The following is a 72,089-nucleotide window of genomic DNA, read 5'->3' on the forward strand; positions in this document are numbered from 1 at the left end:
AGGGAGGGAGGCAGAAAACTGTGTGCCAGTTAGCTAGTCATGTGTCAGGAGTAAAGTGTTAGAATCAATCACTGAAGAGATTCCAGCGGCACACACAGACAAACCTAAAGGAGTTTGGAAAAGCTAAATCAAGGGTTATTGAGGGATAAACATAGAAACATACGAGATAGGAGCAGGAAATGGCCATTCGGCTCCAACCTTTGATCTCATTTGGCCCAAGTGCTATATCTAGCTGCCTCTTGAACACATGCAATATTTAAGCATTAACTACTTCCTGTGGTAATGAATTCCACAGGCTCACCACTTTTTAGGTGAAGAAATGTCTCCTTATCTCCATCCTAAACGGTCCACCCTGAAACCTCAGGTTGTGACCCCTGGTTCTGGATGTGCCCACCATTGGAAACATCCTCCCTGAATATCCTGAGTGAAATGTTACTGAGAACTTACAGTAAACAGCGGAAGTGAAATCAGAGTTAAGAGAGAGAAATGAATTGGGAGAAAATAGTTCAAAAGAGAGAGAATAAAATGAGTTGGTAACAGAGTTACAGGAGGGAGATGTTGACGGTGAGGGAGATAAAGGAACAGCAAGCTCAGAGAGAAACAGAAAAGGGTGGGGCTGGGATAATATTTCCACAGAGCTCCTCCCACTGGGTCTGTAAGGTGGCTGGCAGAAGACAAACCTTTGAAAGATTTACTTCCTGAAGCTGACAGCTCCTGGCTCAGTCATTCCATGCTCAGTGAAGGATGGTCACATGATTGGGAAGGACAGCTCCTGATGTCCTGCTCAAACCAGAGTGAAAGACGGGCAGAAACCTTGTGTCTAACAGCTGCTTCTCACTGTCCTTTAGATGGCGCCACACACTCAACTCCCCACATCAAATAAAAAGGAAACAAAGCCCATTTCTGATTGGCCAGAATAGAAGCTGATCCCTTGACAATTTCTTGACGGGATTGTCACTCTCTGAAGACAGGTGTTCACAGAATCAGCCACCTTCTCCCTTTAGTTCACTCATCACGAGACATTTTAGCTGCTCCTAGCTGGTGGGAGTGGAGGTTGTGAGGCTGGTAAAGTAAGAAGGCGCTGCATTGAGGTAGCACCTTATTGCTGTGTTGCCACCATTGAGGTTTCCTATTGACTGGGTTCCAGACCAGCTACCATCACCAGGGAGACAGGCATCAATTTGTACAATGAAGGTAACAGTTACAGACCAGTGTAAGGACCATGATGCAATGGTGGGACAGACTCGATGGGCTGAATGGCCTAATTCTGTTACTATACCTGGTGGTCACATGACCAGTTGCCATTTTCTAGACTATGAGGCAACTCCTGACCATGTTCGGAGCTCTCCACAGCTTCAGGGAGATGGTTTCCTTGTGGTACCTTTAGGTGGGGAAGGGTGGGAGGGTATCAGTGCTGGCAGTGCCATGGTCCAAACAGGAGAGATCTCCAAGTAACCCTCCCAGAGGTGTTTCTGCTCCATCCCATGGAGCATACACCCCTCCTTAACCTTCTCAAGTCTAATGCTGTCTTAATGTCTGAGGGATACTCCAATTTGAGATACCCTCAGGTTCTGCCACCCTCTCTTCTTGGGACAGTGCTGTGGGGTCAGAGCCATCAGCCCCTGGTACATTGGGTAGAATCAGGAAGCCATTAGCCCCATTTTGGGGGTGAAGAGCTTGCCGGCGGCTAATGAAGAGGCAGCCTGTGGTAAACCCAGCAGCCCCAGGGTCACTGCGGCAAGGCCGGGCTTCGAATTCACTCTTCGACCTGACACTGAGGGTCAGTGTAAAACATAGACCGCCATCTCCAAGCACAGACACTGCATTCCAAAAGGGGGAAATTGTTACAGAGGGAAAGGGAGACAGGAAAGGAGAAGGGGGGAGAGAACATTTAGTGTTCTCCATGAGAGGCTGTAGCACTAAAAGGCAGATGTGAGTGAACTCAATACAAGCATTGAGAAAAAGTCACCAAGTGAATGTCACAAGAAATGAAGAAGACATTTATGTTTGTATTTTGCATTCTCAAACCAATCAGGAGAGTGACTGAGCCCGATCTGTACATCCACAAATGGCCACAAGAGGGCACTAAGAACATAAGAGCTCGGAGCAGGAGTAGACAATGCAGCCCCTTGAGCCTGCTCCGCCATTTAACACCATCATGGCTGCTCTCATCTCGGACTCAACTACACTTTCCTGCTCACTCCCCGTAACCCTTCACCCCATTACCAATTCAAAATGTGTCTGTCTCCTCCTTAAATCAGTGTCCAGCCGTCCATAGCATTTCACAGATACACGACCCTTTGAGAGGAGTAATTTATGATTATCTCTGATTTAAATCTGCTATCCCTTATCCAAATGCTCTTGTACTAGATTGCCCCACAAGGTGAAATGTCTACACCTGCTTTGTCAATCCTCTTTAGGATCTTATCTCCCTTAATTAGATCTCCTCTCCTCCTTCCAAACTCCAGAGCATGTCGGCCTAAGTTGTTCAATCTCTCTTCATAAGAAAACTCCCTCATCTTTGGAATCAATCTGATTAATCTGCTCTGAACTGTCTCCAATACAACTACATCCCTCCTCAAGTAAGAGGACCGAAATTCACACAATACTCCAGGTGCAGTCTCAGCAATGACATGTATAGTTACAGCAATACTTCCCCACTTTTATACTCTATACCTTTAGCAATAAATGCCAAAATTCCACTTGCCTTCCTTATTACCTGCTGGACCTCATATTTATGCACAAGGACACCCGATCCCTCTGCACTGAAACACTTTGAAGTTTCTTTCTCTTTAGATAGTAGGTTGACTTTCTATTCTTCTGATCAAATTGGTGAACTTCATATTTATTTACAATAAACTTCATCTGCCAAACTATGGCTGAATCAGTGAACCTATCCATATCCACTTTTAATTGTTTTATTCCTTTCTTGCAAATTACTTTCCCACTTATTTTAGTATCATCTGAAAATTGAGCTAAAGTACTTTCTATCCCAACGTCCAAGTCATTAATATGGATTGTACACAGTTGGAGTCTGAGGACTGAATCCTGGGGCATCTCACTCGTTATGTCCTGCCAACCAGAAAAAGACCCATTTATCTGGAGTCTCAGCTTTCTGTTGGTGAGCCGATCCTCTGTGTGAGCGAATAAATTACCCCAACCCCATGTGATCTTACCTTGTGTGTTAACCTTTTGTATGGTACTGTATCAAATTGCCTTCTGGAAGCCCAGATACCGACAGGATCCCCATTCTCCACTTTGCTTGTTACATCGTCAAAGATCATCTCGTAAATTAGTCAAACATAGTTTATTCTTCATAAAACCATGCCGACTGTAATAGATTGTACTTCGACTTTCCTAATGTCCTGCTATTACTTCCTTTATAATAGATTCTAACAATTACCCAACAGCACATGTTAAACTAACTGCTCTATGCTTTCCTAATTTCTGCCTTCCTTCTGTTTTGAATAATAGTGTTACAATAACATTTTCCCAATCCATTGAAATCTTCCCTGTTTCCAGGGAATTTTGGAAAATTATACCCAGTGGATCCACGATCTCTGCTGCCACTTCCTTTCAGACCCAAGGAGGACCCCTTCAGGCCCTGGGGACTTGTCTGGCTTCAATCCCAATATTTTGTTCATTACTGTTTCCCTCGTGATGGTGATTGTTCTAAGTCCCTCCCTGTCTATAACCTCTGCATTACCTGTTACTACTGAAATGGCTCTAGTGTCCTCCACAGTGGAAGGTGAAGCAAAATATTAACTTAGTGTCTCTGCCATTTCTGTTTTCCCCAGGATTAACTCCCAAGCCTCACCCTCCAAGGGACCAACAATCACTTTAGCTACTCTCTTCCCTTTTCTATACTTACAGCAGTTTTTGCTATCTGCTTTTTAAAAAATATTTTGCATTTATTTCCTTAAATAATTACTTTTTAGTGATCCATTGTTGATTTTTAAGTCTTTGCCAAACTGTTCTACTGACCCTTACTTCATGAAAAAGTTGCAGAATGTTCAACATTCCTTTTCTTTCATAATTGCTTTTAGTAATCCTTTGTTGATCTTTAAAGTTTTCCAAAATATCACTCCATGAAAAAGTTGCAGAATGTTCAACATTCCGTTCAACACACAGACCTCTTTTGTTTATTCACAAATCTAACTGAACCATGGGATTTCTGTTTCTAAGAGAATAATACCTTTCTTGAATCCAAACTTTCTGAATTAGGGGGGAGTTCCTTGGCCTAGATGAGCCTGATTCTGACACGGTTTCTCCAACAACGATTGACTTGGCCTTGACTCTGTCCTGAAACTTCCACTTCATCAGATGTGACTGTCTGACTGACTCCAATCTGCTCCAAGCTCCGGGGCAACTTGCTGTTGGAGTAACGATGATCTAACAATCCAATTCAACACGTTAATTTGGTTCTGCTCAACTTCTTTCTATTTGTGAACTGATGGAAGGCAAACATGATCTATTTATAGAAACCTAACACTTCCATGCTAATATGAGTTAACCAAATACCTATGTAAACCACATATTTTTGTTCACCTTCCTGGTAGCCACTTCAATCTCCTGTCCATCATTCTCCCCCTGTCATCACTGTCTCTCTGTTGCCTTGTTTTGTTGACTGACTGTGTAAATATGGGTACAGCAATCAAAACCTTATTCGAGTCGGTCAAGTAAACAATACAGCTGGCTTTCTGGAAATAGGTGTATGAAGTGCATGATGATAAGACCATAAGACATAGGAGGATAAGTTAGGCCATTCAGCCCATCGAGTCAGCTCCTATTTTCAATCATGGCTGGAAAATTTCTCAACCCCATTCTCCAGCTTTCTCCCTGTAACCCTTGATCCCCTTGATACTTAAGAACCTATCTATCTCAGTCTTAAATATACCTGGCCTCCACAGCCTTCTATGGCAGTGAATTCCATAGATTTACCACTCTGTGACTGAAGAAGTTTCCCCTTATCTCCATTTAAAAGGTCTTCCCTGTACTCTTAGGCTGTGTCCTTAGGTCTTAGCTTCTCCTACCAATGGAAACATCTTCCCAGCATCTACTCTGTCCAGGCCATTCAGTATTCTGTAAGTTTCAATTAGGTCCCCTCTCATCCTTCTGAACTCCATCTCATATAGACCCAGAGTCCTCAAAGGTTCCTCAAATGATAAGCTTTTTATTCCTGGGACCGTTCTTGTGAACCTTCTCTGAACATTCTCCAGGGCCAGTACATCCTTCCTCAGATATGGGACCCAAAGCTGCACACAATACTCCAAATGTGGGTTGACCAGAGCCTTCTAGAGCCTCAGAAGTACATCCCTGCTTTTATATTTAGGTTCTCTCAAAATAAGTGCAATATTTGCATTTGCTTTCCTAACTCAGCCTGCAAATTTACCTCAAGAGAATCCTGGAGATGAATTACCAAGTCTCTTTGCACTTCAGACTACTGAATTTTCTCTCCATTTAGAAAATAGCCCATGCCTCTATTCTTCCGACCAAAGTGTATCACCCTGTTGTACTCCATCTGCCACTTCTTTGCCCACTCTCCTAATCTGTCCAAATTCTCCTGCAGCCTCCCCACCTCCTCAATGCTGCCTGTCCCTCTACCTATCTTTGTATCATTTCAGTTCCTTCTTCTAGATTGTTAATGTACAAAGTGAAAAGTTGTGGTCCCAACACTGACCCTTGTGGAACATCACTTGTCACCATCTGCCATCCTGAGAAGGACTTTTTTATCCCCACTCTCTGTTTTCTGCCAGACAGCTAAGCTTTTATCCATGCTAGCACCTTCCCTCTACCATCATGGGCTCTTATCTTACTCAGTAGCCTCCTGTGCATCACCTTGTCAAAGACCTTCTTGAAGTCCAGACAGATAATGTCCATTAGTTTTCCTTGAACTAACCTGCTCATTACTTCCTCAAAGGATTCTCGCAGATTTGTCAGGCCTGAGCTCTGCCTGGATGAAACCATATTGATTTTTCCCTACTTTACCGTGCATTTCCAAGTATTCAGCCATCTCATCCTTCACAATGGATTCCAGGAACTTACCCACAACTGAGTTTAGGCTAATCAGTCTGTAACATCTGTCTTTTGCCTGATTCCCTTTTAAACAGGGATGTCATGATAATTTTCCAGTCCTCTGGGAGCCTCTGTGATTCTCGTGATTCCTGAATGATCACCACTGACACCTCCATTGTCTCTTCAGCTATCTCCGTTCACACTCTGGGGTGTCGTCCATCTAGTCCAGGTGATTTATTCACCTTCAGGCCATTCAGTTTTTCTAGCAACTTCTCCTTGGTGATGGCCATCATAGTCAGCTCTGCCCCCTCATTCTCTTGAATTTTTGGGATATTACTCATGTCTTCCACCATGATGATTGACATGAAGTAATTAGTCAGTTCCTCAGCCATTTCCTTGTTCCCCACTCCTATCTCTCCGGCATCATTTTCCAGTGATCTAATGTCCACTTCTGCCTCTCTTTTGCCCTTTATATATCTAAAGAAACTCATACAATCTTCTTTTATATTACTGAATAGTTTACCCTCATAGTTAATCTTCTCCTTCCTTATTTCTTTTTTTGTCGCCCTCTATTGGTCTTTGTAAACTTCCCAATCCTCGGGTTTCCCACTGCCCTTCACCACATTATATACTTTCTCTTTTGCGTTGATGCTGTCCCTGACTCCCTGGTCAGCCAGGGTTACCTCATCCTCCCTGTACCTTGCTTCTTTTTCCTCAGGATGAATCTCTGTTGTGTCTCCTGAATTACTCCCAGAAACCCCTGTCATTGCTGTTCCATGGTCTTTCCTGTTGGGCTCCTCTCCCAGTCAATTCCACCCAGCCCCACCCTCATACCTCTGTAGTTGCCTTTATTCAGCTATAATACCATTACCTCTGATTCTATCTTCTGCCTTTGCAATTGCAGGAGTAAATTCAATCACGTTATGATCACTGCCTCTGAAGGGTTCCATCACCTCAAGCTCCCTAATCAAGTCTGCCTCTTTGGTCAGCACTAATCCAATATTGCCTGTTCCCTGGTGGGCTCCACCACAAGGTGCTCACAAAAGCCATCTCATAGACATTCCACAAATGCCTTTCCTTCCAGTCCACTACCAACCTCATTTTCTCAGTCCACCTGCATATTGAAATCCCCCATGATCACTGTAACTTTGCCTTTCCTACACATCGTTTCTATCTCTTGGTGTATCTTGCGCCCTAGCTCCTGATTACTGTTTGGCGGCCTGTACGTCACTCCAACTATGATATTTTTACCTTTGCGGTTCCTCAATTCTATCCACATGGATTCTCCACCATCTCACCCTAATTCATTTCTTACTATTGATTTAGTTTCATTTCTTACTAATAGGGTAACCCCACACCCTCTGCGCCTCCTTGAATATTCAGCTCCCAGTCCTGATCCCCTTGCATGTCTCCATGATGATAATTTTAAAAGTTGTGAGTTTGTGATTCAATAACAGCAAAAAACTAAAGATGCTGAAAATCTGAAACAAGCACAGAATGCTGGAGAGACTCAGCAGGTCCGGCAGCATCTGGGGAGAGAGAAACAGAGTTAACATTTCAAGTCTGGTATGACTCTTCAGAATTGAAGCCACAGAACCACGATGTTGTTGTTCCTCTGCTTTTCTTATTGGCTGTTGTCAGGGCCTCGAGCTGACTCAGCTGCTGCTTGCTCCAACAGATGACGGGCATTTTGACTTTACAAGCTTTGTCCAAAGTTAACGTTAGCAATGTCAGCAACTTACTGCGAATGCATTCGCTTTGTAAACTGCACACCAACCTGTCTAAAGTTCCAATGAATAGACAGCTTTTGCAAAGGTATTGTAAGCTCTCCAGTAAAAACAGAGTGCTGAAGAAACTCAGCCTGCCTGGAAACAACTGTGAAGAGAGAAAGCAATTTAATGTTTCACGTCTGATATCGCTCTTCTTCAGAATGGAAAGCAGCTGGAAAATGCTGACAGAAAGGGAGGAGAAGCGTGTAGAACAGATTGTATTTGTCTTTTACTCGGACATTAATACAGTGATAACAGTGGCAAAGGAGAGCTAGAGATGTTAAATAGGTGTTAATGTTCGCTGTGCAAAAGAGAAAATTGATCTGTTCTGCTAAAAGCAAAGCCATCAAGACACAGCTGGGGAATGTTGTGAGATGTAAGAACAATTAAGGTCAAAGGTTATGTTCTGACATTGGGGAACTCCGTATGGGTTCTTGAGAGTGTAATTTGCCTCTGTGGAAAGTGAGACGTTGTTCCTCCAACTTGCAATGAGCTTCATTAGAACACAATAGCAGGCTAAGGACAGAAATGCTAGTGTGGGAGCAAGGTAGTTTACTGAAATGGCAAGCAACTGGAAGCTTGAGGTCATTTGTATGGACAGAGGGGAGATTCTCACCAATACACAAGAAGCTTCATTGTGAATAACAGGATTACCTGCAGCAATGTAACCTTACAGTATCCTCACTGTGTAACTGATGCCTTAATTCAAACCAGTAGCTTTCAGCAATTTCTTCCCCAGTTTCCCACAATGTCATAGGAAACTCCTGATCCAGTCTGGGAGATTTAATGACATTTATATTTTTAAGACCTCCAGCAGTTCCTCTTCTGTAATGTGAATGTTTTTCAACACATCAATGTTTATTCTCTCAAGTTCTCAAACTTCCATGTCTTTCTCCACAGTAAATACTGAAGCAAAATATTAATTTCGTATCTATCCCATCTCCTGTGATTGATCTTTAAAGGGCCCTATTACCAAGCCATTTGCTGTTTTACCCTAACTATACTTATAGAAAATGGTTGGATCATCCTGAACCTTATCTGCCAAGGCTATCTCATATCCCCACTTTGCCCTCCTGATTTCCAGATGAAGAACGCCCCTGCACTCCTTTTACACTTCAAGAGATTCACTTGATCCCAGTTGTCTGGACCTGACATATGCTTCCTTCACGTTCTTGACCAGAGTCTCAATGACTCTATTCATCCTATGTTTCCCTACTCCCACCAGCCTTCCCCTTCACTCTAACAGGATCATACAGTTTCTGAACTCTCAGTATCTCACTTGTGAAAGTCTCCTACTTGCCAGTTGTCCCTGAGAAGAAATGTTTTCAATCAACATTTGAAGGTTCCTGTCATATACCCTCAAACTTGGTCTTACTCCAATTTTTATACAAGACCTATCTTTTTCCATAGCTATTTTAGAACTATTAGAATTATGAGGAGCTACAGTTGTAATCAGAGCTACGATCTTACTGTTATGTATTGCTAGATACCATCAGTCACTAGTTATGGAGCCAATGGTAGAGCCAGTTGTAGGTGATAACTCTGTTATTGTTATCCTTCTGAATCATGTGAATGGCATTCAAAAATACAATCTCCAATTCAATTGCTCTTATACAATTATACCTTAAGACAATGTGACATACACTGAGCCAGAAATATTGTCTTAAAAAATGATGGATTTAAAAATACATACCCCAAACAAAAATGGACCAAGTGTTAAGAACGAGATACTCATGGATCTTTATTGAGCAGGAGCAGATATCCTAAGAGCACACTTGTGTTAAATGGTTTGTTAACACAATTTGAGGAACAATCTGATTCTCATATTCAAACCTCTTTGCACGTGCTGCCTCAACAGCAGCTGAGCTGGAGATGAACAATAATATTCCTTTCCGGACCGTGCTTACATTGACCAGCTTTGTTCCCATCGTTTAATGGAATTCTGGATGGTGATGAAGGGATATTTCACAGAATTCAGCACCTCCTCTCTGAAATTCCTCTGTGTGATTGCATAAATAAATGTGTTGGTGCAGGAGCTGGATAGCTGAAGCATTATCGCCATGCGATCTCCCACCCAATAACCAACTGATGCTAAAGTATACCACCCAGTAATATGCTGAACTGTGAGAATTCTGACATGAGTGATCCATTAAAGGATAAAACTGCCTGCTATGGCAAAGAGCAAAATGATGGATCTTCTTCGATTCTTCATTTCTGGATCATTCGGCTTATCCCCGTTTTGTTGTCCTCTCAGCTTCCTGCGGACTGCACTAGCCAGAAGGATGTGTCTGATGGTGACAGCATTGAGCAGCAGGATCAGGAAGAAAGGGAGCACTGGAGTTAAAATACGATTCCCGCCTCCCCCCCCCCCCCCCCAAGTCAAAAGCTATCTGTGCATGGTACTGGATGTATTTACGGGTAAATTTACAAAGATACGGTTCATATTTAAAATACAATGGAATTTTGTTTAATAAACTCAGTAAACTGACAGTTGTGATAATGACAGCTGCATTTCTCTCAGTGCAGAATTTTCTCTTCAGTTTCTGGAAACAAATAGCCACCATCCAGTCAAAGGTGAAGGTGACTGTGAGCCAGACTGAGCTACTTACAGCTGTGGAACCAATGACGTCTCTGATGCTACAACCAGGAGGGTAGGAGAAGAATACAATGTGTAGATATGAGCGATTCAGCTTGTCCAGTATGACTTGAATAATGATAATCAGTAGATCTGTTACAGCCGTTATGATCAGGTACCAAGTGACACCTTTAGAAAGACCACACTTCCCTCGTGCTAGAGTCACAATTGCAATTAGGTTAGCTGTAAATGTAAAAAAGGATGTCATACCAAATTTAGAGTGAAAATGTGTAAGTCGTCTAAGCATTAAAAATTTACAATTTTACAGCTTGTAAGAAATAAACAGACTGGAGACATTGTCCAAAGGTGTCAATAGGTAAGATTCTCAATGGACAATGAGAATATAATTTGCGCAGAAGCATAAAGCTTTTTTTTTTCAGGTAAGTGCAAGTTATATCAAGTGTTTTGCAGGAATTCTTACTGTTCATCCCCATGTCTCTTTCCTCCATATATTACCAAATGCACCTCATTCATGACCCACTCCACTTGTAGGGTGTCACTCACATCCAATGTTATCCCTAACTTCCCATGTTCCATTCCCAGAATATCTCACTGGATATCCCTGGAATGATTGATATCCCTTGTGCTCGTGCCAACTTTAAAATCCCACAGTGCACCTGGGCAAGCACTGTGAGGCCTGAGCTGATCTGCATGGTGACTCAGAAAAGAAACCATTGGTTTGCCCCTGATGTGGCAGACATGGGGAAATGGACATTTCAGTTTGTGGGGAGGTAACTGGAGCTCCTGCTGGATGGGAGGATTCAGACACAGAATATCCTTGTCCCAATATTTGATCAGTTGTCATAATAAACCATCTGTTTCACTGACATTCTTCAGGGAGAAATCGGCCATCTTTACCTAGTTTGGCCTCAATGAGACACTAGGTGCCCAATAGAACATAGAACATAGAACAATACAGCACAGAACAGGCCCTTCGGCCCACGATGTTGTGCCAAGCATTTGTCCTAGCTTAAGCACCCATCCATGTACCTATCCAATTGCCGCTTAATGATTCTGACTCTGCCACTCCCACAGGCAGCGCATTCCATGCCCCCACCACTCTCTGGGTAAAGAACCAACCCCTGACATCCCCCCATACCTTCCACCCTTCACCTTAAATTTATGTCCCCTTGTAATACTCTGTTGTACCCGGGGAAAAAGTTTCTGACTGTCTACTCTATCTATTCCTCTGATCATCTTTTAAACTTCTATCAAGTCACCCCTCATCATTCACCGTTCCAATGAGAAAAGGCCTAGCACTCTCAACCTATCCTCGTACGACCTATTCTCCATTCCAGGTAACATCCTGGTAAATCTCCTCTGCACCCTCTCCAAAGCTTCCACATCTTTCCTGAAGTGAGGCGACCAGAACTGCACACAGTACTCCAAATGTGGCCTAACCAAGGTCCTGTACAGCTGCAACATCACTTCACGACTCTTGAATTCAATCCTTCTGCTAATGAACGATAATACTCCATAGGCCTTCTTACAAGCTCTATCCACCTGAGTGGCAACTTTCAAAGATCAATGAACATAGACCCCAAGATCCCTCTGCTCCTCCACCTTACTAAGAACCCTACCGTTAACCCTGTATTCCGCATTCTTATTTGTCCTTCCAAAATGGACAACCTCACACTTGACAGGGTTGAACTCCATCTGCCACTCCTCAGCCCAGCTCTGCATCATATCTAAGTCCCTTTGCAGCTGAAAACAGCCCTCCTCACTATCCACAACTCCACCAATCTTCGTATCATCTGCAGATTTACTGATCCACCCTTCGATTCCCTCTTCCAAGTCATTAATAAAAATTACAAACAGCAGAGGACCCAGAACTGATCCCTGCGGAACTCCACTTGTAACTGGGCTCCAGGCTGAATATTTACCATCTACCACCACTCTCTGACTTCGACCGGTTAGCCAGTTTTCTATCCAACTGGCCAAATTTCCCTCTATCCCATCCCATCCCATGCCCAATAATTCAGTTGCCTCTTGTTTTTTACGTGGACAAAGGACTAATCTCAAGAGGTGATGGGAGAGTGACTAGTCTTGACATCAAACAGAAAATGAGGACTACAGATGCTGGAGATCAGAGTCAAAAAGTGTGGTGCTGGAGAAGCACAGCCCATTAGGAAGCATCCAAAGAGCAGGAGAGTCAATGTTTTGGGCATAAGCCCTTCATCAGGAATGTGGGGTGGGGTGGGGGGATGCCCAAGGGGTCTGAAAGATAAATAGTAGGGCTGTAGGGGAAGGTCGCTGGGAAGGTGATAGGTGGATGCAGGTGCGGGGTGATGGGGATAGGTTGTGGTGGAAGTTGGACCGGACAGGTGGGAAGAAAAATGGACCAGTGGGAGTGCTGTGCCACCTCGAGGGTTGGTTCTGGGATAAGTTGGGGGGAGGGGATATGAGGAAACTGGTGAAATCTACATTGATCCCGTGTGGTTTGAGGGTCCCAGGGCAGAAGATGAGGCATTCTTCCTCCAGACATCGTGTGGTTAGGATTTGGCGGCGGAGGAGGCCCAGGACTTGCATGTCTTTGTGGAGTGTGAGGGGATGTTGAAGTGGTCGGCCACAGAGCGGTGGGTTGTTACATGCGTGTGTACCAGAGATATTCTCTGAAACATTTCGTAAGTTGGCATCCTGTCTCCCCAGTGTAGAGGAGACCACGTCAGGAGTAACAGATAAAGTAGATCACGTGTTTGGATGTGCAGGAAAATGTTTCCCAGATGTGTAAGAACCCTTTAGGTCCTTGGACAAAGGTACAGAGAGAGGTGTGGGTGCAGGTTTTACATCTCTTGCACTGGAAAGAGAAGGTGCCGGGAGTGGAGGGTTGGTTGGTGGAGGGTGTGGACTAAATGAGGGCATCGTGGAGGGAATAGTCTCTGCAGATTGCTGAAAGGGGTGAGGAGGGAAATTTATCTCTGGAGGTGGGGTCTGACTGTAGGTGGTAGAAATGGTGGAGGATGATGTGTCGTATCTAGAAGTTGGTGGGGTGGAAGGTGAGGACCTGGAGGTGGGTGGGGGGTGTTCTACCCCTGTTGCAGTTGGAGGGGTGGGGTTCAAGGGCGGAGGTGCAGGAAGTGGAGAAGATGCGCTGGAGGGCATTGTTGAACACGCGGGAGGGGAAATTGCAGTCCTTGAAGTAGGAGACCATCTGGGATGTTCTGGAGGGGAATTGCTCTTCCTAGGAGGTGGAGGAATTGGGAGCAGGGGGTAGCTGCAGGTCGCTGTGGGAGTTGATGGGTTTGAAGTAGATGTCTGTGTTGAGTCAGTCACTGCAAATGGAGATGGAGAGGCCCAGGAAAGGGAGGGAGGTGTCCGAGATGGTCCAGATTAACTTGAGGTCAGGGTGGAAGGTATTCATGAGGTTGATGAACAGTTCAACTTCCTCGTGGGAGCACGAGGTAACACCGATACAGTCATCAATGTAACGGAGGAAAAAATGTGGAATAGTGCCTGTGTCAGTACAGAACATAGACTGTTCCACGTATCTGATGAAGCGGTGGGCATGGCTGGGGCCCATGTGGGAACCCATGGCTACCCCTTGGCTCTGAAGGAAGTGGGAGGATTCGAAGGAGAAGTTGTTGAGGATAAGGACCAATTTCACCAATCGAATGAATGTGTTGGTGGAGGGGGGGTGGTTGGGTCGACAGGAGATGAAGAAACGGAGGACTTGGAGGCCTTGGTCATGGCAGATGGGAGTGTCAAGGGAATGGATGTCTATGGTGAAGATGAGGCATTCAGGGCTGAGGTATCAAAAGTAATAGAGGAGGTGGAGGGCTTGAGTGGTCTCCTGAATATTTGTGGGGAGTTCCTGGACCAAGGAGTCAGGATGGTGTCAAGGTATGAGGAGATAAGTTCGGTGGGGCAGGAGTAGACGGAGATGATGGGTCTACCGGGGCAGTTAGGTTGGTGAATTTTGGGTAAGAAGTAGAACTGGGTGGTGCGGGGCTCCTGGACTATGAGGTTGGAGGCGATGGGTGGGAGATCCCCTGAAGTGATGAGATTGTGGATGGTTTGGGAGATGATAGTTTGGTGATGAGAGGTGAAGTCCATAAGACCATAAGACCATAAGACCATAAGACATAGGAGTGGAAGTAAGGCTATTCAGCCCATCGAGTCCACTCCGCCATTCAATCATGGCTGATGTGCATTTCAGCTCCACTTACCAGCGTTCTCCCCGTAGCCCTTAATTCCTCTAGACAACAAGAGTCTATCAATCTCGGCCTTGAAGACACTTAGCGTCCCGGCTTCCACTGCACTCCGTGGCAATGAATTCCACAGGCCCACCACTCTCTGGCTGAAGAATTGTCTCCGCATTTCTGTTCTGAAATGACCCCCTCTAACTCTAAGGCTGTGTCCACGGGTCCTAGTCTCCTCGTCTAACTGAAACAATTTCCTAGCATCCACCTTTTCCAAGCCATGTATTATTTTGTACGTCTCTATTAAGTCTCCCCTCAATCTTCTAAACTCCAACGAATACAATCCCAGTATCCTCAGCCGTTCCTCATATGTTAGACCTGTCATTCCAGGGATCATCCGTGTGAAGTCGTGGTTAAGGTTGGAGGGGTGTCTTCAGCTGAGCATGCCATAAAGGAAGGAATTCTAGAAAAGTTAAAGTCAATGGGATCCTGAGGAAATAAGATCTCCACTGGTTGGAATAATACTTAGAACAAAGGAGATAGGTTGGGCTTGTTGTAGGTCAATCAACTTGGTCCCAAGAGACAGCTGCAGGAGACCCTCAGAGTATTGTCCCACATCCAACCATCTTCAACTGTGTTAGCAATGACCTCCTTTCCATTATCCGGTCAGGAGTGACAATAGTTGTTGCACAATTATCATTGTTCTGGTCAATCCATGGCTCCATTGGCTTTGAATCAGGTCATGTCTAAATGCGGCCAGACCCAGAAAACGTTCAGGCTTGGCCTCTAAGTGACAAGTTAAACTTGCAGCACAGAAGTGGGAGGCTGTGATCATCTCCAGTAAGAGAACATCAAAGTATTGCCCTTCACATTAACTGGCATCAGCATTACTGAATCCTCCATTATCAACATCCTGTGGATTACCATTGGCTACAAATTTCACTGGACCAGGTGGACAAATGCTGTGTGTTTGAGAGCAGGTCAATGGTTGGAAATCCTGCTGTGAGTCGCTCACCTCATGGAATGCCCATTCACAACCTACTGGTACAATTCAGGAGTGTGATGGAACACTGTCCACTTGTCTGGATGAGGGCAGCTCCAGAAGCACTCAGGGCTAAGCAGCCCACATGATTGACAATCCATCCACCACGTTCAGCATTTACTCCCTTACAAATGCACTGCAGCAGCAGTGTGGACCATCTCCAAGATACATGGCAACAACTCACCAGAGCTCCTGAGAAAGCACTTTCCAAACTCATGACCTCCACCACTCAGAAGGACAAGGACAGCACAACCTGTAGATTCCCCTCCAACCTATGACAAACTCGACTCAGACATAGACCACTGATCTTTCTCTGCGGTTGAGTCAAAATCCTGGAAATCCGTTCCTGCCTAAACCTGCATTGGCTGCCGCAGTTCAAGAAGGCAACTCCTCACCACGTTCTCATGAATGATTCGAGATGGGCAATAAATGCTCATCCAGACATCGAGCATTACATCCTCATGAAGAATAATGTTAAAATACTGTGGTTCTTCCCAGGGTGCAACGAGCTTTCGGATGTTCGAAAGTTGCAACAGGCTTTACATAATTTGTAGACGGAATGCCATTCATTGACCTGAGGAAGCTATCATTTCAACTGCAGTGAAAATGTGTCTTACCTCTTTGCTTCAAAGGTGAAAATTACACCCAAGTACAACGCATCCTCACTGAAACTTGGAAATAATTGAAACAGGTTCTGGAAATCAATAAGTACTTACTTATCGAGGATTTAATTCCTGAAATAAATTAAATGCAAAGTTATTGTTAGGAGCAGATAGATGCATGTTCAAATAGTGGAGAGACTGCAGCTAAAATAAGGAGAAATGTCGAGGGATGTGAAGGATCAACAGTCTCTGAAATAAAAATGTAAATGTATGAGGATGCAGCAAATACTACACCAACAAAGTAGTTAAACCAGCAACAGGTTACAATAACTCACACAGAACTCCAGTGACTCCAAGGATGGGATAGAAAATGGGTTCAATATCAAAGAGCAGAAACATTAGATCCATCAGATTCATGTTGTGCAGTGAATTTGAGTGTCCTTCAGCATCAAACAGGTTTCATTAACACTCTGAGCTCACTCAGTTAGTGAAGCCATTTATGAATCTAGGTGAGTGACACTCACTGAGCCCAGGAGGCTTATGTAACCGTTGTAATTAGTTCCAGCCACTGGAGTAAACAGATTACATCACTGAGTATAATGTATAGTGGTGAAGAAAAACAGAACTGATTTACTGACACTCGATAAACCACAGCCCAAGCAGTGGAGTAGAAACATGAAATTATGGAACTGGCAGCAGGAAAATGACCACTGAACTTCTCAGACCTGCCCTGGCTCCTGTCAGAATGATCCACTCACACCCATTTCTCTCGCTCCTTTCCCTGTGAGAAACATTTCATGTATTCTGTTTCCTGTTGGATGCTGCAGAGTCTCACAACTAGTCCAAAGATGTGCAGGTTTGATGGATTGGCCTTGCTAAGTTGCCCATAATGTACAGGGATATGGAGGTTCAATGGATTAGCCATGGGAAATGCAAGGTTACAGGGTGAGTGGGGGGGTGGGGGGCGGGGGGGTGTATGTTTGGATGGGATTATTTTCAGACAGTCAGTGTGGATTTGATGGGCCAAATGGCCCGATTCCACACTGTAGGGGTTTTATGATTCTGTGAAGTCTTTCTGTGTGTGGTCATGTGTGTGCGTGGTTATAATGTTGCAGACTTAGACCTGCACAAGATTACTAAGTCCACATTTGTAATGGAAGCTGCCGATGTATATTGACCACAAAGTTATTGTTGATGAGAGGGTATGATACAGAGTGAGAGATTTATGAAGAGAGACAGATATGAATGTTCAAGATTGAGTTGAGAGTGCAGCACAGAGTGAGGCTAAAACATGGTGAGGAGGGAATGGAGTGAGGAACTAACAAAGGGAGGAGGGAATGGGAATGATGGAAGTAGGTGGGACCATGTCTGTTGCTCATTTCCTGAACTGAATGGGTTAATTCCAAATACATGTACATCCTGTCCCTCAGCGATTCCCTCTAACAACTTGCCCTTCGCCAACGTCAGGCTGACTGGTCTATGGTTCCCTGGCTTGGCCTTACCACCTTTCTTAAACAGAGGCACCATGTTAGCCAACCTCCAGTCTTCCGGCACCTCACCTTGACTATTTTTGATACAAATATCTCAGCAAGAGGCCCAGCAACACTCCTCTAGATTCCCACAGAGTCGAGTACACCTGATCAGGTCCTGGGGATTTATCCACTTTCATGCGTTTCAGGACATTCAGCCCTTCCTCCTCTGTAATATAGACATTTTTCAAGATGTCACCATCTATTTCCCTACATTCAATATCTTCCATGTCACTTTCCATGGTAAGTAATGATGCAAAATGCTCATTTAGTATCTCCCCATCTCCAGCAGCTCCATACAAAGGCTGCCTTATCTCCATAATTACCCTTTTGTCCTTAATGTATTTGTAAAAACCCTTTGGATTCTCTTTAACTCTCATGTCCCCTTTTTGCCCTCCTGATTTCCCTCTTAAGTATACTCCTAGTGCCTTTATGTTCTTATAAGGATTCACTCGATTTATCCTGTCTATGCTTCCTTCTTTTTCTTAACCAAACCCTCAATTTCTTTCATCATCCAGCATTCCCTATACCTACCAGCCTTTCATTTCACCCTAACAGGAATATACTTTCTCTGGATTCTCGTTATCTCTTTTCTGAGGGTTCCCATTTTCCAGCCGTCCCTTTACCTGCAAACATCTGTCAGCAATCAGCTTTTGAAAGTTCTTGCCTAATACCATCAAAATTGACCTTTCTCCAATTTCGAACTTCAACTTTTAGATCTGGCCTATCCTTTTCCATCACTATTTTAAAGCCAGTAGAATTATGGTCGCTGGCCCTAAAGTGCTCCCCTACTGACACCTCAGTCACCTGCCCTGCCTTCTTTCCCAAGAGTAGGTCAAGTTTTGCACCTTCTCTAGTAGGTACATCCAAATACTGAATCAGAAAATTTTCTTGTACACACTTAACAAATTCTTCTCCATCTAAACCCTTAACACCTTCACAGTCCCATTCTATATTTCGAAAGTTAAAATCCCCTACCATAACCACCCTATTATTCTTACAGATAACTGAAATCTCCTTACAAATTTGTTTCTCAATTTCCCTCTGACCATTAGGGCGTCTATAATACAATCCCAATAAGGTGATCATCCCTTTCTTATTTCTCAGTTCCAACCAAATAACCTCTCTGAATGTATTTCTGGGAATATCCTCCCTAAGTACAGCTGTAATGCTATCCCTTATCAAAAATACCACTCCCCCTCCTCTTTTGCCTCCCTTTCTGTCCTTTCTATAGCATTTGTATCCTTGAACATTAAGCTGCCAGTCCTGCCCATCCATGCACCACGTTTCTGTAATTGTGATGATATCCCAGTCCCATGTTCCTAACCATGCCCTAAGTTCATATCGCCTTCCCTGTTAGGCCTCTTGTTTTGGAATAAATGCAGTTTAATTCATCAATCCTACTTTGTTCTCTGCTTTGTCCCTGCCTGCCCTGACTGTTTGACTCACCTTTGTTCTCAACTGTACCAGTCTCAGATTGATCTCTTTTCTCACTATCTCCCTGGGTCCCACCCTGCCGTACTACTAGTTTAAATCCTCCCAAGCAGCTCTAGCAAATATCCCTGCCAGCATATTAGTCCCCTTCCAATTTAGGTGCAGGTCACTTCTACCCCAAAAGAGCTTCCAATGATCCAAAAATGTGAATCCTTCTCCCATACACCAGCTCCTCAGCCATGCATTAATCTGCTCTATCCTCCTATTCCTGCTCTCACTAGCTCGTAGCACCGGGAGTAATCCAGATATTACTACTCTCAAGGACCTTCTTTTTAAATTCCTGCCTAACTCTCTGTAATCTCCCTTCAGAATCTCAACCTTTTCCCTTCCAATGGTTCCAATGTGTACAATGACCTCCTGCTGGCCCCTCTCATCCGTGAGAACATTCTGCACCCTCTCTGAGACATCCTTGATCCTGGCATCAGGGAAGCAACGCACCACTCTGATTTTTCACTGCTGGCCAAGGAAACACCTGTTTGTACCTCAGACTAGAGAGTCTCCTGACACAGTCGATCTCTTGGAACCCGATGTACCCCCCACTCATTGAATTAGAGCCAGTCTCAATACCAGAAGCTTGGCTGTTCATGCTACATTCCCCTGAGAATCTATCAGCCCCTACATTTTCTAAAACAGCATACTTGTTTGAAATGGTGATAGCCACAGAAGACTCCTGCACTAGCTGCCTACCTCTCTTACCTCTTCTGGAATTAACCCATCTATGTGACTGTATCTGAGACTTCCCCCTTCTTATAACTGCCATCCATCACATTCTCTTGCTCTTGTAAATTCCTCATTGGCTCTAACTGTCTCTCCAACTGATCCATTCAATCTGAAAGGATTCACAACCAATGGATTTTATTGCAGATATAGTCCTCAGTAACCCATAAACTCTCCCTAAACTCTGCCTGACCTGCTGCGCTTTTCCAGCAACACATTTCCAGCTAGAATTTGTAAGAAGCTTCCAGGAGAGTTTTCTAGAGCAGTATGTCAATAGTCTGACGAGAGAAGTGGCCATATTGAACCTGGTGAACGAGCCAAGACAGATAGCAGAAGTTGCGGTGGGGGATTTCTTTGGAAATAGTGACCACAATTCTGTAAGTTTTACAATACTCATAGATAAAGAAGAGAGTGGTCCTAAAGGAAGAGTACTAAACAGGGCCAAGGCCAATTATATCAAAATTAGGCAGGAGCTGGGAAATGTGGTTTGGACCCAGCTATTTGAAGGGAAGTCCACATTTGAAATGTGGGAGGCTTTCAAAGATAGGTTAACGGTAGTGCAGGATAGGCCTGTCCCTTTGAAGGCAAAGGATAGGAAGGGCAAGATTTGTGAACTGTGGATGACAGCAGAAATTGTACGACTAGTCAAGAGGAAAAGGGAAGCATACATAAGGTCTAGGCAGCTAAGAACAGAACGGGCCCTGGAGGAATATCGGAACAGTAGGACAAGTCTTAAACAAGGAATCAAGTGGGCGAAAAGGGGTCATGAAATAACTTTAGCAAGCAGAATTAAGGAAAATCCCAAAGCATTTTATTCTTATATAAGCAGCAAGTAGGTAACTAGAGAAAGGATGGCCCACTAAAGGATGATGAAGGAAGGCTATGTGTTGAACCTGAGAGAATGGGCGAGAGACCGAATGATGTATCATTGCCAAAGATAAACTATATTTCTGGAACCGATGATCTCTCTATTACTCCTACCACCGCTTCACCATTTTTCACTGGTCTCTCCAACCTCACTTTATAGAACAAAACACTGTTTTCCCACCATGAATTTTGCATATTACCACTTCTTTTTTGGCAATACTCCTTCTGAATTACGTATCTCCTCATCTCTCAACATCAAAGTTTAACTTGCTCCCATATCTTAATTCCTTTACCTGGTCCTCCTGGCATTCATGAATGAACTTGAGCCACACAAGTGAATTCTTTAAAGCGATCTGGCACATTGGTCTCAATCAACTCCTAATCAGATTATACGTCTTTTGCAACTTGTCGGGGTTGGAGGGTTTGAGCTGTAGACAGAGGCTGAACAGGCTGGAGCTGTTTTCCCTGGAGCATTGGAGGCTGAGGGATGACCTTATAGAGGTTTATAAAATCATGAGGGGTATGGATAGGGTGAATAGTCAATGTCTTTTCTCCAGGGTAGGACAGTCCAAATCGAGAGGGCATAGGTTTAAGGTGTGAGGGGAAAGTTTTTAACGGGACCGAAGAGGCAGCTTTTTCATGCAGAGGGTGACGCATGTATGGAGTGAGCTGCCAGAGGAAGTAATGGAAGTTGTTACAATTACAACATTTAGCGGACACTTGGATGGATGCATGAATAGGAAGAGTTTGGAAGGATGTGGGCCAAAGGCTGGGAAATAGAAATAAATGGAATTCCTCTCCATCCAAGTCCTGAACACTATGGCAGTCCCAGCTATGGTTGGAAAGTTAAAATCCCCTACCATTACCATCCTATTATTCCTACAGATAACTGAGGTCTCCTTACAAAATGGTTTCTCAATTTCCCGCTGACTATTGAGGAGTCTATAATACAATCCCAATAAGGTGATCATCCCTTTCTTATTTCTCAGTTCCACCCACATAACTTCTCTGAACATATTCCCAGGAATATCCTCCCTCAATACAACCGTGATGTTCTCCCTAATGAAAAACACCTCCTCCTCTTTTACCTGCCTTTCTTCTCTTCCTACAGCATCTCTACTCTGGAACATTAAGCTGCCTGTCTTGTCCTTCCTTAAGCCACATCTCTGTAATCATTATGAGCACATGGAGTACAGGGAGAGCTAGTCATTTAGGTATAAAATTGGCTCAAAGGTAGGAGACAGATGGGAGCCATGTGACCAGTGGTGTGCCACTAGAATCAGTGCTGGGTCCACCAGTTTTATCATTTATATAAAAGATTTTGGATGTGTACATTGGAAAAATGGTTAGTAAATTTGCAGATGACACCAAAATTGTTGGTGGACAGGGCAGAGGAGAGGTTTATCTCAGAGTAAAACAGGGCATTGATCAGTTGGGCCAATGGGCTGAAAGGTAGCAGGTGTAGTTTAATTTAGATTAATGTAAAGTGCTGCATTTTGGTAGGGCAAGTCAGGGCAGGACTTATACACTTAATGGAAAGCTCTTGGGTTGTGTTGCTGAGCAACGAGACCTATGGATGCAAGTTCATAGTTCCTTGAAGGTGGAGTCACAGTAGACAGGGTAGTGAAGAAAGCAAATGGTACGCTTACCCTTATTGGTCAGTGCGTTGAGTGTAGGAGTTGGGATGTCATGTTGCAGCTGTGCAGGACATTGGTTTGGTCATGTTTCGAATACTGTAATCAATTCTGGTCTCCCTGCTATGGGAAAGATACTTGAGCTATAGTGAAAGTCAGGATTGGCTGAAGCTATTTTCTCTGCATTGTCAAAGGCTGAGGAGTGACCTTATAGAGGTTTGTAACATCATGAGGAGCATGGATAGAATGAAAAGCCAGCGTCTTATTCCTAGGCTTAGGGAGTCCAAAACTAGAGGGCATAGGTTTTAGGTGAGGGGAGGAAAATTTAAAAGGCACCGAAAGGGCAACATTTTCATGTGGTCAGTATATAAAAAGAGCAGCCAGAGGAAATGGTGGAGGCTGATACAATCACAACATTTAAAAGGCATATGAACTGGTACATGAATAGGAAGAGTTTAGAGGGAGATGATTGGAATAATTTAGAATACCTGGTCGGCATGGATGAGTTAGACCAAAGGGTCTATTTCCACATGTACGTCTTTATGACTCTATGACCTCACTAGCTCTACCTACCAACTTTGTTTGGATCAACAATACCCACATGGTCATGAGCCTTTTCATTTGTTTAGCCACTTTCTGAAATGAAATGATCATTACATCCAATTGTCTCAGACACATTGCAGACAACATAAATGTTGAAATGTTGTGACACCAACACCAAATTCAAGGGTTCATTCTCAATTGTGGAATATCTCTGTTGATAAGGACTCAATTTTCTGGAAAAAAATGCCCATTAGGTCCGTCTATGTTCTCGTTGTCTTCTTGTAGCACCAACACCCACATCATTCGTATTGATAGCCATCTTGAATGACTTTGTGTAATTAGTTGTGGCTAACACTGGGGCAGTGGTTACTGCAGCTTTCAAGCTGTCAAATGTCTTCTGACAGTTCACTATCCACTGAGATTTTCTGCACCTCTTGAGTAAGTCAGTCAGTGGAGCAACCACACTGTGAAAATCCAGTACTGATGTGGAGGTGGCAGTGCTGGACTGGGGTAGACAAAGTTAAAAATCACACATCAGCAGGTTATAGTACAACAGGTTTATTTGGAAGCACTCGTTTTTGGAGCACTGCTCCTTTGACAGATAACTAGAAGGAGCAGCGCTCCAAAAGCTAGTACTTCTAAATAATCCTGTTGAGCAAAATCCAGGACAAACTTCAGATAAAACCACTCAATTTCAGGAATCGTAGTACTGCCCTTTTCATCAATGGTTTGGGAACATCCCCAATAACCTTAGTTTTCACATCCCATGTGGCCATCTATTCATGTCTTTTAACATGTTCCAGGAACATGACTTGGGCTTTTGCAAACTCAATCTTTGCTGAGTTCATCACCAAGCTTGCCTCCTGAAGTCGATTGAGCAATTCCAGTAAATGCTGCAAATGTTCCTTCCATGTCTGACTAAAAGTCATCAGGTTGTCAATGTATACCACACAATGAGATAATCCTGAATAGACTTTGAAATGTGACTGGTACATTTTTCATAACAAATGGCATGACTTTAAATTAGTACAGAATCGAAAAGTGTGATCACGAAATCTGAAATGGTTTTCAGTCTTTCAGATTAAGGTACCTGCCATTATCCTTTAAGTAAGTCCAACTTAGAAATGTAATTTGTTTGTCCCACCATCTCAATGCATTCTTCCAAATGTTGAATAGGATATGAATCAGATTTTGTAACTGCATTGACTTTGCAATAGACCAGATAATCTTTGGGTTCTGTCTGGTTTTGGCACCATTACTATGGGTGAACTCCATTCACTGCAACTCACTTTGATTATGTTGTCTTTGAACATGTATTCAATCTTTTTTTGAACCTGTGCCAATTTTAGTGGATTAAGTCTATAAGGATATTGCTTAATTGGAACAGTATTTCCTTCAACTGCATTATGCGTAATTAGATTATTACTTTCCAGCTTATTCCCACATATCTCTCCATGCAATGAGGTTAAATCTTTAAGTTCCTTTTGATTTTCCTCTGGAAGGTAACTCAGTAATTTATCCCAAGTTTTGAGAACTTCCTCATTGTCCAATTTAATTTGAAGAATGTTCAATTTAGAATCCTCTGAACCAGTAACACATTCTCCTTTTGCTTTCCTTCCTTATCAAAACACCTTCTGAGCATATTTACATGACACACTTTGTGAGACTTCTTTCTATCTGATGTTCTTATCAAATAATTCACCTCACTCAATCTCCCTTTGATTAAATATATCCACTAAACCTTGCTTTTAATGGTTCACCTATCACTGGAAGTAACACTTGCACTTTATCTCCACAAGTAAAATTGTGAATTTGTGATTTCTTGTCTGTTTCCTGTTTCATCATATATTGTACTACTTTCAAAGTCTGGACAACTCACCCGCCTGAATATGTGATGGTCTCCATTTCCTGATCAAGGCGTTATTTTTAAGTTAACAACATTCTGGAATAAACTCAGATTCTTCTTCTGTATATGTTTTTTGATACAAGTGCTTCAGTTTCTCATCATTCTGTTGTAAGTCAGCTAATTTCCCTGAAATAAAAATATCCATTTTCTCCTCCACCTGCGCTTGTTTCTTTTCTCAACCATTCAATCAGTCATGGTCTCGGATAATTGTATTTCAACTCCCTGGTCTTTATTCTTTGATTTTTCCTCCTGTTTCAACCCGTGGCTTTGTGACCTTGTTACCACACAGTTAGGATGTACTTCCTGTCAAACATCAGTTGTCTGATTTTCCACTGGCTTTTCCACCACAGTAGACAGCACTTCTACCTGTGAACCTGCTATGTCATTTCCAAGGATAAATTGTATTCCTGGAGCGGGGAATTTCTCCATTACCCGCCACCCCCCACCACGTCTCTACTTTTAAATACTCCAATTTCACTTTACATAATGGAGCACTTCTTGTCTCACCATGAATTCCACATGTTACCACTTTTTCTATCATCAGTCCTTCCGAATTACACATCTCCTCATCTCTCAATATCAAAATGAATCTCTTGTTTCTATCTCTCTTATCCCTTAATATTGTAATGTGTTTCCCTGCTCATCCTGAGCACATGAGTAAACCTTACTCTCAGAAGTAAATGTTGTAAGAAGACCTGGTATTTACTTCTGAACCAGCCCCTGACCAGGTTGTACATTCTGCTGCAGCTTTTTAGCTTCCACTGTGCTTCCTTAATCATTTCAACAAAACTCACTGGCTTCTCCTGTTTTCCGACATCTGTCTTCCCAGCGATTTTTCTAAACCATCAACGCGGTGACTTCATGTGGCCCATCTCATTACAGTGAAAACACCTGAGCTTTTTCTCACCTCTCTTTCCCCCCTCAGGGGTTTCCTGTTTACCCTGTGGTGAATTATCTTTACTATCTCTTTCCTCAATTTCTATCACTCACAGATTGAAATTGATGCTGGATGCTACACATTGATTTATGAACCAACACAAAATCATCAGCCATTTTCGCTGATAATCAGCTCTTCCACATGAGTTCTCATTGCTTCAGGAAGTGAGCTTTTGAACTTCTCCAAAATAATCGTCTTTCTAAGAGTGTAAGATGTTTGATGTATTTTCAATGCCTTATCCACCTATCAAATTACTTTGTGTGATCATTTCAAACTCAATGTATGTTGGACCAGGGTGCCTCTTTAGATTCCTGAAACATTGTCTGTCGGCTTCTGGTACTAGTACTTCAGATCGCTTTCTTCACCCCCTCATACTCCCCAGGGACTTCCTCTGATAGTTTTGCAAATAACTCACCAGCTCTACCTACCATCTTCGTTTGAATTCACAATACCCATATGGTCACTGGCCACTTCATTTATTTAGCCACTTCCTCAAATGAAATGAAGAAGCCTTCTGCATCTTTCTTGTTGAATTTAGGTAATGCTTAGGCATATTTAAAAAGATCCCCACCAGACCTTTGTCTACAATGAGTTTGCTCATCATCACTATCTTTGACACTGAACTTACCTTCTGCCTCCAACTCTGTCCTTTTACATCGACTTTCTTCCCTAATTACCAAGTTCTGAAGATCAAATGCTTTCTCTTTCTGCCTTTCTCATCTCTCTTTCTCTCTTTCTTCTGCTGGGATCTTCCTCTCCTTTTCTTTTTCCTCTGCTTTTAATCGTAATTCAAACTGTTTCATTTCATTTTCTCTTTCTTTCTGTGCTGCCAATGCTATCCTTTCCTTATCTTTTGCCTCTGATTCAAACTGATTCATTAACAATTGAATTTTAGCCATTTCCAAAGATTCTGATGGTATTTTTGACGATTTTAAATGCTGTGCAATTGCCACAACTACCTCCCCTTTCCTTGCAGACCCAGACAACCCCAGCTCCAGCCTCTTCACCAATTCCAAAAGCTTTACTATGGTCACTTTTACTTGAACCCCTTGTTCCCAGCCCCTGAAGTTATTTCTTCCAGTCCCAGAAAACTCTTCATAACACAACGATCCATTACTACACAAGGCATACCTGCTTAAACCAATCGGATCCAATACTTGAAATAAAAGGCACCAACAATTACCTCTCGCTGTCTTTGAGTTCAACGATCCTAAAGCTAACTTGGAATTACAGATTTCAGTTTTGACAAGAGCTGCAAATTTATTGTGAACAAGACCAGACACACAAAATTTTTTAAGAGGGTAGACTAAACCCTAATCGTTTCTTATTTTTACAGTAACTGTGAAGTGCCGTGTTCCAGATGTAATGTGACTGGTCAAACAACTCGACATGAAACAAATCACAATTTATTTAAACATGAGACACATAATACACATAATACATACAAAAGAAAGAAGAATTTAGAAAACCTCAACTGTTGGAAAACTTAACCAAATAATAGATACAGTAACTTTTATTATTTAACTGTTCCAATACAGCAACATCCCATCAACACAGCCCTTGGATAAAAATAAATTCAGACACAGACTCTCACATGCTGTTCTCCAATCCAAGAGGAAAATTATCAAGACAAAATTCAGGCAAAGTAGCATTTGAGAGACATTCACTGCAGCTCCCAACTCTTTTGAGACCCCAAATGTTTTTGATTAAAACTGAACCAAACAAGTGGAAAAAGACGAGAGAGCCTGGTGTGTGTGAGCTGGCCACATTCAGGCTGCTTCCATTGTTCCAACCTTAAAACTAACGCCAAGGCCTCACAAATTGTTTACTTTCTGTGAGACACCTCTGCACCTCGGACTTACAAACTCTCTGCAAAAAAGAGAGGAGAAAATAAGCTGTTAAAGTGACAGCATCGTCACCTTGTTTTCGAGACCAGTACAGCAAGTGTTTTACTACCCAGCACCTGGGGGACAAGGAGAGGATCAGTTGATCAAACAATCTTGTTGATCAAGAAGTTCATACAACCAATATAAAAACACATTCAGTAATAGAAACATAATACAGGGGGGGGGGTACACATCTCTGTTATCCTTAATTTGCTGCAAAAATCAGTTTGATAATAATGTAATGTTGCCTTAAATAAAGCTTACTGACAGCGAGCCTTCTCACTCTCACTCTCAGGCATTGCAGAGATTACAGGGATATTTCTGGTATTTCAGGGATATACTTGTTACTGGTTTATTGAGAGTTCCAGTTCACATGGTGCTGGTTAAACCAAAGTTTGCTGTGTACAAAACAATATTTATACGTTTTGATATTTATAAAGACACACATTGTCAGAGCTGACTCTATTGTGGATTATATTCAAGACAAAAAATGTGGAGATTTGGTTCAGTTTAAGGTGGATTAGAGATTGTTAGCTTTGAATTTGTTCCATGATGCCTCATATGGATTCTACCAAAAACATAGTCCGTTGAGCTTAAGCAAAGGACTCAGTAAATGCAGATTTGCAAGCAGAAAATGCAAGGACTAGCAAAATAGGTGAGGCTTATTAGCTCTGTAAAGAGAGGAGAAATCTAGATTCAGAAGACTTGCCAATAAATGTCTGTGTGCGTCACATGGGTGGTGATGTGTGACTGTCAATGATACCGATAACCTGCCATTCATTTTACTTCTCTTTGGATAACAACATTCACACAATCTGGACACTGTTGTCACATGGTGCGGGTGTAAGATCGATGTAGTGCGGTGCTGCACAGCAACATGTCCGCTCCCTTGGCTGATGACGGTTGGAAACCACGACAAACTGTCTGGCTTTGTGTCTGCACCAAAGGGAAGGCATGACAGAAATATTGTGAGGCTTTAAGCTTTAGTTGGGGGGAAGAGTAAGAAAGGCCAGGCAAGGCATGGGAGAGACCCTGTGAGCATCTGTGTAGAGAGCACTAAGAGAGTGAGCAAGGAGCCCTGAGATGGACCTGGCCTAATTGTTCTCCTTCAATCTTCCAGTGTAGGTGAAGATTGTATTGCATAACATCTATTAGAATTAACTGTGCCTGTTTGTTCAAAGACCGCAAACTGATTTCACTGTCTCTGCATCTGCACAAAATCACAGGGGAGATTTAGTTGCTTTATATAAAGGATGAATGTCTGATCATTCAGATCTGTCAACAACAATTGATATCGCCCTCTCTCTGAAAATGGAATTACCAACAATTGAACAGATAGCTTTCACTTACTACCATTTCCTCGCAATCTTCGGAGTTCCTGGTAAGAAGCTGAAGCAGGTTGTGTTATCTTTTCAATCCCACTTTCACTCTGTTCTTTCCCCTGATATATCTCTCAGTGTATAAACCCTCCCTCTTTCTCTCCTCATGCTGGATCCAGTTTCAGGTGTTCCTACAAGAAACAGGTCATGCTGTAAATTGTGAATTTTACTCTAGTTCCATGAGGACATGAGGAATCTGTGACCTGACGTGTGCTAAATGGTCCTTGTCTGGGAGGAACAGGTACTTTCAGATTTCTGGATCCCAAAGCTCTCTCCGACTGGGTTTTTATTGCCATGTGTCTGGGTCTGTTGCTGGGACATGGGCCTGGATTTGATGTTGGTCAGTGGGATCGGGCAGGTCGATGGGATAGTGCCCGGTCCATGTGCTCACACACCCGAACGATCTTCACAGTGGGACCAAGAGCTGGTCACCCAAGTCACATGGTGCCAGGGGCCTCCTCAGTGCAGCACATGGTGAGGGCGGGTGTTCCCTGGGAGAAGGGTCAGGCTGTGAACAGCAAGTCAGCTCTAGCCGTCATTGTACAGGGCTGTGGGGATGAGCAGGCAGCTGAGGGGAAATGGGATTGTGTAAATCTCCTTCAGCTGTGGGGAGGCAGCATTGAGAGTTCCGAACCATTATTGTTGAGGGAGCAGGTTAGACCGTGAATTTGTCTCCTGTGACAGGGCCATCTTTCACAAACCCCTTTGCCAAGGTGGAGATATCATCCACCCCGTCCAGGGGAGGATCCAAAGCCACTGTGTCTCAGTTATCGGGCAGAGTTGGCAGAGGTGGGCACTAGATGTCGGCGTGGCTGGTCAATGTGGTTGATGTGCTGCAAGAGGCTGAGTGAGAGAACGGGGACTAGTGGAGATGTGGCCAAACTGACTCAATGTGGGAGAACACGGGGAATAATTTACGATGTCTTTACAGGAATGGTATTGCTGATAACCTTCATTAAATACATCCACATGAGGATGGATGTGTAGGTATTGCTGTCGTTCATTTGGCTGGTCTTATGGATGGATGACGACTTGAGGGTTTACTCACTAGGGTTTGTTGATAGTGTGTATCCCAGCATCCTTTTCAGTGCCTGCCTTATCTTTGCCATATACACAATGGTCCTGTTATTGGTCAGAGCTTGAGGTGACATTGTGGAGTTGAACAGGATGTTAATCCTTTTGACAGATCACCTTGGTGTTTGTATGAATCTTATTGCAACGTCACTCAACATCTGATCTCATGTGTCGCATTGGGATCATGAGCCATCTCTTCAATAGACAGCCCTTCCCTTCCAGAATCTATCTCTCCAATGGCTGTGGTACATTGCCCACTATGGAACCGAGGCCTGTTGAAGGTTGTGTGATGCATGATTCCTCCCTGGAATACGCACCCATACCTGGAGAAGCCTTTGTCGATAATTGCTGACTAATTGGACACTCTGGGAGTTTGTCCCTTTAATATTTACAAATGCCCCTGGTTGTCTCACTGAAACCTCAACAACAACATACTTGTAATCGATGACATCTTCCAGTTTTGAGAATCCAGCAAGATTCCTGAATCCTGTGGCCATCTTCCTGCCTGGTGAACGTTATCTGTGGTGAAAGTGATGTTGTTGCCAATGTTCTCCCCTTCATACAGTGTTGTACAGGAGCTTGCAGCCCACTGTAAACATCTCAATCTAATGCTTACAAAGAGCTAGAGGCACAAAGTCTCAGTGCCACAGGTGATCATTAAAACTCAGAACTCTGAATACCCAGTCACACTGATGTGTCACAAAGAGACATCACTGACTCTCTGGAGAGACACACTCTGTGCAGACACTGGGACTCCAGATGCTGCAGATAGTTTGCCCTCTGTCTGGAAACGCAAGGCACTGATTGTACATTCTCTTTCAGGCTGCTGTTATTCTCAATGGTTTCCTTACACAGGACTAGGTCCATTATGTCCCTGTTATACAGAGCCCATCTACCCGTGGCTATCTGCCCTCTTGAACCTTCTGGTCTTGACCTCCTCCCACTTTTACAACCCTCATGGGGACAGCTGCCTCTGAGCTCCTGTCTGAGTCTCAGAACTAACAACAGCCCTGTCCCGAGCCCTCAAGCCTTCTCTCTCCTCTGGTATGTTTCTTATTGTGCTGAATATTCCACCTTCATGCAGAAAGTCACCAAATACATCCAACCACTCCACCTGCAAATGTTTTGATGGATTTTTATCTGTTTCAGTGTCTCTAACATAACACTGCTGGAAAATCCTTTGCCTGCGTAACTTCTGAATCCCATAAAATTGTGGTCAATTGTGCTCACATTGAGTTTCGGTGTATTTCAGTTCGTCAATGTTCAAAGGGGGCAGCCCCTCGCAATCCCACCCACCCTTCTGTTTAATTATAGACTGGCATAAGGCAATGTGATGGGGGGGTACATTCACTCAATCCATCTCTGTAAAGGGTTTCTAGTTTGAGAAAGATTTTGCTTCCTTCCAATCTGTGCAATATTTCTACACATTTGTGAGGTTGCCTGATGGGAAATCTCAGTAAATAGACAAGGCTGAAAGAAATAATATCTCAATATTGTAACACAAAATTGGTGGGAGGAAACACGTGTGCAGTGTAAACCTCAGCGTAGACCTATTGGACCAAATGGCCTGGTTTTGTGTCATGATCTTTTATCAATGTTGTGTTATTAATCTGGAGATTCTGCTCTTTTCTCTGTAGCTAACTTCCTGACAATTGTCCTTCTAACTCGTGGAGGCTGTGGTCTATCCAAAGGGATCTCTCTTTATTTGGTGGGTATGACGACAGTTGATCTCCTGGTCATTATTTCCAATGTGATAATCTACTACATGCTTTACTACTATTTCCCATTTTCATTTCTACACTTCACCTCAATAAGGAGCATCAATGTGGTGATCAACTACACAGCTGTTGACTGCTCTGTTTGGCTCACGGTCGCTTTCACTGTCGATCGTTTTGTCCTCATTTGTTGCCAGAGATTGAGAGCAAAGTATTGCAGGGAGGAAACTGCAGCTGTGGTTATAGTGACTGTGTGTGTTGTGTTCTCACTCAAAAATATTCCCTTGTATTTTGCTGTTGGGCCAATCTATATAATTAACAATGTGGAATGGGGTGCTTATTTCAAGCCAGACTACTTTATCTTACCAGGATGGATCAGTTTTGACTGGCTTGACACAATTTTAAACCCATTATTGCCATATTTTCTCATTTTATTGCTCAATGCACTAACTGTTCGACACATTGTGATAGCGAATCGAACCCGCAGAGCACTGCAAGGTCAACGCAACACCCAGAACAGCGACGATCCAGAGATGCAGAGCCGAAGGAAATCCATCACGTTACTGCTCACCATTTCTGGCACTTTCATCGTGCTGTGGATGCCATATACTATGTTTTTCCTGATTTCTAGATTTACAGATACATTTTATGAGCCAGATCATTATACTGATCCCTTAGTAATCGCAGACTACACGGGAGATATGTTTCAACTGCTGAGTTCCTGTACAAACACATGCGTTTATGCATTGGCTCAGTCTAAATTCAGAAAAAAATTGATAAATGCCGTTATATATCCATTTCTTGCACTTAAGAACTGTGTCAATTTTTTAAAAAACATGCTGACTGGAAACAAAATTGCAAAGCTTTCATATTAATCTACTGAGTACAACAATTCTGTCCTCATAGGTCTATACTAACTACAAGTCTTGACTCTGCATCGCAGGGTCATGTGATCAAGCACATGACTGAGGCTGACAGAATTCCACTTCAGATGAGCTGGTAACACTACACCAGTCCATGCTCCTCATTGGATGTAACATTTCCCACAGCCCTCCTTTGAGGACAAGCAGTGAAGTCATCCATGGTCTTCTGACTAATATTTATCCTCTAACCACCATCACTGAAACACAGAGCAACTGCACGCTGCACGACTCAACCAACCCAACCTTCCAGTTGCCATCCATTTATATTCCTCCTCCCATTCCCACTGGTGACATGTCCATCCTTGGCCTCCTCCACTGTCAGATTGAGGCCAAACGTGAACAGGAGGAACAACACCTGATATTTTACCTGGGGAGCTCCCAGTCCAATGGCTTCAATATTGACTTCACCAGCTTCACAGTCCCTCCATGCCCATGGCCTTATGCCATTTCCATTCCTCCCCCTCCTCCACACCTCCCTGACCTGACCTACTCACCTATCCACTCCACCTTTCCCACCGACCAATCACAATAACCCCCTACCTGCTTCCACCTATTACCATCACACTTTCACTTCCCACAGCCCCACCCCCTTCATATTTACATCTGCACCTCTCTCCTCCTCCCCAATCCTGGAGAAGTGTTTTTGGCAGGAAACATTGACTCTCCTGATGCTCGGATGCTGCCTGAATGCTCTGCTTTTCCAGCTTCACATTTATTGACTCTGGCTTCCAGTATCTGCAGTCCTTGAGGAGAAAGTGAGGTCTGCAGATGCTGGAGATCAGAGATGGAAATGTGTTGCTGGAAAAGCGCAGCAGGTCAGGCAGCATCTAGGGAACAGGAGAATCGACGTTTCGGGCATTAGCTCTCCAAGTCAGTGAATCTAGATTGTATGATGATGTCTCAGACTGTGTACAATTTAACTGCTACATTACAACACTGGCTCAATTTTAAGGAACTTTGTGGATTGTGCAGGTTTCTTCAGGATGGGTGTCTCTCTGGCTGGGCCAGGATTTATTGCCAATCTCCAGTTGGTGTTGAGAAGGTGATGGTGAGCTGCTTTCTTTACCCACTGCAGTCCATGTGCTGTAGGATGGCCCACAATGCCATTACAGGGGGTTACCCAGGATTTTCTCCCAGCAACAGTGAAGGATACAGTTTCAAGATTGGATGATGGTATTTCCATGTATGTTCTGCCTTTGTCCTTCTCGATGGAAGTGGTTTTGTGTTTGGAAGGTGCTGTTTGAGGATGTTTGGTGAATCTGTCCACTTTGCCGGAAATACACAGAACAGATACTGAGTGTCGCTGGTGGAGGGAGTGGATGCTGATGGATGCGGTGTTAGTCACGTGGACTGCTTTGTCCTGAATGGCGTCAAGCTTCTTGAGTGTTGTTGGAGCTGTACCCATCCAGGCAACTGGGGAGGAGGTCATCACATTTCTGTTTTGTGTCTTACTGATAGTGAGCATGCTTTGGGGAGTCAGGAGGTGAGTTACTCGCTGCAATATTCCTAGCCTCTGACCTGCTCTTGTAGCCATTGTGTTTGCATGGCAATTCCAGTTGAGTTTCTGGTCAACAGTAACTCCAATAATATTGATAGTGGACTTTCAGTGATGGTAACATCATTGAATGTCAAGTGGCCGTGGTTAGATTGTCTCTTATTGGAGTTGGTCATTGCCTGCCATTTGTGTGGCTTGAATGTTACTTTCCACTTGTCAGCCTCAGCCTAGTTTGAAGATGAACTGCTTCAGTATCTGATAAGTGGTGCTGAAAGTTGGGAAATCATTGGTGAACATCCCCTGACATCTTCTGACCATATGATGGAGGGAAGGTCATTGAAGAAGCAGCTGAAGATTTTTGGGTCAAGAAAATTACCATGAGGAACTCCTCCAGAGACGTCCAGGAGATGAGCTGGCTGAGCTCCAACAACCACATCTGAAGTAACTCCACAGAGATGGGGATCCCATCGCCAGCTGTTTGGAAAAAAGGATTAGTGTTTTCTCCTCAGAGATCACCATTTTAAACATGATTTGGTGATGCCGGTGTTGGACTGGGGTGTACAAAGATTAAAATCAGACAATATCAGGTCACAGTCCAACAGGTTTAATTGGAGGCACTAGCTTTCGGAGCGTCGCTCCTTTATCAGGTGTCACAACCACCTAATGAAGGAGCGGCACTCCGAAAGCTTGTGCTTCCAATTAAAGCTATTGGACTATAAACTGGTGTTGTGTGATTTTTAACCATTTTAAACAAAGCTTACATGATTTATTTTTCTCTCAGAAAGTCACGAATCACACCCACAAATAAACACTATCCTTTCCTGATGCTCATATCTACACAACTAATTCTTCATCTTCAGAGCTAAAGTCATTACTCACTCCTGCCCCAATAACATCCTTAATTAATAAAGCTGTCCCACCACCTTTTCCCAGCATCCTGACCTTTTGAAAACTGCTCACTCTGAGGGAGCTGGCTCATGTCAAGGACTCTCCATGTGTCAGCAAGAGTGACTTGGTGATGGGATACTGGGCTCTGTGGAGTTATTTCAGGTGCAGTAGGAAAATTAGCTCTCGACAGTTTGATCATTCATCCCTTTTTTGTATATTCTATTGATTTCTGTGGTGGATGAATATCATGTTGGATGTTTTAAGTGTTGCTCAGGATTATTTTGCGAGCTAACATTAAGCCTTTAGTGAAGGGAGAAATATCAAAGATGAGTCTTACGTCCCATGTTCCTGACCACAAGCGATCGTTATTCAGAGCTCTATCACCACATCTGTGGGAAAGCCTAGAGACCACCCCAAATCTGACCTTCACACGGAGCAAAGCTGCCCCATTAAACTCAGCTCAGATTGGAGGTCAATGACGCTCTGAGTTCCCCAGTGAAATACAACATTTTCATACCCTTCGCATTACAATAATTACATGTAACATTGATGTAATGGTTAGCCACTTCCCCCTAATCTGTACATCCAAACCAGTAAATCAATTGATGGGCAACTCTCTGGACAGCCCATAATCTCATGACGTTCACCAGATCCCTCCAACATCTGTCTTTGGAATCTTACATTGCTTCTGACAGTTTTATTCCTTCCCAAACATTTGCCAACTACACCACATTATTTACCAATAACCTACATTGTTGCTTATCATGAAGAATATTTACAAATTCTGTGCTAACTTTAGCATGGCTGATTAGCAAAGATATTAATGTTCTACCAATTGTTATAAAGTCTTTAAAGCTACACGAATATGAAACATTCCTGGCACAGCTGGTCACAGGCCTCCCATCTGAAAAGCAACCCCTCACTTGTTTAAATGAAAGGTATAAACAGAAAAAAGCCAAGACCCCCTGACGCTGCCCCCATCAGACATTCCCAGAACAAGGACAGCACCAGGAAAACATAGAGCAAAGCCCACTGTGTTCTTTCACAACAGAAAATAAAGCTACACAGGCTTTGCTGAAACAAATAAAAAGACCCAATAACTCTGGGGGAAAAGAAAAACAATTAAACAAAGAAAAGGTGTCTCTCTCGAAAGTCCGTTCCCACCAAACTCTATTGGGCAGGGACCATGGGGGGCTAAAGTTAAAACAAACTCAAGGAAAAGTCAAAGGAAACAAATAAACAAACAATTAAATAAATAAGTTGCCTCTGCTCTGTCTCCATTGAACACTCCAGATGAAGTTCCACTGCTCATTTCAACTAAAAATAAAACTCCCCTCACACCAGTCCCCATCAATCCATCTCAGACAGGGGCAGTAAGGGGCTAAAATAGAAGCCCCCTTTGCCCTTCCAGGGGATCCAAAACCAGGACAAAGGCCAGGCCCAGGTACAAAGCCATGAGAAGGCTGGGAGATTTGTCTGCCTCTCCCCACACCGGGTGTCTGTAGATCAGGAGTGCGGAGCTGAAGTGTAACCAGAATTTTAACAGCAGCCCCCTCAAAAAACTAAAAAGGGCTGGAGAGGAAGGCACTCGACAAGTCAGTGGAAGACCATCACCTCCAGGCCACAGGCTCTGCCCGTGGTCTGGCATCTGGTGAACCTGCTGAGTCTCCTGTTACATGGGACCACCACAAACAGCACTCTCCACCCCAGATACCTAGTGTAAGAGGGGAGGAGCCCTTTGTAGAGGGCCCTCCACTGGGGATCTCCACCACTGGAGGGTAAACCGTTACAGAGGAGAAAGTGAGGTCTGCAGATACTGGAGATCAGAGCTGAAAATGTGTTGCTGGAAAAGCGCAGCAGGTCAGGCAGCATCCAGGGAACAGGAGAAACGACGTTTCGGGCATAAGCCCTTCTTCAAACCGTTACACCTGGGTGGTGGGTGAAGGCACAGCAGTGGAGAATCTGCAGCATCACTCCGTACAAATAACACCTCCGTACCATTAGAAAGGACACCGGGAGAATATTGCTGAAATGGTGTAACAATGCTGCTCCTTTAACAAGGCTAAGTTGTCTTTTGTTTTTCCCAAAACGGCTTGTAAAAGGCAGAGGTTCCAATTTGTCTGGCTTAGGCCACTTTGATTCTGGCAAACAGATTCTGCCTAAAGTAGCAATCAGTGAAAAGGGCCCCTTGGTTTTGTTTTAAACACCTGTACAATGAAAGGGGAGTGGCCAGTTCTCCCAGTTCATGAATTTTCTCTGTTTTGGTTTTACTTTTAGCTGGGGACCCCAAGAGGCTGCTGGGAAAATTAAGGTTCCATGTTTCAGCCAATGCTCCCTGGCTGGTCCTCTCTGAAATCTCTCTCTCCTGTCAGAACCTGGGTTTGAATGCACCGTTTTACCGAGGGCCGTGTTTATGGGATGTTGCAGGAACAGCTCTTTGTTACATTGCGGGAGATGACGTGTCAGTTGGGTTCTCAAATAGTTGTCATTCTAAACTCTGTTTTCTTTTGCTTGTGTTTCATTCAGTCATCTGTAAATAAATTCTGTTTTGTTTAAAACTGGGTGGTTTGACCAGCTGCATCTCTCCTGGAATATCCACCTTACACCTGCTTCAAACAACTAGAAATGTTAATGTCTGGGCTACGTTCTTGAAAGGTTTTGGGGGGGGGTCTGGCCTGGTCGATAACACAATTGATCAAATATTCCAGATAATCAAGAGGTCCCCAAAATCAATGTAAACACACCCTCAGTAATTGAAATGTAATGCAGAGGGTATACACATCTCGTTACCATTTATTTACACCACAAACCACTTCAATAAAAATGCAACTTTGTCTGAAATAAAACTTACCAACAGAGAACCTTCTCACCCACACCTTCAACTAATGACTCAGGCACCATGGCGGTCGCCATATTTGAGGAGAAATTAACATCGAAATTGAATTAACTGTAATATTTTGTGTGCCCATTTGATTGAACAGTTACGTTGAGGTAAACAAATTTAAAAAGTATAAAAATTGGACAGAATAACAGATAAGTTTTACAGTATTTGAGGTAGTTTTTGCCGGTTTATTGCGACAGACAGTTAAAACAATGTTAAAACAATACTTGGAATTCACTGGTTAATACCAGATAAGTGGAAATCAGATTGGAACCGATCTGAATGTTGTTCCTCAAAAAGAAACTGCAGAGCTGTTGTGGTACAGTGGTAGTGTCCCTACCTCTGAACCAGGATGCCCAGGTTCAGGTCCTACTTTGCTCCAGAGGCTGTGCCATACCATCTGAGAACAGGTTGTTTCGGAGAGAAACTGCAATGTCAGGGATTGGACATTAACAGGCAATAAGCTGGAAGCTGCTGCTTGATTTGGTGGGAAGTGCTGAGAGTTTGTAGCTGGTTCAACACTCGGAACAGATTTGACCCTCAAAGACTCTCTACAACATCATTATTTCCAAGCTCTGCAATTTTACAGAATTGGGCGAGTTCTAATCAGAGTGGAAATGGAGAATTTGATGATCATTGGAATGTGCTGGTGAGGAGGAGAGATTCTCCACAATCAGCTCGAGGGAGGCGGAGAGCCACAGAATGAACATTCCGGGCTCTCAATCCTCATTAACCAGCTTTGTAATATTTATCCCGAGAGAGATTTTCCACTTCAGTTGGATGGCAGGCCCAGCTCCAAGCTGTAGCCTGAAACTCCTGCACTATGTGAGAGACCTTCAGGATGTTTCTGAATCCAAGGGGCCCTGGGTTTACAGGAAAAGCCTCCAGCTGCTAGAGCCCACGTTGAAAGGCAGCTGGATTCATTCAGGGCAGGCAGAGAGGGAAGGTCACAACAGCAACTGGGTGTTCTCTCTAATAGGGGCAAAAGGCTGGAACACTCTGGGAATATTGCTGTCTAATTGATATCCCACTCCTGCCAATCGGAATATTCAAGCTCCATCTGTGATTCCTGTCTATTACTCAAGCCTCTGTCAATTCTGAATATCCCCCCAACTCCATTAGCATTTAACTTGTTTATTAATCTTTTGTGTGGCACGTTATTTAATGTCTTTTGGAAATCCATTATTTTCCATCTACTGGTTCCCTTTGATCTCCACAATAAATCACTTCCTCAATAAATTTTGGTTGAAAGAACATTGAAAGGCAATATAAAATCAGGGGTACACAGATCATTTAAAGTAATAGGACGAAATAGGAAAGATTTAGAGGGATAGGGCCAAATGCAGCCAAGTGGGGCGAGTGTAGTTTGGGTAAATTGGTTGGCATGGATGAGTTGGACTGAAGGGTCTGTTTCCATGATGTATGACTCCATGACTCTGTGAGTATCGATAAGGGTGATGGTACATTAGAGGAGTACAGTCCCAAACCTAGTACCTGGAGGCAGAGTCCTACACTCTGAACTGAAGGATCACAATAGAAATTCTGGATTGGTTCGTCAAAAGGACTAACAAGCAATTGTACTCCTGGTAAGGTCAGTGCGGAATGATATACTGCCGACCCAGTGCCAGGGGAAGAGACATCATGTAGAGAATGGAGAACTTCCTGCTGGGGGAGGGGTCAGAGAGGAAGAAGCAGAAGGTCCATGGTGGAACCAATAACTTCGGGATGATGAGGATGAGATTCTCCAATAGGAGTTTAAGGAATGAGAGGGACAGAAAGTTACAAAAGCAGGACTTTAAAGATTGAACTTTTTGAATTATTCCGACTGCCCTGCATTAATAACAGTGAAAATGGAACCGGATGAGGTGACAAAATGTAGCTGGAAAGATAGTGCAAGAGGGAGAGCTTCAATTTCCTGGGCCAGTTCAGTGACTGTAAGGACCTGTTCAAGATGGATGAAGGTTCTGGTTATCCATATCCTGATGGAATGGTTACCTGTGGGGAAGGGCTTAAACTATTTTAACACAGGGCTGGAGATGAAAATATAATCCTCACAAAAAGTAAAGGAGAAGCAAGGTACAGAGCAGCCTGGGACAGACAGGGTTAGAAATCACACAAAATGAATTAGGATCAGAGAAAATGTGAAGCAATCCTGGTGAGCTCTGGACTGTTTGTATGTAAAGAATATTGGTGAGCTGTGGGGAGAAACAGCCACATGAGACTGTGATGTCATGGAAATAATTGAGCCCTGGCTGAAAAACTGGGAGTAAGGATGTTCTGTCAATTCTGGGTGTAAGGTATTCAGGAAAGATAAGGAAAGGAAAAGAAAGATTGGAAACATTTGATTCAGTAAAGTATTACAGCGCCAAAGGGACAGAACATGTTGATGCACCAATCTTTGTTTAGGCAGGAGACTCTAACAAAACAGCCAATGAAGATGGGGTCCTGGTGTCATCAGTGAAGTGAAGTACAGCACAACACCTCTGCTTCCTCAGGAGGCTAAGGAAATTCAGCACGTCCATAAAGACTCAACAACTTTTATCGATGCACCATAGAAAGCCTTCTATCCAGATACATCACGGCTTGGTATGGCAACTGGACTGTCCAGGACTGTAAGAAATGACAGGAAATTGTGAACACAGCCCCGTCAACCACACAAACCAACTTTCCATCCATTGACTCCATCTACCCTTCTCACTGTCTCGGGCAGGCAGCCAACATCATCAAAGACCCCTTCCTTCCAGCTCCCGGTTATAATAACCTTTAACCAACATCATCTCAGACCCCTCCCTTCTACACCCCCCCCCCCCCCCCCCCCCCCCCTTAAAACCTTAAACACATGCACCAATAGATTCAAGAACAGCTTCTTCCCGGCTGTTATTAGAGTTTTGAATAGACTTCTCAAATTTTACATTTAATGTTGATCTCCCTCCTTGTACACCTTCTCTGCAGCTGTAACATTGTGTTCTTGGCTCTGTTCCATTACCCTAGTGCACTTTGTTTGGCATGATCTGTCTGTACTGCATGCAAAGCAAATCATTTCACTGTAGTTAGGTACATGTACATAATATTGGTGCATAACAGATACATAATGTTAAATCAAATGAAATCAAAAAGCCAGGCAGTATTTCTTGAGAACAATGATTTAACTTCAGGTGCAATACTGGCCGGAGGTTTGGATGGAGGTGGCACCTCTGTCCCTGGTTGAAGTGTCACACCTTCAGCTGCCTTTACATGGCAGAGTGACCACCCCAATGTGACATTACAGCTATCTCAGAGCAAGTCCCAGCTCAGACAGCTGCCAGTCACTCTCTAGTCCCAATTGTGCAAACCTGAGATCCCCCTGCTCTTTCTTACTCTGCAGACATTTTATTTCCTCACTGTGTTCACCACATTGACAATCCCCTGTTCTCTGTACTGCGTCCTCTCCCAACTCATCCCCTAAAAGTCTCAGTGTGACTCTGGTCACATTCCTACTCTCAGCACAACTTGTGTTTGTTTCTGTAAAAGCACCCTCTTGTGGCCATTTCTGGATGTACATCAGCAAATTGGAATAAACCAAGGTCAGATGGACATTTGAACTCCATGTGTCTGCAAGTTCCACACAAAGATCACATTCTGGCAATGAAGTAGGATCGAGGATTCCCAAATAGTGATGGAAAAGGACAGACCGGATCTACAAGTTGAAGTTCTGAACTGGAGTAAGGCTAATTTTGACGGTACAAGGCAAAAACATTCAAAAGCTAATTGGGAGCAGATGTTCGCAGGTAAAGGTATGGCTGGAAAATGTGAAGCCTTCCGAAATGAGATAATGAGAATCCCGAGACAATATATTACTGTTTGTGTGAAAGGAAAGGCTGGTACGTGCAGGGAATGCTGGATGACTGGAGAAATTGAGGTTTTGATTAAGTTAAGGAATGATTCATATGTCAGGTGCAGACAGGAGAGATCGAATGTATCCTTAGAAGATTATAAAAACAGTAGGAGTATACTTAAGAGGGAAACGAAGAAGGCAAAAAGAGAACATGAGATAGCTTTGGCAAATCGGGTTATGGAGAATCCAAAGTGATTTTTTAAATACATTAAGGACAAAAGGGTAACTCGGGAGAGAATAGGACCTCTCAAAGATCAGCAAGGCAACCTATGTGTGGAGCCGCAGGAGATGGGGGAGATACAGTTTGCATCAGTGTTTACTGTGGAGAAGGACATGGAAGATATCGAACGTGGACATATAGATGGTGACATCTTGAAAATGTACATATTACAGAGGAGTAGGTGCTGGATATCTTGAAATGTATAAAAGGGGATAACTCCCCAGGACCTGATGAGGTGTGCCCTTGAACTCTGTGGGAAGCTAGGGAAGTGATTGCTGGGCCTCTTGCTGAGATATTTGTATCATCGATAGTCACAGGGTGAGGTTCTGGAAGACTGGAGGCTGTCTATTGTGGTGCCACTGTTTAGGAAAGTTGGTAAGTAAAAGTCAAGGAACTATAGATCGGTGAGCTTGAATTTGGTTGTGGGCAATTTGTTGGAGGGAATCCTGAGGGAGAGAATTTGCATGTATTAGGAAAGGTAAGGACTGATTAGGGATAGTCAATGTGGCTTTGTGCATGGGAAATATGTCTCACGAAATTGATTGAGTTTTTGTTGAAATAAAAAAGAGGATTGATGAAGACAGAGCAATGGATGTGATCGATATGGACTTAAGTAAGGAATTCGACAAACTTCCTGATGGGAGACTGGTTAGCAAGGTTAGATCACTTTGAATATAGGAAGAACTAGCCATTTAGACACAGAACTGGCTCCATGGTAGAAGACAGAGTTTTGGTGGTGAAGGGATGGTTTTCAGACTGGAGGCCTATGACCAGTGGTGTGCCACAAGGATTGGTGCTGGTTCCACTACTTTTCGTCATTTATATAAATGATATAGATGTGAACATAGCAGATGTAGTTAGTAAGTTTGCAGATGACACCAAAATTGGAGGTGAAGTGGACAGTGAAGGAATTTACCTCAGAGTAAAATGACCCTTCGCACAGACAGTTGCCCGAAGCTGTATTTGAACCCAGGTTCCTGGCACTGTGAGGCAGCAGTGCTAACCACTGAGCCACCGGGCATTAGATTTGAGGAGGTTAAGGAGGGGAGTATCTCTTTGGGACAGAGCAGAAACACCTCTTGGAGGGTTACTTGGACACTTCTCCTGTTTGGACCAAGGCACCTCCAGCACTGATACCCTCCCACCCAAAATTACCACAAGGAAGCCATCTCCCTGAAGCTGGTGGGAGCTCACAACATGGTCAGGTTTTTCCTCACAGTCTGGAAAATGGCAGCTGGTCATGAGACCACAACATGTAGGAGCAGAATTAGGCCATTCAGCCCATCGAGTCTGCTCCACCATTGCATCATGGACCTTATACTGGTCTCTAACTGTTGCCTTCATTGTACAAATAGATGCCTGTCTCCATGGTGATGGTAGCTGGTCTGAAACCAATCGGTAGGAAATATCGATGATGGCAGCACAGCAATAGGGTGCTACCCCAATGCAGAACCCTTCTACTTTACCAGCCTCACAACCTCCACTCCCACCAGATGGGAGCAGCTGAAATGTCTCATGTTGAGTGAACTAAGGGGAGACAGTGGCTGATTCTGTGAACACCTGTCTTCAGAGAGTGACAGTGTCATCAAGAAAATGACAAGCGATCGGCTTCTATTCTGGCCAATCAGAAATGGGCTTTGTCTCCTTTTTATTTGATGTGGGGAGTTGAGTGTGTGGCGCCATCTAAAGGACAGTGAGAAGCAGCTGTTAGACACAAGGTTTCTGCCCGTCTTTCACTCAGGGTTGAGCAGAACATCAGGAGCTGTCCTTCCCAATCACGTGACCATCCTTCACTGAGCATGGAATGACTGAGCCAGGAGCTGTCAGCTTCAGGAAGTAAATCATTCAAAGGTTTGTCTTCTGCCAGCCACCTTACAGACCCAGTGGCAGGAGCTCTGTGGAAATATTATCCCAGCCCCACCCATTTTCTGTTTCTCTCTGAGCTTGCTGTTCCTTTATCACCCTCACCGTCAATATCTCCCTCCTGTAACTCTGTTACCAACTCATTTTGGTCTCTCTCTTTTGAACTGTTTCCTCACAATTCATCTCTCTCTCTTGACTCTGATTTCACTCCCGCTGTTTCCTGTAAGGTCTCAGAACCTTCCCACACATCGCCCTCTTTCTTCCATCTCTCCTCTCTTTTGCTCAAGTTCTGTCTTCCAGTTTGTACATTCCCAATCACCTGTCCCCGGGGGCTCCCCTTAAAATACTTTCATTTTGTTTTCCTCTTTTATTTTGTTGTCAGGGAGCACATTCCATCCCTTCAGTGGACATTGGGTTAAATCTACAGCTCGGAGAAGATTGTACCTAATCAGCACTTCAGACCGAAACCTGCAGCTGTCAATGTTAGCGCCTACAGTAAGGACTACAACAGGAAAACCATCAATTTGCTGAAAACCACAGGCCAACCATATACTTTCAAACAGTGATTTTTATTTGCACGTCAGATTTTTAACATCTTTTTGTCAAAATAACCTCCATTCTCTTTTATACGAGTTGCTTTCCCTCTCTCAAGCTCTCGTGGTGACCAAGGTACATTTTGTTTGTGAGACTCTATCGGACAGAGATGGGGCAGGCGTGGGATGAGAGGGATGTAGCTCAAACATGGGGAGCTATATGGGCTTGTGAAATACAGATTAAACCATTCACCTGCAGGAGAGGGACTTGTAACTTTGAACTTAAATGGGACCTCTCTCTTGTTGTTAGAGTTAGTGCCCGGGAGGAAGTCTGTACACTTTGATAAATCAGAACTATCTGTAGAGAATGTTTGGCCATCATTACAACCTGGCCTGTCTTCAGGGTTTATATGAAATTTGATAGCTCTCCCATGATAAGGAGAGGCTCCTGACTCTGACTGCCCCGAGCAGGCCCTGGACTGGTACTGGAGGCTGCCCCTGACTTACTGCACAGGGAACCCCTGAGAGAAAGCTCTCTGCCTTGACTTGCCTGGGGCCTGCAGACAACTCTGACAAGCTTCCTGGCTTTGTGTCTGTGCTCAATGACAAGGTCAGACAGCAGTGTATGAGCCTGGCTGAGAGAGAAAATGAGCAGAAAATGTGAGCCAAAGCAATGGGAGGAGAGATGCCTGAACATCCAGGTTGGCTCTGAGTGAGTACATGCTCTGAGAGTAAGTGGAGAGCCTGGAGATGCAGCCTGGCCCAGTCCATGGGCTGGGTGTGTGGCCCTGAATGTACAGGGTCCTTGCTGCAGTGTTACACTGAGAGCTGTCAGTGCACACCAAGAGGCAGCATTGAAGGGCAGAAGGGTCCTATAAGTGGACTCGATATATGACATGGGGGGTTTTTGATGCTGGCACATGTTGGACGCCAATGTCCGTGGAGGTAGGGAGCATGTGACCGATGCCCATGGACTGTGACCTGAGATGTTGGTGTCCGGTCTCCAACATGAAGGTCTTTCAGACCAAGCAGTGAGCTGCATCCACGAGGTACTCACTGTAGTTTCCTTGTTGCGTTTTCCCAGAAACTGAGCTTGTTTGTTGAGTTTGGTCAGATGTGAGGCTGAATATTAATGGGCTGAGTTGGGATGCTAACAAGGTGGTGTTTAGCCGTCACTAATGCCCAGCAATTCCCATCTCCCTGCTGCCCAGTGAGTGTTTCCACATGCCACTTATCAAAAACATGAAAGGTGGAGCAAGAACATCTTGATGTTTAGATGGGCCTCGCTGCACTGGTCACCTGACTCTGTCACATGACTTGCCATTGCCTCAGTCACAAAGACCCCGACAAAATTCCACCCGAAATTTATTCCCACAAAAACCTGATATCTACATGCATTGAAAAACATTCACTCCCTCATGGGCACACACACAGACACACAGACACAGACACACACACACAGACACACACACGGACACAGACACACATACACACACACACGCAGAAACAAATTCTAGAGAGGAACTATGCATTCATGTTATTAACAGAAATATAAATGCAAATCATGGGTACAATTTAGCTGTTGATGATGTACTTGTGGTAAATTGATTGACTTCTCTCTTGTAGATCTTTGAATGAATGGAATTGCGAAATGTTTGGGTTTCCAGAAGAATCAGGGTGCAGTTTTATAAAGTTTTTTTTGCTGTTGGCGATAAGTTCAGGGCTGTCTCACGCAATGCCTGAGCTGATTGGTTGTCCTGGCTGGGTCCTATTCTTGGTGCAAGAGGAAGGGTCCCTCCAGTTCTGGTGGTTTCAGCATGACCTTTCCCCAGTTTCGTTCTTGGAATAATCGCCCTAACTTTCCCTGAGTATGACAACCAACAAGAAGGAAAGACATCCTTGACCTTATCCTTATCAATCCACCAGCTGCAGATGCATGTGTCCGTTACATTTCCTGTAAGAGTTATTGTCACACAGCCCTTGTGGAGACAAAATCCCAGCTTCACATTGAGCATACCCTCCAGCATTTTGTGTGGCACTATCACCGTGATAAATGGGACAGATTGAGCAATTCAAGCCTGGGTATCCATGAGGTACTGTGGGCCATCAGTGGAATTGTGCTCCAGCACAATCTGTAACCTCATGGCTCAGCATGTTCCTCCCTCAACCATGACCGCGAAGCCAGGGGCTCAACCCTGGTTCAATGGAGAGCGCAGGAGGGCATGCCGGGAGCAGCACCAGGCAGCCTGAAAAATGAGATGTCAACCTGGTGAAGCTCCCAACCAGGACAGCTTGCATGCTCAACAGCAAAAGCAACAAGTGATATGCAGGCCTAAGAAATCCCAAAACCAATGGATGAGGTCTACACTCTGCAGTTCTGTCACATCCAGTCTGAATGGTGATGGAGAATTAACCAACTCACTGGAGGAGGAGGCTGAACAAGTCCCCCACCCCTCCCCCCCCATCCTCAATGATGGAAGAGCCCAGCACGTCAATGTAAATGATAAGGCTGAAGCATTCACAGCAACCTTCAGGCAGAAATGCCGAGTGGATGATCCATCTCAGAGTCCAGCAGCTGTAACCTTGTGTGCCTCACTCTGCCCAAGCACCCTATGATCTGTGTGTCCTTGATTGTTATGACCTGCCTGTACTGCTCGCAAAACAAAACTTTTCACTGGACTTAGGTACATTTGAAAACAACAAATCAAAAAGAAATCAAATCGAGTCACAGATACTGATCTTCAGCTAATTTGATTCACTCCCTGTGATACTAAGAAACAGTGGGAGAGACTGGATAATTGATAAATTTCCTGACAATATTCCGGCCATAGTACTGAAGACTTGTGCTCCAGATCTTGCTGCTTCCCCACCCAAGCTGTTCCAGTACAGTCACAACATTAGGAACACTGCAGCAGGCAACTCTCTGCCAAAGCCTGTCCACCATCTACACGGAACATGTCAGGAATGTACGGAATATTCCCCATTTGCCTGGATTGGTGCAGCTTCAGCTATACTCAAGAAGCTCCACACCATCCAGAATAAAGCAGCTGGCTTGATTGGCACCGCACCGAAAAGCATCCACTCCCTCCACGACCGATGCTCAGGAGCAGCAGTGTGTACGAGCTACAAGATGTACTGCAGAGATTCACCAAAGATCCTCAGACAGCACCTTCCAAACATGAAACCACTTCCCTCTAGAAGGACAAGGGCAGCAGATACACAGAAACTAAACCACCTGCCAGTTCCCCTCCAAGCCACACACCATCCTGACTTGGAACTATCCCCTTCACTGTTGCGGTGTCAAAGTCCTGGAATTCCCTTCCTTAGGGCATTGTGGGTCAACCCTCAGCACATGGACTGCAGCAGGTAAAGATGGCAGCTCCCCACCACTTTCTCAAGGGCAACTAGGGACAGGCAATAAATGCTGGGCCCAGCCAGAGAGACACACATCCCGGGAGTGAATAAAGAAACCTGCACAACCAACAAAGTACTTTACAAATGAGTCATTGCTGTAATGTAGCAGTGAATCTGTACACAGTGAGACCTCACGTTCAACAATAAGAGAAATGATCATACAATCTGCTTTCAGTGATGGTGGTTAGAGGATAAATATTATCCAGAAGACCATGGATGACTTCACTGCTTGTCCTCAAAGGAGTGCTGTGGGAAATGTTACACCCAATGAGGAGCGTGGACTGGTGTAGTGTTACCAGCTCATCTGAAGTGGAATTCTGTCAGCCTCAGTCATGTGCTTGATCACATGACCCTGTGATGCAGAGACAAGAATATCAGCACAGAGCCAAGAATATTACTTGTAGTTAGTAGAGACTGAGGAGGACAGAATTGTAATATTCAGTACATTCATGTGAATGCTTTGTAACTTTGTTTCTAGTTAATTTAAAAAAAAAATTGACACAATGAATAATTGCAAGAAATGGAGACATTATTGCAGTTCTCAAATTTTCTCTGAATTTAGACTGAGCCAAGGCATAAACACATGTGTTTGTACAGGAGCTCAGCAGTTGAAACATATCTCCAGCATAGACTGTGATAAGTAAGATATCAGCATAATGATCTGGCTCATAAAACATGTCTGCAATTCAAGAAATCAGGAAAAACATAGTATATGGCATCCACAGCACAATGAAAGTGCCAGAAATGGCGAACAATAAAGTGATGGATTTCCTTCGGCTCTGCATCTCTGGATCGTCACTGTTCTGGGTGTTGTGTTGACCTTGCAGTGCTCTGTGGGTTCGATTCGCCATCACAATGTGTCGGACAGTCAGTGCGTTGAGCAGTAAAATAAAAAAGAATGGCTATAGTGGGTTTAAAATGGTATCAAGCCAGTCAAAACTGATCCATCCTGGCTAGATAAAATAGTCTGGTATGAACTGAGTGCCCCACTCCACATTGTTAATTATCTAGATTGGCTCAAAAGCAGAGTACAGGGGGATGTTTTTGCCTGAAAACACAACACACACAGTCACTATCACCACAGCTGCAGTCTCCTCCCTGCAATACTTTGCTCTCAACCTCTGGCAACAAATGAGGACAAAACAATCGACAGTGAAAGCGACCGTGAGCCAAACAGAGCAGTCAACAGATGTGTAGTTGATCATCACATTGATGCTCCTTATTGAGGTGAAGTGTAGAAATGAAAATGGGAAATAGCAGTAAAGCATGTAGTAGATTATCACATTGGAAATAATGACCAGGAGATCAACTGTCGTCATACCCACCAAATAAAGGGAGATCCCTTTGGATAGACCACAGCCTCCACGAATTAGAAGGACAATTGTCAGGAGGTTGGCTACAAAGAAAAGAGCAGAATCCCCAGATTAATAACACAACATTGCTTGGAAATTACAGCACAACAACAGGTCATTTGGCTGAGTAGGTCTACGTTGAGGTTCACACTGCACACATGTTTCCTCCCACCGCCTTCATCTTACAATATTGAGATATTATTCCTTTCAGCCCCATGTAGTTACTGAGATTTCCCATCAGCCAAATTCACAAAGGTGGAGAAATATTGCACAGATTGGAAGGAAGCAAATTTCTTTCTCAAAACAGAAACCCTTTACAGAGACAGATTGGGTGGGTGTACCCTCCAACACTTTGCCTTATGTCAGTCTATAATTAAATGGAGGGTGGGTGGGGGTGGGAGGGGCTGCCTCCTTTGAATATTGACTAATTTACATACACTGAAGCTCATTGTAAGCTCGAATGACCACAATTGTATGGGATCCATTCGCTTTTACTGAGGTTGCACCAATAATAACAGAATGGGGAGAGGGTTTCCAGCAGTGTTATGTCAGGGGCACTGATTAGGTTAAAAATCCATCAAAGTTTTTGCAAGCTGAAAGGTTGGATGCTTTTGGTGATGTCTCTGAAGCTCCAGTTTCTGCACAGAATGTGTCCCTCCAGGGGTCAGTGATATCTCTTCATCACCAATCAGTTCAAACTGTGTGACGGGTATTCAATGGCCATAACCTGAAAGGCACCCATGGCTCACGACTCAAACAGGAGTCCACAGGCAGCTGTCCCCATAGGGATTGTAAAAGTGGGAGGAGGTCAAGATAAGAAGGTTCAAGAGGGCAGATAGCCAAGGGCAGGTGGGCTCTGTATAACATGGACATCATGGACCTAGTCCTGTGTAAGGAAACCATTGAGAATAACAGCAGCCTGAAAGGAGAATGTACAATCAGTGCCTGAAGGTTACAAACAGAGGACAAACTCTCTGCAGCATCTGGAGTTCCAATGTGTCCACAGAGTGTGTCCCTCCAGGGAGACAGTGATGTCCCATTGTGACAAATCAGTTCACCAGACAGGAAGATGGTCACAGGATTCAGGAATCTTGCTGGATTCTCAAAACTGGAAGGTGTCATCGATTACAAGCATGTTGCTGTTGAGGTTTCAGTGAGACAATGAGGGTCATTTGTAAATATTAACGTTACTCACTCCCTAAGGGGAGAAAGTGTGGACTGCAGATGCTGGAGATCAGAGCTGAAAATGTGTTGCTGGAAAAGCGCAGCTGGTCAGGCAGCATCCAAGGAATAGGAGAATCGACGTTTCGGGCATAAGCCCTCCTGAAGAAGGGCTTATGCCCGAAACGTCGATTCTCCTGTTCCTTGGATGCTGCCTGACCAGCTGCGCTTTTCCAGCAACACATTTTCAGCTCACTCCCTAAGGGTCCAATTAGTCAGCAATTATTGACTAAGGCTTCTCCAGATATGTGTGTGTATTCCAGGGAGGGGTCATGATTCATACAACCTTCAACACCACTCAGTTCCATCGTGGGCAATGTACCACAGCCATTGGAGAGATAGATTCTGGGAGGTAAGGGCTGTCTGTTGATGAGATGTGCAGATGTAACAGAGTTGTTGTTATAGGTGACTTCAACTTCCCCAATATTGATTGGAACCTCCTTAGTGCAGATGGTCTGGATGGATTCGATTTTGTCAACCGTGTTCAGGTAGGATTCCTGACTCAATATGTCGATAGGCCGACTGGGGGGAGGCCATATTCAATTCGGTGCTCGGCAACGAGCCAGGCCAGTTGTCAGATCTCTCAGTGGGAGAATATTTCGGTGCTAGTGACACCTTTACCATAGCCAAGGAGAGGGACAGAAACACACAGTGTGGGAAGGTATTTAATTGGGGGAGGGGAAATTATACTGTTATTAGAAAGGAGCTGTGATGTATGAATTGGGAACCATTGTTCTACAGGAAAGGTTCAACAGAAATGAGGAGGCTCTTTCAGGAGCACTTGTTCCAAGTGTTGGATAACTTTGTCCCACTGAGCCAGGCAAGGAATAGTAAGGTGAAAGAGCCTGAGATGACAAGAGCAGGGGAGCTTCTCGTCAAAAGGAAGAAGGAAACTTACTTTATGGTTGAGGAAACAAGGATCTGGCACAGCTTCAGGGGATTACAGGGTAGCTCGGAAATAACTCAAAAGTGGACTGAGGAGAGCTGGGAGTGGGCACAAAACAGCCTTGGCAGGTAGGATTATGGAAAATCTGAAGGCGTTCTACACTTATGTGAGAAATAAGAGGATCTTAGGGTCCCTGTACATAGATCCCTCAAAGTTACTACCCACATTGTTAGGGTTCTTAAGAAGGCAAATGGTGTTCTGGCTTACATTAAAAGGGGGATTGAGTTTAAGAGCCACGGGGTTTTGCTGCAGTTGTATAAAACCCTGGTTAGACCACACTTGGAATATTGTGTCCAGTTCTCATTGCCTCATTATAGAAAGGATGTAGATGCTTTAGAGAGGATGGAAAGGAGATTTACCAGGATGCTGCCTGGATTGGAAGGCTTGTCTTAGAGGGTGAGTGAGGTTTTCCCACTGGAGAGAAGAAAGAAGGGAGATGACTTGAAAAAGGTATAAAAGATAACGAGAAGCATAGACAGGGGAGATAGCTAGAGACTTTTCCCCAGGACAAAAATGGATGTCATGAGGGGGTCATAATTTTCTGGTGATTCGAGGAAGGTATGGGCAGATGTCAGAGGTAGGTTCTTTATGCAGAGAGCGGTGGGTGCATGGTAGTAGAGTCAAAGATATCAGGGACATTTAAGTGTCTGTTGGACAAGCACATGGATGGCAGTAAAATGAGAGCTGTGTAGGTCAGGTTGATCTTCGATTAAGATAAATGCTCAGCACAACATCATGGGCCAAGGGGCCTGTATTGTGCTGTTCTGTTCTATGTTCTAAGGCTGGTCACCCCAGTGAGACACAGGAGATCAGATGTTGAGTGACGTTTCAATAAGATTCACACAAGCACCATGGCAAAGATAAGGCAGGTACTGAAAAGGATGCTGGGATACATACCATCAACAAGCCCAGGTTAGTAAACCCTCAACACAACATCCATCCCTAAGACCAGCCAAATGAACAGTAGAAATAACTACACATCCATCCTCATGTGCACGTATTTAATGAAGGTTATCAGCAATACCATTCCTGTAAAGAATCATAAATTATTCCCCGTGTTCTCCCATATGGACTCAGTGTGTTTCCTTACATTGTTCCTGCCTGCAGCACTGTAGCCTTCCCCATGTGCTGCCAGTTGTCCTGGAGGCAGGCGGCTGACTCTAATATCCTTTTGTCTGGAATGGCCTTGGGGGTGGTCCTCTGTTTGGCTGAGTCTGTCTGGACCCTGACATGGTGAGGCTCTCCTGCACAGTGTCAGGGGCCTCCTTCATCACCATGGCTCTCTGAAGCACTGGGGTCAGTGGCAGAGGGTAGAGGAGTAACTGTCCCCATCAGGAGTGCCCTGACAGGTACTTCCCGATGGTGACTGCTCCTCCCCATGTCCCACTCTGAGGCTCACTTGGCCCTCCATACTTTCCTGACTGAGGGACAATGGCCCAACGATGATGTCAGATATCTCCATCCTCTTTTCTCTTGCACACTCAGTTCAATGACAATACAATGGATCACTCAAATTCAAACAAAATCCGTCACCAAAACCTCACCCTAATGTGAAACTTTAACCTACCCTTAAAGGCAACCATAATCCCAACGCTCACCCTTATTCTGACCCTCACCGAAATCTAACTGATCCCCAAAACAACCATAACAGTAAACCTATTTAATGATGAATACATCCCCATATGTGATCACTTAAGACGAAACATGCATGAAACTAGTTGAACAGAGTTACAAATATCTCCATTTCAGAGGAGATCATAGAATTTGGCTATTCCACCATCCAGTCCTCATCCAGCCTCTGCAAAGCATCCCACGCAGTTCCAGCACCGTCCCCCCATCATATCCCTGTAACCCGACAGTTCCCATGGCTAATCCACCTAGGCTGCACATCCTGGGTATTATGGGCAATTTCCCTTGGCAAAACCACCGAACTTGCACATCTTTAGACCGTGGGAGGGAATTGGATCACCTGGATAAAACTCAGGCTGATACGGGGAGAACGTGCAAACTCTGCACAGAACCTGGGTTCCTGGCACTGTGAGGCAGCATTGCAAAACACTGAGCCACCGTGCTGCCGAGATGCCAACATTTTCCCTTGGTTGAAGATCATTCGGGTGTGTGAGCACGTGGACCGGGCACTATCCCATCGACCTGCCTGATCCCACTGACCAACATCAAATCCAGGCCCATGTCCCAGCAACAGACCCAGACACATGGCAATAAAAACCCAGTCGGAGAGAGCTTTGGGATCCAGAAATCTGAAAGTACCTGTTCCTCCCAGACAAGGACCATTTAGCACACGTCAGGTCACAGATTCCTCATGTCCTCATGGAACTAAACTAAAATTCACAAATTACAGCATGAGCTGTTTCTTGTAGGAACACCTGAAACTGGATCCAGCATGATGAGAGAAAGAGGGAGGGTTTATACACTGAGAGATATATCAGGGGAAAGACCAGAGTGAAAGTGGGATTGAAAAGATAACACAACCTGCTTCAGCTTCTTACCAGGAACTCCGAAGATTGTGAGGAAATGGTAGTAAGTGAAAGCTATCTGTTCAATTGTTGGTAATTCCATTTTCAGAGTGGGGGGGGGGGCGATATCAATTGTTATTGACAGATCTGAATCATCAGACATTCATCTGTTATATAAAGCAACTAAATCTCCCCTGTGGTTTTGTGCGGTTGCAGAGAGAGTGAAATTAGTTTGCAGTCTTTGAACAAACAGTCACAGTTAATTTTAATAGATATTACACAATACAATCCTCACCTTCACCGGAAGATTGAAGGAGAACACTTGGGCCAGGTCCATCTCAGGGCTCCTTGCTCTCTCTCTTAGTGCTCTCTACACGGATGCTCACACCATCCCTGCCTTGCCTTGCCTTTCTCACTATGCCTCCTCAACTATACAGTCACAGAGTGATGGAGCTGTCCAGCACGGAAACAGACCCTTTGCTTCAACCCGTTCATGCTGACCAGACATCCCAACCTCATCTAGACCCATTTGCCAGCACTTGGCCCATATCCTTGTAAACCTTTCCTCTTCATGTACCCATCCACATGCCTTTTAAATGCTGTAATTGTACTAGCCTTCACCACTTCTTCTGGCAGCTCATTCCATACATGCACCACTCTCTGCGTGAAAGATTTGACCCTTAGGTCCTTTTTATATCTTTCCCCTCTGACCCTAAACCTATGCCCTCTAGTTGTGGACTCCCCCACTCCTGGCAAAAGACTTTGTCTATTTATCCTATCCATGCCCATCATAATTTTACAAACCTCTTTCAGGTCACCCCTCAGCCTCCGATGCTCCAAGGAAAGCAATCCCAGCCTGTTCAATCTCTCCCGATAGCTTAAATCCTCCAACCCTGGCAACATTCTTGTAAATCTTTTCTGAACCTTTACAAGTTTCACAACATCCTTTCTGATAGGAAAGAGTCCAGAATTGCATGCAATATTCCAAAAGTCGCCTAACCAATGTCCTGTACAGCTGCAATATGATCTCCCAACTCCGAAACTCAATACTCTGATCAATAAAGGAAAGCATACCAAATGCCTTCTTCACTATCCTATCTACCTGTGATCCTACTTTCAAGGAACTATGAACCTGCACTCCAAGATCTCTTTGTTTTGAACTTTAACTTTTTGATCAGGTTTATCCTTTACCATCACTATTTTAAAACTAATAGAATTATAATCACTGGCTCCAAAGTGCTCCCCCCACTGGCAACTCTGTCACTTGCCCTGCCTCATTTCTCCAGAGAAGGTCAAATGTTGCTCTTTCTGTAGTCGGTACATCCGCATACTGAATCAGAAAATGATCTTGTGCACACCTAACAAATTCCTCTCCCTTCAAGCCCTTAACACTACAGCAGTCCCAGTCTCTATTTGGAAAGTGAAACACCTGTTCGATTATCAACGTATTAATCTTACAGACAACTGAGACCTTCTCACAAATTTGCTTCTCAATTTCCCACTGACTGTTGTGGAGGGTTTGTTGTACAATCCCCCCACAATCGGTGATCGTCTCTTTCTTATTTCTCATTTTCACCCAAATAAATTCCCTGGGGCTACTCTCTGGAATATCTTCCTTCAGTTCAGCTGTAATGTTAGCCCTCATCATAAATGCCACACTCCCTCCACTCTTGCCCCCCTTTCTATCCTTCCGATAGCAGCTATACCCTGGAGCATAAAGCTGCCAGTCCTGTCCTTCCCTGAGCCATGTCTCTGGAATTGCTATGACATCCCAGTCCCATGTTTGCAACCTTACCCTGCATTACCTATCAGGCCTCCTGCACTGAAATAAAAGCAGTTTAATTTCTCAGTCCTACCTCATTCTCTGCTTTGTTCCTGCCTGCCCTGACTGTTTGATTTCCTCCTTTTCCAAACTGTGCCAGTCTCAGGCTGATCGCTTTTTGCACTACCTTCCTGGGTCCCACCTTTCCCCCACCCAAATACCAGTTTAAATCCTCCTGAGCACCTCCAGCAAATCTCCCCACCAGTATATCAGCCCCATTTCAATTCATGAGTAACCTGTCCTTCTTATACTAGTCACTTCTATCCCAAAAGAGATTCCAAAGATCCAAAAACGTGAACCCTTATCCCTGCACCAGCTCCTCAACCACACATTCATCTGCTCTATTCTCCTATTCCTATTCACACCAACACGTGGCACCAGGAGTAATCCAGATATTACTTTCTTCAACGGCCTCCTGCCTAATTTCCTGTATTCTCCCTTCAGACCCTTATCCTTTTCACTTCCTATGTCATTGGTTCCAATGTACACAATGATCACCTGCTGGTTCCTCTTCCCTTTAAGAAAATTGTGCACTCACTTTGAGACATCCTTGACCCTGACACTGGGGAGGCAATACGCTATTCTGATGTCTTGTTATCGGCAGAAGCGTTTGTCTGTTTCTCTTACCAGAGATTCGCTTAAAGGCTCACAATATTTCTGTCATGTCTTCCCTTTGGTGCAGACACAAAGCCAGACAATTCGTCGTGGTTTCCAGCCGTCATCAGCCAAGGGAGCGGACATGTTGCTGTGCAGCACCGCACTACATCGATCTTACACCCACACCATGTGACGACAGTGTCCAGTTTGTATGAATGGTGTCTTCCACAGTGGACCTCACTCTTTCTCTCTCTGAACAGACATGAACTGAGTCCTTTGGTGAAGAAACACACAATGTTTTTGACTTTCTTGCTTCTGGAAGCCTCTCAGCTGGGTCAAAGACTTAAACATTCTTTATCAGCTCGCACAGACATCATGGAACTAACTCAAAGCTCACAACCTCTAATCTACCTTCAACTGAACCAAATCTCTACAGTTTTAGACATTAGTATTATCCAAAATAGAGTCAGCTCTAACAATGTGTCTTCATAAACATACAAATATATAGATATTGCTTTATTCACAGCAAACTTTGTTTTACCCGGTGCCATGTGACTGACACTCTCAATAAAACAGTGACAGGTATATCCCTGAAATACTGAAATATCATCACAATCTCCGCAATGTCCAAGATTGAGAGTGAGAGTGAGATGGCTCTCTGCCAGTGAGTCTTATTTAATGCAACGTTGCAAAGGGTAGCACCAACAGTAACAGCCGTGCCACCCACTTTCATCTCCCTTAATACCTGCCTCACTCTCATTCCAGGAGGAGAACAGCCCAAACAGGACAGAAAGATTCAAGGCGGGAGGCAGGCTGCCTGCCATTCGATAGCTCTCCCATGATAAGGAGAGGCTCCTGACTCTGACTGCCCCAAGCAGGCCCTGGACTGGTACTGGAGGCTGCCCCTGACTTACTGCACAGGGAATCCCTGAGAGAAAGCACTCTGCCTTGACTTGCCTGGGGCCTGCTGACAACTCTGACAAGCTTCCTGGCTTTGTGTCTGTGCTCAATGACAAGGTCAGACAGCAGTGTATGAGCCTGGCTGAGAGAGAAAGTGAGCAGAAAATGTGAGCCAAAACAATGGGAGGAGAGATACTTAAGCATCCAGGTCAGCTCCAAGTGAGTACGTGCTCTGAGAGTAAGTGGAGAGCCTGGAGATGCAGCCTGGTCCAGTCGATGAGCTGGGTGTGTGGCCCTGAATGGACAGGGTCCTTGCTGCAGCGTTACAATGAGAGTTGTCAGTGCACACCAAGGGGCAGCATTGAAGTGCAGAAGGGTCTTGTAAGTGGGCTCTATATATGACATGGGGAGTTTTGAGGCTGGCATGTGTTGGATGCCAATGTCTGTGGAGGTGGGGAGCATGTGACTAATGCCCATGGACTGTGCCCTGAGATGTTGGTGTCTGGTCTCCAACATGAAGGTCTTTAGAGTTAGCGGTGAGCTGCATCCACGACTGGATGAGATTGTGATGTTTGTGTGGTTTGAAGTAGATTCGATAGTCTGCAGAATGGAAGATCTCAAAGTAAATGCTGTTTACAGCACTTTAGAAGTCAGGGTGTCTCCATAAAGCCTCTGAAGACAGGACTGCACCTTGACCCACCTCATGATGTCAGAAATGTACACCACTTCATTCAGGGTCCTATTATGGAGAATTGAAGAAGCCATATCCACATGACCATGATTCGGAATATTGAACATTTTGTTTGAATGCCTGGTCTTGGGGATATAAAACACCTTGTGAATCTAATTGGCTAAACTAAATACTCAAAATTTTGGAAATAGCCCAAATCCCAATATTTCCAAAGTACTCAAACTCTCCGTCGTGGCAATATGGCACAACTTTCTTGAAACTGTCAAACTTTTAGCTGAAATGTCACGAAGCTTGTTCTAATTCCCATGAAGAGCAAAGCTGGGAATATCTGGGAAATGGGGCAGTTGCAACACAGACTGATTAATGGGAAATTGCTGAGCTTGGGGTACACTCCAAAGGGAGAGAAAAAGCTTTCACCAAGACCCAACTCAGTGGATCATAAATAATCAGAATAACCAGCGTCCACCACTTCCTCTGGCAGCTCATTCCACACACGCACCATCCCCGGTCCCTTTCATATCTTTACCCTTTCAACTTAAACCTATGCCTTCTAGTTTTGGACTCCCACAATGCCAGGGAAAAGACCTTGTCGAATGACCCGATTCTTCCCCGTTTTGATTTGAAAAACCTCAAAAGGTCACCCCACAGCCCCATTCAAGATTGTTACTGTCCAGTTGTTTTTCAAATCAACTTGTCAAAGATATTATTACACCCCTCTGGAGCAAGTGGGACTTGAGCCCAGTCCTCCTGGTTCAGAGATAGGGACATTACTACTGCACCACAAGAGTCCCTGTTTACTGTTGCTTGCCATTTGTCAGACAAATTTAAATCCTGTCAAGATCTTGCTGTGTGTGTTCAGGAGCTGTTTTCCTATCTGAGGAACTGAACAATGAGAAGCTTGAACAGACGCCCTGATGCAGAGATGGGAATATTCCCAGTGAGCTAAGACTTGACACACAAACACGTTTGAGTTTAAAGGCAGGATTCATATTGTTTTCATTGTTTGACATATTGAATAATTGAAACAATGAATACATAATTATGTTAATCAAATTTTCTCTGAATCTGATAAATTTACTTGATTTCCTTGAGAGGTAAAGAAGCAGGAGGGGTAAAGAGGAGCTAGTCGAGGTAATACACCTGGGGTTCGAAAAGGCATTTGATAAGGCTCCCACCATCTGCAACAAAAGAGAGTCTAACTATCGGCCCTTGACCTTCAATGGCATTGCCTTCAGTGAAACCCACTGTCAATGTTCTGGAGTGTACATTGACCAGAACCTGAACTGGACCAGTAATGTAAGTACAGTGGCAACAAGAGCAGGTCAGAGGCAAGGAATCCTGCTCATAATTCACCTCCTGATTCCCCAAAGCCAGGTCACCAACTACAACACACAGGTGAGGAGTGTGATGGAACACTCTCCTCTTGCCTTGATGACTGCAGCTCCAGAAGCTTGATACCATCCAGTACAGAGAAGCCCATTCGATTGGCACAACATTCACAAGCATCCACTCTCCCCACCACCGACTCAGTAACAGTAATGTACACCAGCTCGAAGATGAAGTGCAGAATTTCTCCAAGGTTCCTCAGACAGCACCTTCCAAACCCAGGACCACTGCCATCTGAAAGGACAAGGACAGCAGATACATGGGAACACCACCACCTACAAGGTCCCCTCCAAAATACTTACCATCTTGACTTGGAAATATATCACCGTTCCTTCAGTGTCGCTGGGTCAAATTCCTACAACTCCCTCCCTAATGGCCGAAATGTAGCAAATGGACTGCAGCAGTTTAAGAAAGTGGCTCATCATCACCTTCTCAAAGGCAACTAGGGATGGGCAGTAAATGCTGGTCCAGCCAGTGATGCCCACATCCCCTGAATGAACTGTAAAAAAGAGGCTAATAGATAAGAGAAGTGCCTGTGGAAGCATTAATAGAGGATTGACTAATTAATAGATAACGGAGAGTTGGGATAAGGGAGACAATTTTCAGAGGGCAACCTGTAACTAGTGGAGTGCCACGTGGATCAGTGCTGGGATCAATGACTTGGATGAAGAAGGTGGATGTGCTGTAGCCAAGTTTGAGGACAACACAAAATCGGTGGGAAGGCAAGTTCATTAGAATCACACAAAGAGTCTGCAGAGGGACATAGATGGGTTAAGCAAGTAAGCAAAAAATATGGTAGATGGACAATAACCTGGCCCAAGTGTTCTCCTTCAATCTTCCGGTGAAGGTGAGGATTGTATTGTGTAATATCTATTAAAATTAACTGTGATTGTTTGTTCAAAGACTGCAAAATCATTTCAATCTCTCTGCAACCGCACAAAATCACAGGGGAGATTTAGTTGCTTTATATAACAGATGAATGTCTGATGATTCAGATCTGTCAACAACAATTGATATCGCCCTCTCTCTGAAAATGGAATTACCAACAATTGAACAGATAGCTTTCACTTACTACCATTTCCTCACAATCTTCGGAGTTCCTGGTAAGAAGCTGAAGCAGGTTGTGTTATCTTTTCAATCCCACTTTCACTCTGTTCTTTCCCCTGATATATCTCTCAGTGTATAAACCCTCCCTCTTTCTCTCCTCATGCTGGATCCAGTTTCAGGTGTTCCTACAGGAAACAGCTCATGCTGTAATCTGTGAATTTTAGTTTAGTTCCATGAGGACATGAGGAATCTGTGACCTGACGTGTGCTAAATGGTCCTTGTCTGGGAGGAACAGGTACTTTCAGATTTCTGGATTCCAAAGCTCTCTCCGACTGGGTTTTTATTGCCATGTGTCTGGGTCTGTTGCTGGGACATGGGTCTGGATTTGATGTTGGTCAGTGGGATCAGGCAGGTCGATGGGATAGTACCCGGTCCACGTGCTCACACACCCGAACGATCTTCACAGTGGAACCAAGAGCTGGTCACCCAAGTCACATGGTGCCAGGGCGCTCCTCAGTGAAGCACATGGTGATGGTGGGTATCTACTGGGAGAAGGGTCAGGCTGTGAACACCAAGTCTGTTCCAGCCATCATTGTACAGGGCTGTGGGTATGAGCAGGCAGCTGAGGGGAAGTGGGATTGTGTAAATATCCTTCAGCTGTGGGGAGCCAGCATTGAGAGTTCTGAACCATTATTGTTGAGGCAGCAGGTTAGACCGTGTACTTTAACCATGGTGTCTCCCGTGACAGCGCCATCTTTGACAAACCCCTTTGCCAAGGTGGAGTCATCATTCACCCCGTACAGGGAAGGCCCAAAGCTGAGGAGTGGGCCCTCCACTGTGTCTCAGTTATGGGGCAGAGTTGGCAGAGGTGGGCAGTAGATGTCGACATGTCTGCTTAATGTGGTTGACCTGCTGCAAGAGGCTGAGGGAGAAAACGAGGATCAGTGGAGGTGTGGCCAAACTGACTCTGATCGAGGAGGAGGAGATGTTGTAGTTGGTCACTCACCTGGAGACCCACTGGGAGGCTGAAGGCTGAGGGGCAGGAGTTGGCAGGAGGGTGAGATTCAGAGGGACCCAACTTACTCTATGAAGGAAGGACAGAGGAAGGGAGATGTTGTCACCATTGGCAGAGGGACAATGTTGGCATCTCCTCTGAAATGTTGGCTTTTCAGATTCTGTTCAACTGATTTCCCAGAGAAGGCCTGTGTCCTCTTAAATGATCACAGATGAAAATGAAGATCATTAATCTGTTGTTCTGTTATTTCAGGTTAACAGTTGGTCCCTGGAACCGCTCCTCAGTGAGCAGCATTGCCCACTGAGGGGGAACAGGGAGCTACACAGGGGCTTTGGGCTCGTGTCTGATGAAGCCTCACATCTTGATGGGTTTGTGCACATCTGCCGAGGGGTAGGGAGTGGGGGGCGGTCACAAGCACATCCCAATCTCTGGTGGAGGCTGGTCGATCAGGTGCTGTGGAATATACATGCTGATTTTCAATAGAGTTAGGTGTTCAATTTTTGTTATGTTTAGATCTCAGACTTGGCTTTAGGTGAGGTCATGGTTAGGGTTAGGATTAGCTTATGCGAAGTGTTTAGAGTTATGGTTAGGGTTGTGGTGACAATTTGGGTTAGATTCATGTGAGGGTTAGAATTAGAGGAGGCGTTTGCATTAGGAGTGTTTTTGAGTTGAGAATTGATTTTTGGGTTCGGGTTACAATTAGTCTTCAGTGTTAGGTTTAAGGTTCAAGTTTGGGTTCAGATTTTGGGAACAATCAACTTGAAGGTTAGGATGAGGAGAATGTGAGAACTGCAGATGTTGGAGATCAGAGTCAAATTGTGTGGTGCTAGAAAAGCACAGCTGGTCAGGCAGCATCCAAGGAGCAGGAGAATTGAAATTTCAGGCATAAGCCCTTCCTCAGGTTAGGGTTAGGGTTGGGGTTGGCTTTAGTGCTATGTTTAGAATTAGGCTTAGGTTCAGGGTTTGGGTTCGTGTAGAGGTTTGTTTTAAGGTTAGGGTTTCAGGCTAGGTCCAGAGTTAAGTTTAGGGTTAGCATTAGGATGATTGTTAGAGTTGTTAAAGTGATCCATTGCATTTCACTGAACTCAATATGCAAGGGAAAAGGAGATGGAGATATCTGACATCATCGTTGGGCCATTGTCCCTCTGTCAGGAAAGTGTGGAGGGTCAAGTGAGCCTCAGAGTGGGACATGGGGAGGAGCAGTCACCATCGGGAAGTACCTGTCAGGGCACTCCTGATGGGGACAGTTACTCCTCTCCCCTCTGCCACTGACACCAGTGCTTCAGAGAGCCATGGTGATGATGGAGGTCCCTGACACTGTGCAGGAGAGCCTCACCATGTCAGGGTCCAGACAGACTCAGCCAAACAGAGGACCACCCCCAAGGCCATTCCAGACAAAGGGATATTAGAGTCAGCCGCCTGCCTCCAGGACCACTGGCAGCACATGGGGAAGGCTACAGTGCAGCAGGCAGGAACAATGTAAGAAATCACACTGAGTCCATATGGGAGAACACGGGGAATAATTTATGATGTCTTTACAGGAATGGTATTGCTGATAACCTTCATTAAATACATGCACATGCGGATGGATGTGTAGTTATTGCTATTGTTCATTTGACTAGTCTTATGGATGGATGACGACTTGAGGATTTACTAACCAGGGCTTGTTGATAATGTGTATCCCAGCATCCTTTTCAGTACCTGCCTTACCTTTGCCATATACACAATGGTCCTGTCACTGAGGTGATATTGTGGAGTTGAGCAGGACGTAAATCCTTTTGACAGATCACTTTGGGGCTTGTGTGAATCTGATTGCAATATCACTCAATGTCACACGGTGGCTCAGTGATTAGCACTGCTGCTTCACAATGCCAGAGACCCAGGTTCAATTCCTGCCTCGGTCAGTGGTCTGTGTGGAGCTTGCACATTCTCCCTGTGTCTGCGTGGGTTTCCTCCGGGTGCTCCGGTTTCCTCCCACTGTCACAAAGATGTGCAGGTTGGGTGAATTGGCCATGCTAAATTGCCCACCGTGTTAGGTGCATTAGTCAGAGGGGAATGGGTCTGGGTGGGTTGCGTGTCGGTGTGGACTTGTTGGTTTGAAGGGCCAGTTTCCACACTGTCGGGAATCTAATCTAATCTAATCTCCTGTGTCTCACTGGGGTCATTTTGACAGTTTAGGAGAATGGTCCAGGAAATAGCTGATGAAATTCAACGTGAGCAAATGCGAGGTCTTGCAGTTATGGGAAAAAGAATACAGGCATGGACTAGTTTTTAAACAGTGAGAAAATTTATAAAGCCAAAGTACAGAGGGATCTGGGAGTGCTAGTCCAGGATTCTATGGGCATATCCTTAAAATTAGAGGGGGTCAATTTCGAACGGAAATGAGGAGGTATTTCTTCAGCCAGAGAGTGGTGACCTGTGAAATTTATGGTGACGGAGTGCAGTGGGGGCCGGGATGTTGAGTGTCTTCAAGGCAGAGATTGATAAATTCTTGATCAAGGAATTAACGGATATGGGGAGAGTGCGGGGAAGTGGAATGGAAACACCCATCAGACATGATTAAATGGTGGAGTGGACTCGATGGGCCAAATAACCTTGCTTCCACCCCTATGTCTCAAGATCCTATAGACTCATGAGTCATCACTTCAATAGATAGCCCATCCCTCCCAGAATCCATCTCTCCAATGGCTGTGGTCCATTGCCCACTATGGAACCCAGGGGTGTTGAAAGTTGTATGAGTCAGGACTCCTCCCTGGAATACACACACGAACCTGGAGAAGCCTTTGTTGATACTTGCTGACTAATTGGACACTTAGGGAGTGAGCCCCTTTAATATTTACAAATGTCCCTGGTTATCTCACTGAAACCTCAATAGTAACATGCTTGTAATCAATGACACCTTCCAGTTTTGAGAATTCAGCAAGATTCCTGAATCCTGTGGCCATCTTCCTGCCTGGTGAACCTCATCTGTGGTGAAAGTGATGTAGGTGTGAGCACACCAAAGCCTTGCAAATGTCCCTGTTTTCATACAGTGTTGTACAGGAGCTTACAGGCCACTATAAAGGTCTCGGTCTAATGCTCACAATGAGCTGCAGGTACGAGAGCTCAAAGCATGAGGTGATCTTTGAAGCTACAGACACTGAATACCCAGAGACACAATTGGAACTGATTTGTAACAAAGAAACATCACTAACTTCCTGGAAAGGCACACTCTGTGCAGACACTGGAGCTCCAGTTGATGTAGATAGTTTATACACTGTTTATAGACCAAAGGCAGTGATCGTACATTCTCCTTTCAGGCTGCTGTTATTCTCAATGGTTTTCTTACAGAGGACAAGGTCCACTATGTCCCTGGCTATCTGCCCTCTTGAACCATCTTGTCTTGACCTCCTCCCACATTTACAATCCCCATGGGGACAGCTGCCTGTGGTCTCCTGTTTGAGTCTCAGGTTTAAAAACACACCTATCTTGAGGCTTGAAGCCCCTCTTTCCTCTGGTACATTTCTTAATGTGCTGACTGAACAACACAAATTACTCGAAAACAAATGGAGCTCAATCTGTCAACTTTATGGGAAACATCACTGAGGACATCTCTGCTTACAAAGATATGGATGGATGTTTATCTGTCTCAGTGCCCTTGATATAACATTGTGGAAAACCCTCTGCCCATACTGTTTTGCCAGTGTAACCACTGTAATAAAATGTATCCCACACAATTATGGTCAATTGAGCTCACAATGAGCTTCAGTGTATGTAAATTAGTCAATGTTCAAATGAGGCAGCCCCTCCCACCCCCATCTACCTCTCTGTTTAATTATAGACTAACAGAAGGCAAAGTGGTGGGGGGTGCACCCACTCAATTTGTCTCTGTAAAGGGATTCTGGCTTGGGAAATATTTTGCTTCCTTCCAATCTGTGCAATATTTCTGCACATTTGTGAGTTTGCCTGATGGGAAATCTCAGTAACTACATTAGGGTGAAAGCAATAATATCTCAATATTGTAAGATGAAATCGTTGGGAGGAAACCCATGTGCAGTGTGAACCTCAGCGTAGACCTATTGGACCAAATGACCTGGTTTTGTGTCATAATTTCCAAACAATGTTGTGTTATTAATCTGGGGATTCTGCTCTTTTCTTTGTAGCAAACTTCCTGACAATTGTCCTTCTAATTCGTGGAGGCTGTGGTCTGTCGAAAGGGATCTCTCTTTATTTGGTGGGTATGACGACAGTTGATCTCCTGGTCATTATTTCCAATGTGATAATCTACTACATGCTTTACTACTATTTCCCATTTTCATTTCTACACTTCACCTCAATAAGGAGCATCAATGAGGCGATCAACTACACAGCGATTGACTGCTCTGTTTGGCTCACGGTCGCTTTCACTGTCGATCGCTTTGTCCTCATTTGTTGCCAGAGGTTGAAAGCAAAGTATTGCAGGAAGGAAACTGCAGCTGTGGTTATACTGACTGTGTGTGTTGTGTTCTCACTCAAAAATATTCCTTTGTGTTTTGCTTTTGAGCCAATCTATGTCATTAACAATCTGGAGTGGGGCGCTCATTTCAAATCAGAATATTTTATCTTGCCAGGATGGATCAGTTTTGACTGGCTTGACACAATTTCAAACCCACTATTGCCATTCTTTCTGATTTTACTGCTCAATGCACTGACTGTCCGACACATTGTGATGGCAAATCAAATCCGCAGAGCACTGCAAGGTCAACGCAACACCCAGAACGGCGACGATCCAGAGATGCAGAGCCGAAGGAAATCCATCACTTTACTGCTCGCTATTTCTGGTACTTTCATCGTGCTGTGGATGCCATATACTATATTTTTTCTAATTTCTAGAATTACAGATACATTTTATGAGCCAGATCATTATACTGATCCCATATTTATTGCAAACTGTACAGGAAATATGTTTCAACTGCTGAGTTCCTGTACAAACACGTTGATTTATGCATTGGCTCAATCTAAATTCAGAGAAAATTTGAAAAATGCAATAATGTTTCCATTTCTTGTAATTTTTCAACATGTCAAATATTGTTTTAAAAAGTGACTGGAAACAAAGTTACAACACATTCACAATAATCTACTGAATACTACAATTCTGTCTTCAGAGATTGATACAAACTCGAAGTAACAGGCTTGGCTCTGTGGTGATATTCTCCCCTCTGCATCACAGGGTCATGTGATCAAGCACATGACTGAGGCTGACAGAATTCCACTTCAGATGAGCTGGTAACACTCCACCAGTCCATGCTCCTCATTGGGTGTAACATTTCCCACAGCCCTCCTTTGAGGACTAGCAGTGATGTCATCCATGGTCTTCTGGCTCATACTTATCCTCTCACCAACATCGCTGACAGCAGGTTGTTTGATCATTTGTCTTATTGTTGAATGTGAGGTCTCACTGTGTACAGATTCACTGCTGCATTACAGCAATGACTCATTTGTAAAGTACTTTGTGGATTGTACAGGTTTCTTTATTCACCCCCAGGATGCGTGTCTCTCTGGCTGGACCCAGCATTTATTGCCTGTCCCTAGTTGCCCTTGGGAAGGTGATGGGGAACTGCTGTCTTGACCCACTGTAATCCATGTGTTGTAGGTGGATCCACTGCGCCCTAAGGGAGGGAATTTCAGGATTTGACACGGCAACAATGAAGAATATGTTTCCAAGTCAGGATGGTGTGTGGTTTGGAGGGGAACTTTCAGCTGTTTGCGATCCCATCCATGTGCTGCCCTTGTCCTTCTTGATGGAAGTGGTTGTATGTTTGGAAGGTGCTGTCTGGGGATCTTTGGTGAATTTCTGCAATGCATCTTAAAGACAATACACACTGCTGCTACTGAGCATCATTGGTGGAGGGAGAAAATGCTTGTGGATGTGGTGCCAATCGAGCGGGCTGCCTTATCCTGAATGATGAAACATTTCTTTAGGGTTGCAGGAACTTCACACATCCAGGCAAATGGGGAATATTCCATAGCATTCGTGACTTGTTATTCACAGATGGTGGACAGACTTTGGGAGTCACATTGCTTGCTGCAGAATTCCTAATGTTGTAAATCTACAGGAACAGATTGGCTCGGGGAGTGGGAAGTTCTGGAGTACAAGTTTTCAGTACTATGACCAGAATATTGTCGGGATGCATATCCAATATCCAGCTTTTCCAATCATTCCTTGAGATCACAAGGATTGCCTTGGATTCACTGAAGACCAGTATCTGTGATGCTGAGGAGCACTGAATGTGCCCAAATTGGATCATCCACTCGGCATTTCTGTCTGAATATTGATGTGAGTGATTCAGATTTATCATTTACACAGATGTGTGGGACTCTTCTGTCATTGAGGATGGGGATATTTGTGGAGATTCTTCCTCCTGTGAGTTGTTCAATTGACCACCAACGTTCATGACTGGATGTGGTGGGAATATGGAACATAGGTCTGATCCATTGGTTTTGGGATTGCTTTGCTCTGTCTATCACTGGCTCTGATGCTGTGTGACATGCAAACAATCCTGTTTGGTAGCCTCACCAGGCTGTCATCTCAATTTTAGGTATAACTGGTGCTGCTCCCGGCATGTCCTCCTGAACTCTCCATTGTACCAGGATTGATGTCTTGGCTTGATGGCAATGGGTGAGTGGAGAATATACAGGGCCATGAGGCTGCAGATTGTGTTGGAGTAAAGTCAAACTGTCAAAGAGTCAAAGAGTCATGGAGTCATGGAGCACAGAAACAGACTCTACAGTCCAACCAATCCATGCCGAATGGAATCCCAAACTCAACTAGTTCCAACTGCCTGTGCTTCACCCATATCCCTCTAAACATTTCTTTTTCATAACTTGTTCTTATGTCTTCTAAATATTGTAAATGACCCACATCCATCACTTGCTCTGGGAGTTCATACCACACACTATCCACTCTGTGTAACAAAAGTTGCCCCCATGTCTTGTTAATATTTTTCTCCTTTCACATGAAAAATATTCCCTCCACTCTTGAAATCCCCCACTCGAAGGGCAACAGATTGTGTTGATAGTCCACAGCGCCTCATGGAAGCCAAGTCTTGAGTTGTTAGATCAGTCCCATTTATCCCAGTGATAGTGCCACACGACACAATGGACAGTATTCTCAATGTGAAGGCAGGATCTGGCCTCCACAAGGACTGGGTGGGAGTCACTCTTCCCCGTCATGTCATGGACAGATACATCTGCAGCTGGGAGATTCATTAGGGTGAGGTCAAGAAGCTTTTTCCCTCTTGTTAATTAAAGTACATTTCCATCAAAACAGCATCATGAATCTTTTAGAAACCCAAACATTTCTCATTTACTTTTAAACAAATAAACCACAAGAGTGTAGACAATCAATTAAATGTACTTGCAACTTAAAGAGCTAAATTGTAAAATGTGATTTACTTCTTGTGTTTCTGTTAGTAATATAAAGGCATGCTTCCTCTCAAGAATTGGTCTGTATTGTGTCTGTCTTTGTTGATGTGTCTGAGTCTCTGTGCATCTGTGTTTGTCTCCCTTTGTGTATGTCTGTGAGTTTGTGTGTGTGTGTGTGTCCGTGAAGGTGTGAGTGGTTTCAATGCATGTACACTTCAGATCGTTGTGGGAATAAACTTTGGTCGGAATCTTATCAGGGTCCTTGTGACGTGGGCAATGGCAAGTCATGTGACAGAATCAGGTGACAAGTGCAGCGAGGCCCGTTCAAATATCAAGATAGTCTTGCTCCACCTTTCATGTTTTTGATAAGTGGCGTGTGGAAACGCTCACTGGGCAGCAGGGAGATGGGGATTGATGGGCATTAGTGATGGTTAAACACCACCTTGTTAGCATCCCAACTCTGCTCATTAATATTCAGCCTCACATCTTCCCAAACTCAACAAACAAGCTCAGTTTCTGGGAAAACGCAACAAGGAAACCAGAGTGAGTACCTCGTGGATGCAGCTCACCGCTTCGTCTGAAAGACCATCATGTTGGAGACAGGACACCAACATCTCAGGGCACACTCCATGGGCATCGGTCACATGCTCCCTACCTCCACGGACATTGGCATCCAACACGTGCCAGCCTCAAAAACCCCCATGTCATATATCGAGCCCACTTACAGGACCCTTCTGCACTTCAATGCTGCCCCTTGGTGTGCACTGACAACTCTCATTGTAACACTGCAGCAAGGACCCTGTACATTCAGGGCCACACACACAGCTCATCGACTGGACCAGGCTGCATCTCCAGGCTCTCCACTTACTCTCAGAGCACTTACTCTCTCAGAGCCAAATTGGATATTCAAGCATCCCTCCTCCCATTGCTTTGGCTCAGATTTTCTGCTCATTTTCTCTCTCAGCCAGGCTCATACACTGCTGTCTGACCTTGTCATTGAGCACTGACACAGAGCCAGGAAGCTTGTCAAAGTTGTCAGCAGGCCCCAGTCAAGTCAAGGCAGAGAGTTTCTCTCAGGGGTTTCCTGTGCAGTATGTCAGGGGCAGCTTCCAGGACAAGTCCAGGGCCTGCTCGGGGCAGTCAGAGTCAGGAGCCTCTCCTTATCATGGGAAAGCTATTGAATGGCAGGCAACCTGCCTCCCGCCTTGAGTCTTTCTGTCCTGTTTGGGCTGTTCTCCTCCTGGAATGAGAGTGAGGCAGGTATTAAGGGAGATGAAAGTGGGTGGCACAACTGGTGCTGTTGGTGTGGGTGGCATGGTGCCCTGACTGAGTGAGTAGGCAGTGCAGAGGGCATGCAAGCTTAGTGGCGTTGGGTGTTGGGCTGGATAACAGCCAGTGGGGGAGATATTGCAGACAATAGGGAGAGTGGGAAAGGATGAGCCTTAGTGGGTGGTGGGTACAGGAGCAGAAACAGAGTGAGTGTGAGGTATTGGAGAGAAGATGGTGCAACGTAACCTGGCAGAGTGGAGAAGGACATTGACCTTCTTCGGACAGTGCTGGGCATTCATTCAGGCGGCTGAGACTGCACTGACCTGGGTGGGAACATCAGACAGGGCTGGCATGGTCTGGTGTCGGAGTCTCCTCTCCTGTCCCTGGAGCTGGAGAAAGTCCTGTGTCAGCAGTCCCCCATCCAGCAGAAGCCTGCCCGCAGTGTGGGGTACCGATTTCCCCCTGTCTGCCATTTCTGGGGCAAATATCAGCAACTGTGCAGGGCAGCTCCACACTGACAGCTTCATCATTCAGTCACAATCCAAGCAGAATACAGAAAGTACAGGAGAGAGATTAAGAATGGAATGGGTAAAGAGATTTTATCTCACCTCTGGTGACTGACTCACTGCTCAAAGGATTTTGTCTCTCTCTAATCTATCAAAACATCTCACAATTTTGAATAAGGGAACAATCCCAAATTCTTTAGTTTCTTCACACAATTGAAATCCCTTTTGACTGGCTCCAGACTGATTAACCTGCTTGGTATCCACTTCAACCCTGACTTCCTGCCGAACCTTCTAAAGGTTCCTTTGTGTGTGTATTCCAGACCAGGACAGTGAACAGTTTATTACCCTGGACCGACGGGACCAGGAGGGAACGGGTAGATCTAATATTCCGGTTGATCAAGAGGTTCACATCATCAATGTAACAACACACACTGAGTAACAGAAAGGTCATGCAGGGCGTATACACATCACTGATCTCCTTTATTTCCAGCATCAATCACTTCAATAATAAGGAGACAATGGGGACCTGCTGATGCTGGAGAAATCAGAGTTGGTGAAGCTTGGAGCTGGAAAAGGCACAACAGATCCTGAGGAAGGGTCCTGTCTGAAACCAATGGGAAGTTGAAAGGGGCCATGGTACGAGAGTTCAGGGAAAGAGACATTGTTGGGCTGCAGTTAGTGACACAGCACTACTCATTGGAAAGCAGGAGGCAAGCTTTTGCCAACATTTAATTAGATCATGGCTGACCTTTTCCTCAACTCCATTTATCGCTCATCATAATTTCCCAACAAACATTAATCACTCAGGTCTTCAAAGATTCAGTAATCTTTTCTGTTGTCATTTGTGTGAAAAGTGCTTCCTGATTTCTCTCCCAGCTCTAATGCTTCACCTTGGGATGGCGCGGTGGCATACTGCATAGCACTGCTGCCCCCCAGCACCAGGGACCCAGGCCCAACTCCAGCCTTGGGTGACAGTCTGTATGTTCTCCCAGTGTCTGTGTGGGCCTCCACCGGGCACTCCTGCCCTCTTCCAAAACCCAAAAACATATATTTACATATTTATAGAGTCATGCATTGTTACAGCTGGTTCTACTGCGCTCTGCATTACGGTCTAAAAATATAGAGATTTGGTTCAGTTTAAGGTAGATTAGAGGTTGTTAGCTTTGAGTTAGTTCCATGGTGTCTGTGTGAGCTGATAAAGAATGTTTGAATCTTTGACCCAGCTGGGAGGCTTCCAGAAGCAAGACAGTCCTGAGGTTGCTATGGAGATAATTATTAAAGAAACTATTCTTTAAACAGAAACTGGCAGGTTTTGGGTCTAAAAGGAAACATAAGTAAAAAGAGAAAAGCCAAACCCAAAATGTAGCAAAAACATGGTGTGTTGTGCTGAACCAAAGGAATCAGGTTATTTATGTTTGGAGAGAGCAAGAGTGAGGTTGAGTAACTTGGGGAGGGTTGATTAGCTCTCGAAAAAGAGAATAAATCTAGATATGGAAGACTTCCCAA

This window comes from Chiloscyllium plagiosum, unplaced genomic scaffold (genome assembly GCF_037043375.1).
Source record: "Chiloscyllium plagiosum isolate Xiang-an unplaced genomic scaffold, Cpla_swu_hap1 HiC_scaffold_10, whole genome shotgun sequence".
NCBI lineage: Eukaryota > Metazoa > Chordata > Chondrichthyes > Orectolobiformes > Hemiscylliidae > Chiloscyllium > Chiloscyllium plagiosum.